A 72089-nucleotide genomic window follows, 5' to 3' on the forward strand; every position below is an offset into this window, starting at 1 on the left:
TCTTCCCAGACCAGGGCACGAACCCATGTACCCTGCATCGGCAGGCGGACTCTCAACCACTGCACCACCAGGGAAGCCCATGGCTGTTTTTTGACTCAATGTGTGTGTCACCCACTCACATGAGCATGATGTTAAGTAACATATGGCTGAACACCTACAAATACATTGAAGGATGCTGTGTTTTAGTGGCAACCATTCTAGGTCTCTAACACTTGTTTTTTTTTTTTTTTAAAAAAAAAGATACTGAGCAGAAGAGTTTAGAAAGTGGTGATTAGAATGACCAGATGCAGGACAAGTGTCCAGCTTCTGACACATCTAGCATAAAGAAAAATAAAGATAACTGTCTTTATAGAAAGAAAAGTAGTTAGAGAAAGGAACATACAGAAGCATACAAAATTAATGACAGAGCTTCCCTGGTGGCACAGTGGTTGAGAGTCCGCCTGCCGATGCAGGGGACACAGGTTCATGCCCCGGTCCAGGAAGATCCCACGTGCCGTGGAGTGGCTGAGCCCGTGAGCCATGGCCGCTGAGCTTGCGCGTCCGGAGCCTGTGCTCCGCAACGGGAGAGGCCACAACAGTGAGAGGCCCGCGTACTGCAAAAAAAATAAAAAATAAAAATAAAAAAAATTAATGACAAAGTGTATTGGAGCAACTGTGACTGAGGCAAATGATGATCACAGAGTACCAAATTGTCCTGCTGATTCTTTGGTTTCTTATACTTACTGAAAAAAAAATACTATCATGTGCATGTGTGTGGATGGGGGAATCACTGCTCTTAATGAGAAGGAAAAGAAGGATTATCACATTGGTAGTGAATGGAGAGAGAAAGGTCAAAGCTCTTCTGGGGCTGCGAGCTAGGATACAGAGTCAGGGACTGCAGCAACCATGTTCTTCAGGCTCCAGGTGGTTCTGTCTAATGAAGAGATCAATTTATTATGCAACAAACCAAACAAAACTAACAGAAGAGTGGAACCCTGAGCTTAGCCAAGACTAAGAAGACAGGGATTGTCCAACTATGCCTTAGAGATTTATACTTCCTGGAAAACAGTGAATTTCTTGGCAGCTCACAAATTCCACATGTATGTTGGGAAGGCTTTAAATGTATTTGATTTGCTCAGAAACAGGTGTAATCCATCTAAAACAACTGGGCCATCTATTGTAAGTGAAGAAAAAGAGAAGTGTGAGAAAAATCCTCAAAGCAAATGAATGCCAGTGTTGGCAAGAAAATCTCCCTGGTCTCATCTGTAGTTACAGCTGAGTAAGTACTAGCAATTTCTGGATACATGTGATTTCACCTGTCAAAGAAACTAAATTAGAAATCTCAGTGTCCAACTTTGCCTCACTAGTAGCATGTAGGTTTCAGGCTCTCTTTGGAAAAAACTGAATTCAGAAACTGACAGATGAATTACAGTGATACAAAATAAACACGTTCAAAGGTTTTATATATGCTCAAATGATGCCTATTTGCTTCTGATCACAATTTAAAGCATTTTTTTCTAATTTAAAAAAAATATTTGATTGGTCTCTCTTTAAAAATAAAATATGATATAAAGGGAATGCAACAGAATACATAAAATATTCACAGATTCAAGGTGTGTGAGGTACCAAAAGAAGAAGAGACAAATCAAATAAGCCCATTCAGAAACATTGCAATAAAGAAATCAATATAATTCATTCATTTTGTTTATCATGGAAGAACTAAGTTGGAAAAAATGAAATATAACTAAAGTATTACTATCAATGTGAATACTTGCTAAAAAATAAAATTTTGCATTCTGAGAGCTGAAACACATAATTAAGAAAGTTAAATCTGTTCCTACACACAGACAAACCTTTCTTAAAGATTTTTTTTTAAACAACCAGCAACTTTGAAAGTACTATAGGTAAAGAATTGAGAGGAAATGCATAAAGGGCTGATAATAAGCTACTGACTATCTCAGGATTTCTGAGATGCAAGAAAAACGATGAGTCAAACGTGGGTTCCAGCTTTAGAAAATGGCTCCGTCCTGGTGCTTTGCTTCAAGTAAATAACCTAACACTGCCATGGACTGATGACTTCAATATCCTGCAAAATAGTCTGTAGAATCTGGAATCAGAGAATAGGCTTGGCCAACCCAATATCTAGAAATGTGTGTGTGCCCTGTTCCTTGCAGGTGTATTTTGTTCACAATAACACCACTAATAATGATTCTCTTTCTAACTTCCAGAAGTCAAAACTAAAAGAGAATTATAGCTTTAAATGTAGAAATCCTGAACTCTTGACTCTTGTGATATTAAAAAAAAATCCTGACTCTTGTGACGATCATTTTATGGCTAGGGGCATAAGTTTGATTATCCTTATCATCATGTACCTAATAACATGTGTTCTTATTGGCCATAAAATTAGAGAGGTTGATTGAAACTGCTGAGTTTTGAAAAGAAATATTTGCTTCAGTGTTCAAGAAAGAAGGTAACCTCTCAAATATTTGATCTGTATTTCCCAAGGGAAGAGGAGAGATTAAAAAGTGCAATGCATTAAATTGATAAATAAGTAATGTTTATACCCCTCAACAGATAATTAGAACATTTATCTAAAACAATTTTGAGGCAAAATATTGCCAAGCTCAGAGAAATTCAGATGTTGAAGTAGAAGAGAGGATTTGTAGAATCATAACACTTTTCTAGAACGAGTTGGATGAGTACCAGAAATATACTTTTCTGATAGGAATTCCTTTCCCTCTTCATGGAGTGAGGAGCATCTCATCTGATTGGTGGAATGTGGAGAAATGTCTGGCTTCTTGGTTCTGCTGTTTGGTGAGAAAGTCAGTTCCATTCAGGGGTGTTGGAAGGCCGAATTGTTACTGCAAGGTAAAGCCAGGCAGATTTATAAGCATTACAGGTGATATTTTGATTCCCATCTGAATCCTTTGTACATTTCTCAATTGGTAAAAAATCTGTAAGAAGAGGATTGGTAGGATAGTGACTTTGGAGACCTTAAAAATTTCCAAGGACCAGGGGCCCCAATGAATCTTCCAGGCCTTGTTCCTCACTAAGAGCTTCCCTATTATCACACACATACACTAGTCCTAGAAGGCAGTATAGTGAGGTGAGCATAGTGAGCTTGGGTTTTGGAGTCATGCTGCCTAGGTTTGAATCCTGTCTTCACCTTTGTAATCCTGGACAAGTTGTTGAACTATCCTTGGCCTCAATTTCATCATCTATAAGCTAAGGAGTATAAATAATATTATCAAGTAATCACCTACTAAATGTAAGCATTTTTATAGCCCTTTATTTTCCTTTAGTACACTTGGATATTAAATACCGTTTCACGTGTTTGGGGAATAATTCAAGTATTTCTAATAATGACTGCCTTGTTCCTTTTCATAGGTATCTAAGCACTACTATAAGATATGTGAAATTATATGATTCACATCTGACAGGCCTGCTGCAAATTTTATCATCCACCCCGTTCCCTTATATCTATATTAGTTTTCTATTGCTGCTGTAACAAATTACTATAAATTTAGGGGCTTAAAACAACATAAACTTAGTATCTTATAGTTCTGTAGGTCAGAAGTCTGAAATGAGTCTCAATGGACTAAAATCAAGGAGTTGGTAGGGCTGTGTTTCTTTCTGGAGAATCAAGGGGAGAATCCATTTCCTTGCTTATTCTAGCTTCTAGACACGGACTGCATTCCTTGGCTTATGGCTTCTTCCTCCATTTTCAAAGTCACATCTCCCTCTGATTTTCTTCTCCTGCCTCCTTCCACTTTTAAGAACCTTTGTGATTATATTAGAACCAGCTAGTTAATCCAGGATACTCTTCCCACCTTAAGACACTTAACCACATCTGCAAAGCACCCTTTGCCATGTAACCTAACATTTTCACAGGCTCAGAAAATTAGGATGTGGGCATCTTTGGGGACAGCTATTCTGCCTATCACAACAGGTAAAGATACTGAGGCCCAGAGAGGCTAAGTGACATTCCAATGTTCACACACTCAGTGCATAATTGGGACTAAAGCTCACATTCCCTAATTTCTAGGTCTCTGCCCTATTATGCTTGACTGAAAAAATAATCTCATGTTTGAATATTTAGGAAATCAAGGACTGCAGTAACTATGGGTCTTAATCTATTGTCCATTCTTTTGACCCTTTCTTAGGGTTAATGGAAAGAACTCAGAATGTTAGGAAGGGTGTACATTTTAACTGCAGGAAGGATTAGCTAGATCTGTTCTACCAATTTAAGTACAACAGGTCATAGGCCAAAAAAGAAGTGGTTATAACATAAAATCTAAGATTTTTGAGGGTTATTAGAATATGCAGATCTAGTAATTGAAGAAACAGGGTTATCAAACTTAAAAGGTTAACAGAGCAGACTCAAATTAATTATAATGTCAACAAATTCCTAATTCCTGTGTTTAGAAGAGTGCCACTTGTCCTTTGAAATCCTTGTTTTTCTGAGAAATTGAGAATACTATTGCTGTTTTTCATGCGATTGAGACAAAATTTGGTGAAGCATTCAAATAAAGTAAAGGGTATGGTTTCCATTCTTGTGGAGTTTAAAGTCTAACCATTAATCAAAAAAAAGAAAGAAAGAAAGAGAAAAAGAAAACAGATAATTAGGGAAAAATAAATGAAATCCTTATGTAGTAATACATAGTTGTTCAAGTGCAATTGGTTTAGAGAAAGAAGGGACTCACAGCTCTACAGTGGCTAGAGAAGGCTTCATGGTAGATAAAGAGTTAAATCTGACTTTTGAGTCAGTAATACAAACTTTAAAAATATTCACACCCTTTGACCTGGCAAATCCACTAAAGATAATCTAGCCAAAGAAACTTAAAATGCTGCAAAATATGTCTTAATACACCTTAAAACAGTGAAAAATCCTGAATGCCTCCCAAAGAGAGAAATGGTTAAATAAATTATAGTATAGCAATATGTAGGAATAAGATATGGCTATTGAAATTATGTTTTTGAAGACTTATTTGATTGAAAAATACTTATGTTCTATTGTTAAGTCAATAAAAAGGATAATACAAAACTATTTATACTGTGTTCATAAAGATTTATTATTTCAGCAGTGAATCTTCTTTAAAAGTCAATAAAATTCATTATTCTTAGAGTAGAAAAAGAGTAAGACAGACACTTGCCCCAGAGACAACTAAGGCCAGGGCAGAGGAAGTACCTTCAGTAGCTGCTGGCTGTCCCTCCTCCACCTTTTCCCTAAGACTCCTTAAATCTAAGAGACCCTGCAGGAAGATAACTTAGGATAGAATCTTGTCACCACCCACTCTATGGAATATGGTAGGCTCAGTTTATTTAGAATAATGTAAATTAGGGCAGGGAAAATATAGAAAAGGGGAAAAAAAAACAAAAACAAAATGCACCAGTCTCTACAAGAAAATATAGCAGACTCTAAAATGAGTGCCAGGTGTGAGATTATGGAGGTGTAAAAACCCTTGCTTCGATGGCCAGGAGAAACACAATGAGAAAGGAGGGGTTAGTACAGGGATATAGACGGATGGAGGGAGAGGGGATTGAGAGTCTGATATTGATGAGGCCACATCATCCACGTGGTGTTTGTACCATTTTCTGAGATCAGTCTGCAGGTACTCTTGGTCTTGGCTCAGATAGGTATAAAAGCAGCTTAAGACCTAACAATTTCAGTCCTAGGTATCTTGGGATATACCTAAGAGAAATGAAAAAAAAATAAGTCCACTCAAACACTTGTACACAAATGTTCATAGTGGCATTATTCACAATAGCCAAAGAGTGGAAAAAACTCAAATGTTCATCAACTTCTGAATGGATAGATAAAATAGGATGTATCTATAAAATGGAATATTATTCAGCAACAAAATGAAGTAATGATACATGCTACAACATGGATGAAGCTTAAAAACATTATGTGAGGTGAAAGAAGCCAGATGCAAAAGGCCACATATTATATGATTGCATTCATATCAAATGTCCAGAATAGGCTAATCTATAGAGACAGGAAGTGATTGCTTAGGACTGAGGAGGGAAGGTAGTGGGAATGGGGATTGACTGCTTATGGGTATGGGGTTTCTAACTGAAGTGATAAAAATGGCCTAAAATTAGATTGTGGTAATAGTTGCACAACTCTGTAAGTGTAGTAAAAACAAAACCAAATAAAAACAAAAATACATTGAATTTTACACTTAAAATGAGTGAATTTTATGGTTTAAAAATTATACTTTTATAGAGCTGTAAAAAAAAAAAAACAGCTTAGTAAAATCTCTCTCTGGGCTTACATGGTAAGCCCATGGCTATATGCCCACCAGGCCCTTAACAAAAAAATTTGAATCCTGATATTGGGTTTTTATGCCAGGAATAAATGCTGGGAATAGATAATGTAATTTCAGAGGACCCCAGAACACAGGGTTCCCCTTGGAATGGAATTTTCCTATCCAAACTGTGTTTACTATAAAGCAGAAATCAAATTCATTTTGTGAGTGGTGTGGAGGGAGACTGGCTCTGGATCACTTGAATCATCATATACCTGGGCTAGACTACCTGTACTAGATGACCTAAGACCAAGTTTAATGACAGAAGGAAGGACAGGGGTTGTGATGACTTAAGGCTCAGCTAGCCACAAAAGGCTTGTGAGTCATTTGGTGATATCATCCTCAGCCAGCTGCTGTTAGCATGACTCTCTCTGAAGTTGTCTCTGGCTGAGTGTCCTCCATGCAAAGAGCTCTCCGTGGAGGTTGGGGTGTGGGAGGCAGTGTTGTGGTCCCTCCCGCCTTGTGATAACCTATTGAGCACAATCTCTTCCCAACTCCATGTTCAGTGACATCATGCCAGTAGATTAAAGTCAGCCATGGTGGGAGTATTTATACCATGGAAATTGGCAAATATTACAAATCAAGGCTTTCATTTTCAGGGAGTTGGTGGCTAAATGTTTAACGTGAACACACATATATGACAACCAACAAGGGCCAAGCATGTGTTTCATGAGTATGCTCATGTGTTGGTAATCAATGTGCCATTGGCCCCTGAATTTGAGGATGGGGGGTGGGGGATGTGGTGTTGTATCTCTCCAGCATTGTTACTATTGAGCTGAACACTGAAAGTCTTGAAGAAGTGAGTGTAGGAAGGCGGCTGGCCCTTGGTATCTTTAATGTTCTAGCTCTGAAGATTAAAGATCATGGCATCAACTAGCAGCCTGCACCTTAGGGTAATGGAGACATACTGGATATAGTATAGGACTTTGAGCATCAAGGATAGATTGATGTAAACGCCTCCTAACCCCCCACCCCCCGTCCCTGGAACGTTTCACCCTGCATTGACATACTCTTTCCAAACCAAAGCAAATGGGAAAAAAAAAAAAAAAGCTGGTTCAAAGTTCTTAATTTCCCAAATGCCTTTGATAGTCTTTATGTAGGAACTCAGCTACAGTTTCATAGAAAGGCACATAGGAATGCCACTGATTGGTGGCTTTAGAAGAAAGAGGGTTGTTCTTCTCAGTTAGGATGGAGCACAGGGACTGAGTCTGCATGGGAGAAATATTGACGGGAGTGAAAAAAAGGCAGACTGAATTGACAGGAGCTGACTTTCTGAAATCCAGGCCACAGCAAGGGCAGAAGTCTTCAACTGGTAGGTAGATAGAACCATTAGCAAATTAAGGGTTGAGAGCCGTGGAACAATAGGTTAAAAACTCTTCAAACTCCCTTGACCATTAATTGTGTTATAGTGTAACTCCTCCTCCAAATGCTATAGGGTTACTGATAATTTTTGTTCCCTTCTTTACATTCTTCCTTTGTATTTTACAAAATTTCCAAAATGAATATGCACTAATTTTATAATCAAATTAAATTCATCTAAAAATAGGTCATTTTTTCAAAATTGGAAGTCAGAAAACAGGACATGACAAATCAAGGGAACAGCCTAAAGCAAATAAGGTTAAGGAGAGATTTGAAAGTCAAGGAGGAAAGTTAATATTTAATAGCAATAGGGAGCTATCACATATTCAGTAGCATAGGGAAACATTTGTGCTTCAGTGGAAAACTATGCATTGTTTAGGGCACACTATTCCAGTTTATCTGTTTCTAGTCTTTCATCAATTTTGAGGTATTTTATAATTCTGTATGTTGTAAAGAACTGATGACAATAATGCAAATGATTCTCCTCTATGAACATGGAAATGACCTCTATCCCAAGGAGGAAAGAGGGAGGCCCCTCACCAAAAAATAAAAAATAAAAATAAAACAGCCAGAAGCCAATTTGCTTCCATTTGCAAGTCCAATAGTCAATGTTTAAGATCTAGAAATATGTCTGTGTTTAGACCTGTTGTAAAAGCTGCCAAGTTCCCTCATTAATAACTTAAATAAAATAAATAAAATCATTAACACATGGTTGTTTTATATCTGTGTGAGAGTCATGATTTTACCTTTTTTATGAAAATTATCTTTTAACAGTACATGATAAGAGCAATGCTTTTAATGCAGATGTAATATACAGGAAAACTTCCCCAATGCCTGCTTGATGAGTTAAAGAGAAGGCAAGAAAAATGTAAAATGATCTAAGTGGTTATAAGGTAAAAGCCATCTGAATTTGGCTAAGAACAATAGCAACCTGTTTTCATCAGCTATGTGGTTGTGACCGTTCTGCTGTTGCATTAAACAGGTATTTTTCCTTCCTTTTTTTCATTGATAAACTGTAAAAGATACAAACAAATCTCCTGTTAGGCAAGAATCCCATCTTCCTTTCTTGCTTGGGGCCTTTCATGTTCTTCTATGATAATTTTCAAAAGTTAATAGATCAACTCTCAATTACCTGTGCTGACCCAGGGGAGTATCAGCACTCAGAAGTGTTGATAGTCAGCCCAGGACTTTCTCTCCTACAACCACAATATTTGGAGAGGGGATCTAGAAGGCAAGCATCAGTGAGTTCTCAAATGTTGGTCCATTCACAATCAAGTCCATCTGGGACACTTTGAAGAAAATTAAAGCCCCACTCTACAGATTCTGATTCTGGAATGGGGTCCAAGTATCTGTATTATTAACAAGCTTCCAAGTAATTCTCCTCTCAAGCCCAGTTTGGGAATACTACAGGTAATAGAGTGGATTTAAATTTAACTTTCTTTGGTGAATAATGTTAAAAAATGATTAAAAAAGACAATGTAGGTGATACAATACAAACTTTAACACTTCATGAAGTGGACCGTCTCCTGTGGAGAGCTGCAAAATGGGGTAGAAGGCAGAAAGATTTTATAGGCTAAAGAATAAGGAAGGGGCAAATACAAAATATCTGATTGGCTGGGGCCACAGACTCAACCTTGTTTGGAATGAGAAGGCCCAGAGTTAGCTTGGCATTTAGGGCTTGGTTTACTGAATTTACTGGATTTTTGGTCAAGTGGAACATTTACAAGGACAGGAAAGTTAAGTTTTGGTTTCTTGACATGGTTCCCCAGGCAGAAGCGGCTCTATCTTGGGCCTAGAAATTTATTTCAACCTTACCATCTACATGGACCCCTTTAAAACGCTTTCCCTTGTTTCAGCCTGAGACAAGATGATGCTAGATAGGCAAACACACACAATTCTAACTTGCTCACAACGAAGGAAGGAAAGCCGAGATTTCCAACTAAGCTATTACTGGTAAAACTCTAAAGAGGTGGGGGGAGAGCCTGGAGGAAAGCTTAGGAAAAAGTCTGTGTCCCCTCTTTCACATACCCAGTTGACTTATTTCCTCAGTAACTGGCTTGGACAGAGGAGACACAAAGACTTAACAGAGCAAGCAATGACATGTGCACTTTTTGAAGGAATAGAAGAGAGGCATGAAAAGCAGTAGGGAAAGCCCATGTGGTGAGTGAGGTGGGTGGGAAAGGGGACCATAAGATCAGCTAAGTGATGAGTTGGAAGCGACTCCCAGGGAACATGAAAAATCAAGGTCTTTAGTTCTGACACCATAGGAAATGAGAGATGTTTGAAACAAAGCAGTCTTTCATATTTCTCACCAAATAGTTTTTTGGGAGGTTATTCAGAACATATTCAATGACTAAATTACAATCTACTCTAAAATGTGGTTATTTTCCTTTGGTTTTCATCTATTTTACTGGCAGTCTGGTGGTAGACTCTGTGCCAGTCTGGATTTGAAGAGCTTGACTCTTCACAAAGTTTTACGTGTTAAACCCATAACAACACATACTTCTTTCCCGCCAGATAGGGTGTTGTGTAAATTTATATACTATAGAGTGAAAAATACGCATCCTGTCAGAATCTGACCTCACCAAGGAAGATGACCATAAAATGCAAGCGCAAGACCAAGTACTAGCTGGAGACTTGGAAAACAAGTCAAAGACTAACCATACTGAAGATGTAATCCTTGTCAGAAACACTGAAATGTCTGGTAAATACTTGAACCAGGAAAGTGACATTTTGTTTATAGTCCTACCTGTCAGGGATCATCAGCAGACTGCACTAAAAGAAGAAAAAATGAAGAAGAAGAAATTATTATCCATATGAGTTTGTCATTGCCTATCTAAATATTTACTGCAAATAAGCAGTCCTACTAATGCAACATTGTAAATCAACTATACTCCAATAAAAAAATAAATAAAAAGAAAAAGCAGTGCTTTAAATATATATTTTTTCAAAATAGATAAATATTTTGACTATTTGATAAGGCTTGTAAATTCCTTCAGAGTCCCAAGGCCTGGTCCAATCCTGGGTCTCCAGTGTTCTCAGGTTCTCTTAAGATTTAGGTAGACTGATTTGGAAAACAAAAAGTCAGCACAGGACAAGAATGGATTTTCTAAGCAGCTCCTCTTTTCCCAAATATAGCCCAGATCCCAGGCACTCTATATGAGTCAAGTAACATAGTGGAATGTGGCAGATTGTATTTGAAAACAACATGATACAGACAGAAGGACTAAAATGCTAGCAAGGTCAGTCCTATTCCCAGGTATGTGATTAACTCTGTGATGTAGTTGATGAGAACAATAAAAAGAGTAATGGCTAAAATGTATTAAGTCCTGTGTAGGTAGTGCTGTTCCAAGTGCTTATCATGTATTATTTAATCTTCACAACACACAAATGAAGTGGGAACTATTATTATCCCTACTTTATAGAGAAACTGAGGCACAGAGAAGTTAGATCAGAGGCTTTTATGTTTCAACTCATTTATCTATAATAGAGGGAAAGGAGGGATACCAGTTTATCTAAGAGACAAAGTTCTGAGCTATAAATACTGAGCACTTTCTCAGGTTCTATAATATCTTTTAATACAACATATGAATCCAATAACACATTTCCTGTCTTCTACTAAATTTATCCTAGGAAAATATCACCAGCCAATATTTATTACTTGACTTGGAATTTATCAATTATATTTGCACCCTCTTCAGAAATTATATGGGTGCTCATGTAATCTTTGAGGTGTGCCTCTGAAAGTAATGAAACTGATTTTCATTTGTGGTCAATGAAAACCACTCTTCATTTTGTAGTAATATCTATAAGGCAGAAACATGAAATTATTATCCATATGATAAAGGATAACATTGAGAAAGAGACAGACCTTTTTAATTTTCAGCAGAATGGCTCCCAATGGCACCTGTAACAACAAATAAACTAATATCACAGAAAGTTACTTCTCTGGTAGAGCCTATAATCTTAGGGTCCTGACTCTAAGGAGAGTCTTCTTGTAATTAAACCAATGTTTCCCAACATTGCCTGTTATTAGAATCATTGCAGTACTGTTGAATAGAACATTTCAAGATGATGAAAATGTTTTATAATCTGTTCTATCCAATATGGTAGCCACTGGCCACATGTGGTTATTGAGCACTTGAAATATGACTAGTGCTACAGAGGAACTGAATTTAATTTTAATTAATTTAAATTTAAATACCCACAGGTAGCCAGTGACTACTAGGCAGAGCAGAATTTTTTTGTTAAAAATCCACATCCTTGGGCCTTATACTAGATTTATAGAATTTGAATCACCAGTGCAGTGTCACTTGAAACTATATTATTAATACTACATTAGTCAATGTTGACCAAACACCCAGTTTATTTTACTTCAAATTGCTGCTGTTCTTCAAGATCATAGTTCTAGGCTACTTCTGTTTCTAAACATAACACTGCATATAGGATATATTCAGCTATTTATATACAGCATTTTCTTTAATTATAGAAAAATGAGTTGTATTGTTACCAAGAGCCACAAGTATTCTATGCTTCCTACACAGGCCTAGAATTGGTTCATAGCTTTAAGAAAGTGTCACATATAAAAATTTCCATTTTCAAAAAAGACGAATTAAGGAGCAATTATTCATTTCACAAAAGAATTCACCAAAGGGCTACTTTAAACAGTTACCTCTCCTAAAATGAATTCTAAATAAGTTTCAATTAACAAAAATTCAATTTGCACACAATTCTTCAAGAGCACATCTGTTTCCTCAAACCAGCTACACCTGGGAATCATTTGCAAAACCTCTGGAGACTGCAAGAGGTTTCTCCATAAAAGCTATGAGTTTCCTATTCCACAGTTTCAGGAGATAACGTTCACTGTGTAAGAAAAGAATCTGTGCCTTCTACTGAATTATCTTTCCTCAGATGCTAAGTGCTGGTTACAAGGTTTAGCTCAATTCATAGCATAGCACAATGGAGCCAACCAGAGATTCCACTTGAAAGAGCTTTGAAAATGGAAACAAAAGTATTATCCAGACTTCCAGTTTCCAGTCTGGCATATAAGAAGCTTAGAAGTTACCACTCTATCCTAATGAGAAGTAAAAACCTGAGCAAAATGAAAAATCAACTCCTCTTTTTCAATCAGGCAGAGAAGTGAGGTCAAAGAGCAAACCACTGTTGCCAAAATTGTAGAGGCAGACAGGTGGATACAAAGAATCACAATTTACCAGAACAGAAACCTACCAGCAGAGAAACAGCCATGGGAACGAGTGCCTGGGTAGGAAAACCTGAACAGTAACTGATGAATTGCTGGAGGCTCAGTGTGGACAACTCTGAATGTTAAACTCTCTTAAAGACCCAGTCAGAGAGCCCCCATATTTTTGTGAGTTCAGGAGCTCTACCAGGTTCTGACCATCAATAGTGGTCAGAAATCCCCTCAGACTTCCTGAAGAGGGAGGGGAAAACTATTTTGAAATACACCAGAGCATTCTGTTCTTATCAAGGTCTGCCCTCAGGAAAAACTATTTTACAGGAGCCTAATCTGCTGGGGTTTTAACAGTGCTTAACATAGCTGGGGAAACTACAACATACCTTGGTAAACTAGAAAAAAAGAGCAAATTAAATCCAAAGCAGAAAAAAAATAAATAATAACAATCAAAGCAGAAATCAATGAAATAAAAAAACAGGAAATCGATAAAGAAAATTGACAAAACCAGAAGCTGGTTCTTTGAAAAAATCAATAAAATCAAGAAGCCTCTAGCCAGGCTAACTAGAAAAAAATAGAAAACCACAAATTATTAATATAATAATGACAGAGAGGACATTGCTACAGATCCCATGGATAATAAAAGGATAATAAAGGAATATTATAAACAACTTTTATGCCAACAAATTTGATAACCTAGATGAAATGGACCAATTCTTTGAAAGCCATGATCTGCCAAAACTCACGCAAGAAAAAAGACAATCTGATTTTGCCTATATCTGTTAAAGAAATTGAATCAGTAATTAATAACCTTCCAAAACAGAAAGCACCAGGCTCAGGCAGGTTCAGTGGAGAATTCTACAAACATTAATGAATAAATTATATCAATTCTCTACAATGTCTTCCAGATGATAGAAGAGAGGGACTATTTCCTGAGTCATTCTATGAGGCCAGCATCACCCTAATACCATAACAAAGACATTACAAAAAAGAAAACTATAGGCCAATATCTCTTATAACATAAATGTAAAAATTCTCAACAAAATATTAGCAAATAAAATCTAAAAATACTTATTTATCATGACCAAGTGGTATAATCACAGGTATATAAAACTGGTATAACATTCAAAAATCAATCAGTATAATCCATCATATTAACAGGCTAAAGAAGAAAACTCACATGATCATATCAATAGTTGCAGAAAAAGCATTTGACAGAATCCAACACTCATGCATGATAAAAGATCTCAGTAAACTATGAATAGAGGGGAGCTTCTTCAACTTGATAAAGAAGATCTACAAAAAATTCTATAGCTAACATCACACTTAATGCCAAGGAGCTTGAAACATTCCCACTAAGATCAGGAATAAGGCAAGGATGTCCTCTGTTACCACTCCTTTTCAAATCATACTGGAAGTCCTAGCTAATGTAACAAGGCAAGAAAAGGAAATAAAATGTATAGAGATTTGGAAAGAAGAAATAAAACTCTCTTTATTCACAGATGACATGCTTGTCTATGTAGAAAATCCAAAAGAATTGACAAAAAAAGCCTCCTGAAAAAAAGTCAATTTTTTTCCTATATGCCAGATGAACAGGTGGAATTTAAAATTAAAAACACATTATCCTTTACATTAGCTACCAAGAAAAATGAACTACTTAGGTATAAATCTAAAAAAAATATGTAGAAGGTTTATATGAGGAAAACTACAAACTCTAATGAAAGATGTCAAAGAAGAATTATTCAAGAAATGGAAAAATAATCCATGTTCATGAATAGGAAAACTCTGTCAAGATGTCAGTTCTTTCCAATTTGATCTATAGATTCAATACAATTGCAATAAAAAGCCCAAGTTATTTTGTGGATATTGACAAAATAATTCTAAAGTTATACGGAGAAGCAAAAGACCCAGAATAGTCAACTCAATGTTGAAGAGCATGTTGGAGGACTAATGCTACCTAAGTTCAAGACTTACTCCAAACCTATAGTCATCAAGGCAATGAGATATTGGTGAAAGAATAGACAAATAGATCAATGGAATAGAATAGAGAGGCCAGAAATAAACCCACATAAGTATAGTTAACTGATCTTTGATAAATGAGCAAAGGCAATACAATGAAACAAATAATCTTTTTAATAAATGGTGCTGGCTGGAAGAACTGGTCATCTACATGCAAAAAAATGAATGTAGACACAGGTCTTGCACCCTTCAGAAAAGTATTTCAAAAAGGCTTATAGCCATTAAGGTAAAATGCAAAACTATAAAATCCCTAAAGGATAATGTAGGAGAAAACTTAGATAACCTTTTGTATGACAATGACTTTTTAGACACATCTATGGTGTGATACATGAAATAAATAATTGATAAACTAGACTTCATTAAAATTAAAATCTTCTGACCTACAAAAGAAAACTTCAAGACAATGATAAGAAAAGCCACAGGCTGGAAGAAAATGTTTGCAAAAGACACATCTCATAAAGGACTTGTATCAAAATTTCAGAGAACTCTTAAAACTCATCAGTGAGGAGGATGAACAACTTCATTTAAAAATGGTCAGAGGGCTTCCCTGGTGGCGCAGTGGTTGAGAGTCTGCCTGCCCATTCAGGGGACATGGGTTCATGCCCCAGTCTGGGAAGATCCCACATGCCGCGGAGCGGCTGGGCCCGTGAGCCATGGTCGCTGAGCCTGAGCATCCGGAGCCTGTGCTCCGCAACGGGAGAGGCCACAACAGTGAGAGGCCCGCATACCAAAAAAAAAAAAGGTCAGAAATCCAAACAGACATGTCACCAAAGAAGATATAGAGATGGCATGTAAGCATATGAAAAGATGTTCAACATTATATGTCATTAGAGAATTGCAAATTAAAAGAACAAGCTATCACTACACATCTGTTAGAGTGCCCTAAACTCAAAACACTGACAACACTAAATGCTGGTGAGGATGTGAAGCAGCTCTCATTCATTGCTGATGGTAATGCAAAATGGTATAGCCACTTTGGAAGACAGTTTGGCAGTTTCTTACAAAAGCAAACATATTCTTACCATGTGATCCAGCAATCACACTCCCTGGTATCTACCCAAATGAACTGAAAATATATTCCACCCAAAAACCTGCACTCAGATGTTTGTAGCAGCTTTATTCATAATTGTCAAAATTTGGAAGCAACTAAGATATGCTTCAGTAGGTGAATGGATTAAAAAACAAACTGTGGTACATCCAGATAATGGAATATTATTCAGAGCTAAAAAGAAATATGCTAACAAGCCATGAAAAGACATGGAAGAAATTGAAATGCATATTAAGTGAAAGAACACAATCTGAAAAGACTACATACATACTTTATGATTCCAACTCTGACATTCTAGAAAAGACAAAAATTATGAAGACAGTAAAATTATTAGTGGTTGCCTGGTTTTAGAGAGGAGGGAAGTATGGATAGGCAAAGCACAGAGGATTTTCAGGGAAGTGAAACTATTCTGTATGATACTATAATGATAGATACATGACATTATATATTTATACATAGAATGTACAGCACCAAGAGTGAACCCTGGTGTAAACTGTGGACTTGGAGTGATAATAGTGTGTCAATGTAGGTGCATCAATTGTAACAAATGTAATACATGCTGTTAATGAGAGAGCTTGTGAGTGTAGGGTCAGAGGGTAAAAGGGAACTCTTGGTACCTTCTGTTCCGTTTTGCTGTGAATCTAAAACTAGTCCCAAAATTAAAGTTTCTTTTTTTAAAAAAAGTGATATAAAAGTGTGAAGTAATATTAGATTGACAAATGATTCCACTTTTCCCAGAATGATCCCATTTATGCCTATTGTTTTGGCATAATTTTTAGTAATGCCCCTTTCTCTCTCAAAGTGTCCTGGATGGGACAAAAAATATATGCCCACACCCCTCCAATTATCATGCAGTCTTCTCTTGGCACAATCTCTTTTGTGCTATAGCAGGGTTTCCCAAACACCTTGTTTAAAAATTTTTAAAAATCAGATCCCTTCCATGGAGATTCTGATTCAGTAGTTCTGGCGTAAGATCTGGAAATCTATACTTTCAAGTGTATCTCTGTGGATTTGCATGATCACAAGGCATTGAACCAAAGACTTGATTTAGGTAACTTGGAATTTCATGCAAAACTGTCATGCTTCGGTTATGTATTTGGATTAAGATTGGCTCTGGTCATGGAAGATTTCTTGCTTCAGTCCATCAACAATCATAAGTCATTCTGACAAATTCACATTTTATCTTGGTAATAATTGGGTTTGGAATGGTTCCCATAAAACTGAGTACATATGAGGACCTGGGAATGTGCTATTATTTTAGCAAAGATAACACAATGAAGTCTGAGAATAACAATCCACATATCTATATTATTTTCTTTTCTCATTATTGCAAAAATGTAAGCTTCATTTTCTGGGGTATGTTAACTCTCCCTCTAAGAATATTGATGAACTTTACACACAATAATTTTCAGAAAGAAATACAGAGTTGTCAATGGGGGACAAAAATCCAAGTTACTGGCTAATCAGCAGATTTGAAGACTGTCATCACAATTGCAACTCAACATTATTGTGTTTTTTTTTATTAAAAAATAATTTAGTTAGTTACATTCTTGTTTGGGGAATAAAAGACTATAGATGTTATGTCTGAGCAAACCAATTTTATCAATTCCCTCAAGCCTCTGACAGAACCTATGTACTTTATCCATTTTGTCACCCCAAGCACAAATGCAGAGCAGGGCAAAACCTTTGCAATACAAACCCTTTCATGGATTTGTTTGCAAAAGCCTTTGTCTGGAGGTGTCTCTGTTAAATAACACACACTGTATAAAGACATCTCTTATTCATGTCTACTTCTCTGGGTGGCCAAGTTGAAACAAAGATCACATTTCAAGCATGCCATGCTGGGTATGACATGCTGAGAACTGTGCAAAATTTCATCATTTCCATCCTTTTAACTTAATATAAAAATGCAAAGAGTATAGATCAAAAGCTTTTCATTCTGTTTCAAATTAGATCTTTCTTTCCAAAATTGTTATTTTGACATTTTTAGTACTCTTTCCTGTCCAGTAAAAAAATAGAAAATATTTGCCAAAAATCCTACAAAATTGTGCTCTGTTATGCAATTTGAATTCAAAGAATAGATAAACCTGGTTAGTAACAGATGCTGCTGCAGTGGTTGGAATTTGACCAATACAAAGCAACCTTGAACATGTTCACATGACCAAGGGAGGGCTTGATAAAAATTCTATGCACATTTTCTCTCTAATTACTCTATTATGTTTCAAGTAATCACAATGCTGTGTATTTTCTTTTGAGTGGGAGAGAAAATTGAATATGCCTTGTTAGAGTAAATAAAGAAAGGAAACTAACAACAGCCACCTCACTAGGAAAAACAACTGTTGAAGTATGAACAATCTTTTCTCTATGAATGTTCAATGATAATTTTTATATCTTCCCTATAAGTAAGCAAGAGTTTTATATTCTCCATAGATTACCAAAATACAATTTTATTCCCCAGTTGTATCTGAAAGTGTATATTCCTGAAAGGGAAGATAAAAAAATTGTGAAAACTGGAATTATTTAATGGAGTACAACTGCAACAATGTGTGTGTGTGTATGTGTGTGTGTGTATGTGTGTAGAAGGGAGTAAGGGGAATAATACCAGAGTTAATTCATTTCTAAAAAAATATTTAATTATCTTAAAATAAAAAAATTAAATCAAGTTGCTAATTATTTAAGAACTTTGAAATGTGGAATTTTACCCCTAACTACTTAAGTGCTACTTAAGTAATATTTTTCTTGTATTAGAAAAAGCACATGGTAAAATTTAATTTGGTAAAACAGATAGTAGTTTTTAATGTAAGAAATTGTTTTCAACTACCAAATGTAAATATATGACCAGTAATAGAGCATTTATTTTAGGAGTTTGTCTTATATTTAAAAAAAATCTGTGTTATATATTTTAAGAATGAATTAGCAATAGAAGATATTAGAATCAAAGTGTTATTGTTATTTGACCAATCAAAATGATCTGGAATTGATGCTAAAAGCCAGACACTGCAAACAGATCATTAAATATGGTCTGCATAACTTGTTTATTCTATAAAGTGTTAAACTTGTCTTAAATTAATTACAAATTTTGAAATTAAGAGATCTTACACCAAAAAATCACAAATTTTGAAATCAAAAGATTGTACATAAAAATCCTGATTTTCAGCAACTGAAAAATTAGGAGATCTGCCAACATGAGACCTGCATTCCATTAAGGTACCAATTGGCAAGAGCTGAGGAGCAGCTGTGTTTCAAACAGGATCTGTTTGTTCCAATATACCACAGTTCCCACCACTACCCATTGTGTTCATGGAAATGCTAACCAAGTGCCAATTCTTGATAGGCTTCACATTTTTCTGTTATTTTCCTTATTTCTGGAGGCATTTGAGTTTATAATTTGGGCATATCAACGGTTTACAAAAGTGCACTGAGATATCCTAGGGTTCCATGGCAGTGCTTATTGTCAATACTGACAGGAAGCTAAATGGGTGGGTTCTGGGAGTCTTCACATCTTCACCGTAAAAGTTTTGTTTTCCCTCTTTTAGATATTAGAGTTTCTTTTCATAATTGTTTTTTAAAACAAATTTCTATGAATATAAAAAGAAAATTTGGAAAAGCCATTGCTCCTGACCAGTGGATTTCAACATTTTTAATATATTATTATTGAACCCCTTTCATACAAATTGATAATTTAAAAATCCTCTTGGGAATATAAAAAACTATTCTGATTTTTGCATAAACAGTTATTGTGATGGTTAGTATTATGTGCCAACTTGGCTAGGCTGTAGTATCCAGTTATTTAATAAAGTATTAATCTAGGTGCTTCTGTGAAGGTACTTTCTAGGTGTGGTTAACATCTACAATCAGCTGACTTTAGCAAAGAGGGCCTCAGTAATATGGGTGGGCCTTATCCAATCCATTGTAGGCCTTAGGAATAAAAACTGCAAAAACTGAGGTTTCTTGGAAAAGAAGAAATTCTGAAGACTGCAGCATCAACTCCCGCCCGAGTCTCCAGGCTGCCAGTCTTCTTTATGAATTTTGAACTTGCCAACCCTACAATGATGTTAGACTATTCCTTAAAAATCTCTCTCTCTAAATATATATATATCTCCTACTGGTCCTGTTTCTCTGGTGAACCCTGGGTGATAGTGAAACTGAGCAGGACCCTGTGGGGCTCCTGGGCATGGAATCCTTTATGAGTCCCCCATTCCCTGTTTGTAGGAAACAGACTCCAGCCTCCATGACCTTCCCTGAGTCCCAAAGGGCAGATTCAAATAGTTACTAAACAGGGAAGGGAGGGGATACAGAGACAAGGGAGGAACAGCCAAGAAACAATAGTGCAGCCTTGGGGGCAGGGTCCTGGTTCCACCTTAAGGGATACACAAAATAATATCTTTGAGCTCTTCTGCAAAACTAAAACCCCCAACAAATAGAAGATGTCAGCATTCTTCATTCCAGAGAAGACCACCTGAGGCCAGATTAAAGGAACCAGAGAAGCTCATCAAGAGATTACCTGAGACCAGATTAAAGGAGTGCAGGCCTTGCACACATCCTAGTCCTTATCAGCAACCCCGCCCTTGAACCATTGCTATAAAATTCCTCAGCAAATCCTCTTGGGTTGGGACACACAGTTTTTGGGGCAGGAGCCTGCTGTGTCCCCCTTTGCCTGGCAAAGCAATGAAGCTATTCTTTTCTACTTCACCCAAAAATCTGTCTCAGAGATTTGATTTTGCACCGGTGCACAGAGGCCAAGTTTTCAGCATCAGTAGTTATATAGAAATAATTTTAAATGAAAAATTATGCTCAATCACTGTATTATTAAATATTACATTATAAAATTTATTTTAAGTAAATTCTATTGTACATCCTATTTATTAAATATAGACTTTTATTTTTCCCACTTGAAACACTGTTCAATTTTAATCAATTATGTGAGAAAAAAGTATGGTTTGCTAATATATAAATAGCATATATTATATTTGTGTTTCAGGAGCAAGTATATATTAAAATGTAAATTGAGACGTAATTTTGTATTATAGAATCAAAATAGACTAAAATGTTTTTATGAATTTATATTCAGAATTCTTATGTGTTTTGCTTATAGAATCAAATAATTTGTTTTTATAATTGCTTCCAACTGCAAGGGGGTAAACAATTTTCCTTCTACTCTCCTATTTTCTTGGCTTTAGACTCCCTCCCTTGTAATAAACGGCATATTAACAGGAGAAAAACAAACAGCAGTTTAATAGCATGTATACCTCTTTTGTACTTGGGAGATACTCGGGAAAAACTGAGTAACTCTCCCAAATGGCCCAAGTCACCACCTTAAATACCATCTCCACTGAAAGACAGAAAACAAGATGTTGGGGAGGGGCGGAGGCCAGTTAAGGGAGGTGACTAGGAAAAGCACAGTAAACAAGAGTGTAGTTGTTATGCAGATTTAAGACCAAGCCTTCTCCATTGATAAGAGCTCTAGAGATTTAGTCATCCTCCTCTTCCTGGTATGGAGAGGGAGACACCCTTACAAATGTAGAATTTTCTTATAAATGTAAATTTCCCTCACAAAAGTCACCTTCTACTGTTTTCAGAGATTCTCCTGTGTCTGAGCCTTAAAAAATAATCAGCTTCAAATGATCAATATGCCAAAGAGACATATTTGGGGATGGCATATTTTACTCCCCTTCATAACCCTTTATGATAATATTCAAAGGTTTTTATTTGTTAGCAATATTCTGCAAAAGACATATTATTACTTTATGTAATATTTGTTCCAAATAAACGATAAGGGCAAATGATTACATTTATCCCTAAATTTTCTTTTTTATGCATTATTCTTTGAAATACTTATGATATCCTGAGCTTCTACACACACTAACAGTTTTATTGAGGCATAATTTGCATGCCACAAAATATACTCATTGTGTGTGTTCAATTCAGTGATTTTTTAAATAAATGTATAGAATTGTGCAAACTCCCCACACAATCTCCCCCCTTCTAAATCCAATTTTAGAAAATTTCATCAGCCTCCAAACTTTCCTTAAGTCCATTTGCAGTCCAATGGCCAGCCTTGGATAACCACTGATATGTTTTTTGTCTCTATAGTACATAAGCTTTAATGTTAGTAACTTTTACATCTGGTTGAAATCATACTGAGGTAAATATATATAATTATTATAATATTTATGCTTTTATTCAACAAATATTTACTAAGTACCTATTCAATAATTAATATAGTAGTAGATGTGCTTTATATCTATCATGGTGTAAATAGTTGAAAGAAGGAAGTATGAGTTGAAATGGAATTGGAAAGTTCATAAGTTAAGGAGAACAAAGTAGATATAAGCTCTCTAGATCATGGAATCTTTATTATGGATGTAAATTAAATGATACGTAACTTAAAACATAAATAATATAAATTTGTAAAATGTCAAAAATCATCACAATATCTATTGAACTGAGTGACTGAGACATGAACATGCTCATCAGATATCTACCAACTGTTATATGTATTAGCACAATATGCTATCAGATGTTCCTAAGTAACTCCATTTCATGGGGAATAGTTAAACTATTTCTTTAATTTGTGACTTATAAAACAGAAAAAGCAACATATACCCAAATAATTTAATGACTGCTCTACAAAAACATTCTGTGGTACTTTTAGCTTTCTTTAACATTTTGACCCTTACTAGTACATTTTTTAGTCCTATTAGTCCTATTTAGCACTATTCACTAGTTGATTGATTCAAGAGACAGTTTTTTCTGATATTACTGTGTGTCAGGCACCATTCTAGATGCTGGAAAATCAGTATTGAACACAAATACAAATACAGCATCCATGCTACTCTGAAGCTTATGTTTTATATATATATATATATATATATATATATATATAGAGAGAGAGAGAGAGAGAGAGAGAGAGAGAGAGAGAGAGAGGCAATAATAAATTGAAAATTTAAAGGAATACATGAAGATAAATAAAGCAGGATAAGGAAACAGAGAGTGATGGGAGATGGGAAGGTGACTTATTTAGGTAGGTTGGCCAAGGAAATTATTTCTGAGATGATAACATTTGAGCAAAACCTGAATGAAATGGGGGGTAAGATATGGAGGCAATGTCTGGAAGAAGAGCAAACCAAGGCAAAACAATTGATACAGAGGCCCTAAAGCAAAAACCTACTTGCTAAATTTAAGGTATAGCAGGAGGCCAGTGTGGCTAGCACTGAGATAGGAGGAGAGTATTGGATGTGAAATCAGAAAAGAAGCCAGGGATGAGATCAAGTGTGCCTTGTAGACCAGACCAAGAAATTAGATTTTATTCTGAGTGACATGAGAAACCACTGAAGTGTTTGGAGTAGAAGACTGAAATGATCTAATTTACATTTTAAAAGGTTCACTCTAACTTTTGTGGGGAGAATTGACAGCTGGGGAGAAAGGGGTAGGGGCAGAAGCCAAGAGACTAGTTAGAAAATTAGTGCTTGATGATGATTTTAGACTGGGTGGTACAAGTGGAGGTGGTAAGAAGTGGCTGGATACTGGATAATGTGTATTTTGAATATAAGGCCAACAGGATTTGGTGATATGTACCAAGTATGTATGTATGATGTATGTAAGTATGTATGATGTGGGTTGTAAAGAAAAGTCTGGTTGACACGAAGAATTTTGTCCTAAGCAACAAGATGGATGAAGTTACCATTAACTGGGATGGAAAATTCTTTGGGCCAAGCTGGTTAGGGGATGTTAAGAATCAAGAGTTCAGTTTGGGACATGGTTTATTTGAGTTGTCTGTTATACATCTAAATGGAGATGTTGAGCAGGAAATTAGATTGAGTCTGGAATTCATGGTAGAGATCAAGGCTGGAGATTTAATTTTAGGAGTTTTCTGTATAGAGATGGTATTTTAAAGCCATGTGCCAGAATGAGATCATCCAAGACATGAATGTAAATAGAAGAGGAGAGAAGAGGTCTCGGGATTTAAACTTGGAAAACTACAATGTTTAGAGGTCTGTGAGATGAGAAAGATTCAACAAAGGGGATTAAAAAAAACAGCCATAAAAAAAAAAAAAAAAAAAACAGCCATGAAGGGTGACAGAGAATAAATAATGGTCTTCTTCCAGCTAAGTGAAGAAAATAAATCTCCATATATAATCACTGTTATACAACAGGGATGATGGGTAAAAATAACTACCATAAACTGTTACTAATATTAAAAAATTGAGGTTTCCCAGGATTTACCAACCTGTGGGTGCAAATTGGATCAAGATAATATTAGTACTGTTAAAAAACAAAATTCAACTGAGTAAATTTTTAAAGATCTTATTGGCTTCATTCAACAATTCATGAATCAAGCAGCATCCCAAATAGCAAATAGAAATGATTTCCAAAGAGCTGAACAAAATGGGAGACTTTTATAGGCAGGGGGAGAGGAAGCAAGGAAAGAGCAGATTACCTCATCCTTCTTTGGGGGTTGGAAGGGTTCTATCAGGTGGATTACCTCACTACTGCTGACCCGAAAACTCCAGATGGACTAATTTAAGATTACATTCCTTAAATTCCTGGGAGAGGTTGAAATTGCAATTAGGTTAGGTATTAAGCCTTGGTTTGCTGACATGGGGATTAGAACAAATGACTCCATTTTGAGCCTGTTGTCTCTTTTTTAAACAGTTCTCCCCTTTTGCTCAGACTCTCAGCGTAACTGAAAGATTTGATCAAAATTTAAAGTATTAGCAACCTTCCCAGCTATGGCTCTGAAGTTCTCACAGTTTTTGTTGATCTCTGTGTGGTATTCATAAGTCATGACTTCAGGCTCACAGTCTTTGAGCCAATCATTTTCTTTATTTCTTTTCTGGTGTTCCAGTCATAGGGAGATTATTTGCTTAGTGGTTAGTGGCTGTGAACATGTATTTAAACCTTTTGAGAGAATACATGTGCTAGGGAGACTACTACGATTATTATTAGCAGGATAATTCCCAATGTTTGGAGTGCATTTTGGAGTCGCTGTCACCAAGACCCAGATGAATCAAAATCAAGTAAGTCAGAGAAAGCTTGAAGGAGTCACCTTTTTAAGCCAAATTGCTTGTTCAGTGATTTTTTTTTTGAATTTTTGATTTTTATTTTATTTATGTTTTTATACAGCAGGTTCTTATTAACTATCTATTTTATACATATTAGTGTATATATGTCAATCCCAATCTCCCAATTCATCCCACCACCACTACCCCCTTGTTCAGTGATCTTATGTAGCTGAGTTTCAACTTTCCCAGAAGTGTTAATCCAGGTGCAGCAGGAGGTGCTGGCCACAGCATAGACACCACTTAGCTCAACTAAGAGATAATCAAGGGCTATCCTATTATCAAGAACTTTGGCCAGAAAGTCTAAGGATTTTAGCTGGACAGCTATTGTCTTAGTAGTGGATTCTGCAATATTTTTAAGAACTAAGGAGACGTTCCTGATCATCTTCTTATTCATATTTTCTCCTAACTAGGGAAGTAGGGCCCTGCCAAAGGAAGCAAATTCTAAGTCATGAACATCTCCTGGTAGGTCCATTCTAACTCACTGATGTAAATTCAGGGGAGTTGACCAATGAGGTGTCTCAGCTCATTTGCAAACAGTTAGGGACACAGTTAGATAACCCAAGAGATATTACCTTGTTATATGCCAGCCATCTAGGTATCCATATACCCAAGGACACAGATGAAGATAAATCCTATCTTATCTTTTGTGAAGGGCACAGACCACTTTAGTAAGGTGGCACTGCTAATGGATTCATTCTCAGGGACTGTTGCATTTGCCTATTCAAGCCAAGGGTCAGTTAAGTGGGAAGGAAATCTCCTAGCCTGAAAAAAAGTTGTTCTGAATTCCAGTTTACCCTGCTTAGGAATGGAAGTATGGATGATGGCATTATCTTTCCAGGACAGTGCTTGAGTAAAGGGAAAGAAGAAGAAGGAGGAGGAGGAGGAGGAGGAGGAGGAGGGGGAGGGGAGGGGGAGGGGAGGGGGAGGGGGAGGGGGAGGGGAGGGGGAGGGGAGGGGAGGGGGAGGGGGAGGGGAGGGGGAGGAAAACAAGAAGTGGTCTTATGTGTAAAGTATGAAGTCTTAATCCAGTGTCTTGGGATCAAGCAATCTACCTTGATGTAGGTGACTTCTCTTCTTAGTCAATTTGATTTTGAGTTCTCCAGCTGGTGTACAGAACCAGATGTCAGGTGGAGACTTCTTCAGCTGTGAGATGTATATCTAAGGTTCAAGTCCCTGAAGTTTGGATGCCATCTGGATGGTGAGGAGTTTCTGTTATAGTTCCTTTGGAGGATACTCAAGGGAAATCTTTGTTCTTAGTGATTCCAAATCAGAAGGGTGAGAGAAAATTGGAAATGTTAGTTTGGAGAGCTGTTGCCAGTTATTTGAGGGAACTAGAATTCAGGATACAGTTCAGTTTACAATTATATAACACAACCTCAAAGATAACTAACAGGTCTAGAATGTAATATCTACAAAGGTGTAAACATGAGATTTTTCTTTATGATTTTAACCAAAGGTAATCACAGTAAAACTAATTTGTTTGCATTAAACTCGGTCTGATTATGTACATAAGTGCAGCAAAAATAGTGATTGACCATATAAAATCTTTTTAAGACCACTTTGCTGGACCTTTTCATAAGAAATCTCAGATTGAAATCTTAAAGACCTCTGAGGCCAAGCCAAGAATTCACTATTGGATTTTACCTGCAATATATATAGTTTGGGTGAATTCCTTTCTTCTCAAGTCCCCCCCAAATATCTTGAGGTTCCTGGGCCTGCCAGGCAGTAACTTTCCTTACTCACCTGGAGGCTGCTGGGAATCCTATAAGCAAGGTACAAGGATGATTTTTCCAAGTAGTTCTTTAAAGCTGTCTGATCATATCGGGGTCTATACACATCTCTCTCAGCCATAAGATTTGATATTTTAGCCAATGTTTCCAATTGTGTCCTATGACAAGGAGAACAGATTCTTATTGAACTTATGCAAGTAATTAACTACATTTCCATTAAAAAAAATGCTCAAGAGTTTCCAAATTATGGAGGGATAAGGTAGAAGAAAAAGTAAATGTTTCATCTTTGTTTACAAATGTATACTTTAACAAATTGCTGTAAGTCATCAATCGCTTAAGAGAAAAGGTTTCTTTACATCTGGAAAAAAAAAGCTATAAGGAAGCAGTACTGTTTCAAACAAAAAATCACAAAAAATTATAATCATCTTCTTCAGGTCATTCACTGCCATGTAATTAATACTTGTTCTGCTTGAATCCAGTTCATTTTTATGACCTTAGAGTTATCAGAACCTATACTTACGAAAGTTTTTCCCATGAATCTCCCTGAAGACGAAGTACTTTTGTAGGAACAGTTTTACAAAAGCAACTAGGACAATAAAACTCTCTGTAAATGACAATGCTTCCCATGTAATTTAACATATCAAATAAACCTAATTAGTTTAACATCTCTCTTTTTAAAGGAGAGAGAACAAATAGTTTGAGATGTTCTAGGGGCCCTGTGGGGAATCTCAAAGTTGGTTCAAAGTCAAAAAGAGTTTGTTTAGAATTTGATTTTTGTCAAAAACATCAAAATTTGTCAAAAACATCAAAAGATTCAAAACCACTTGGTCAAATAGGATCATACTTCACAGTGAAACAATACTTATTTATCCATTTAACCAAAGTAAAAATCAAAGACTTCACAGACAAATGCAAAGTTAAATAGTTGTTATTGGAAATTATTTTGGTAAAACACATAAGCTTTGATTTCTAGGAAGAATACCTAAAAGGTAAAGAAACTTTTACAATCCGTTATCAAAAAAAGACCAAAGCTGAGTAAAACTTTGTCCTTTTAACAGAGAGAAAACCAAATTCTAATTTTGTACCAGCTTACTTTTGATATTAAAATTTATTTAACTTCACTGAGTTCATTCTAATCTTAACCAAGTTGAACGTGCATAAAATTTCTTTCTCTAGATTCCTTTTCCACAAAACGTTTTTTGTTCTATGTTTTTCCTTTTTCCGATTCTGAAATACCCAGTATTACTTTAGGACAAAATTGCTTTCTTTTTTTCTCAAGAAAAATGCATCTCCATTCTTTATAGCTTTTCTCTTATCATAAATAAAACCTTAATTTTTAGTAGAAATAAGGAAGTAAACTATTGTGAACTGTGTTTTTTATTAACATTCTGCGACTTGACAAATTTATAAATGCTTTTTATAATTTCTAGAAACATATGAATTCTAATAATACATTTTTCAGTGTGGGACAAAATTATTTATTAGTAGACCCAAGTATCTTTAGTTCCTCTGTAAAAGTGGATGAACCTATGTTCAGTAATGAATGTTTCAGTATTTTACCTTAATTGAAAATGACCTAGATATTTCATGATTATTCATCATTTATTTTAATTTTGCATAATTTTAAGGTTTCATGTTACAGAAGAATTGGGGAAATTATTTCTAAAATTTACCTAAAATTTTTTATCCTGCTCATATCTATTTAATTTACTTGCTCACAACAATTATGTTTAGATTATTTATGAAAATTTCATCATACCAAGTCATTTTTCTTTCTTTTTTTTTTTCTTATGTTTATTGGAGTATAATTGATTTACAATGTTGTGTTAGATTCTACTGTATAACAAAGTGAATCAGCTATATGTATACATATATCCCCATATACCCTCCCTGTTGAGCCTCCCTCCCACCCTCCCTATCCCACCCCTCTAGGTGGTCACAAAGCACCAAGGTGATCTCCCTGTGCTATGCAGCTGCTTCCCACTAGCTATCTATTTTACATTAGGTAGTGTAAATATGTCAATACTACTCTCTCACTTCGTCCCAGCTTCCCTTTACCCACCCCCTGTGTCCTCAAGTCCACTCTCTATGGCTGCATCTTTATTCCTGTCCTGCCCCTAGGTTCATCAGAACCATTTTTTTTTTTTACATTCCATATATATGTGTTAGTATATGGTATTTGTTTTTCTCTTTCTGATTTACTTCACTCTATGACAGACTCTAGGTTCATCCACCTCACTACAGATAATTCCATTTCATTTCTTTTTATGGCTGAGTAATATTCCATTGTATATATGTGCCACATTTTTATCCATTCATCTGTCGATGGATACTTAGGTTTTCTCCATGTCCTGGCTATTGTAAACAGTGCTGCAATGAACATTGTAGTACATGTCTCTTTTTGAATTATGGATTTCTCAGGGTATATGCCCAGTATTGGGATTGCTTGGTTATATGGTAGTTCTATTCTTAGTTTTAAAATGAACCTCCATACTGTTTTCCATAGTAGCTGTATCAATTTACATTCCCACCAACAGGGCAAGAGGGTTCTCTTTTCTCCACACCCACTCCAGCATTTGTTTGCAGATTTTTTGATGATGGCCATTATGACTTGTATAAGATGAAACCTCATTGTGGTTTTGATTTGCATTTCTCTAATGATTAGTGATGTTGAGCATCCTTTCATGTGTTTGCTGGCAATCTCTCTATATTTTTTGGCGAAATGTCTATTTAGGTCTTTCATCCATTTTTGGATTGGGTTGTTTGTGTTTTTGATATTGAGCTGCATATATACGTTGGAGATTAATCCTTTGTCAGTTGCTTCATTTGGAAATATTTTCTCCCATTCTGAAGGTTGTCTTTTCGTGTTGTTTATGGTTTCCTTTGCTGTGCAAAAGTTTTAAGTTTAATTAGGTCTCATTTGTTTATTTTTGTTTTTATTTCCATTACTCTAGGGGGTGGGTCAAAAAGGATCTTGCTGTGATTAACGTCATAGAGTTTTCTGCCTATGTTTTCCTCTAAGTGTTTTAAAGTGTCAGGCCTTACATTTACGTCATTTTATTAATATAAATTAATTAATTAATAATTAATTAATTATTTAATTTTGGCTGCTTTGATTCTGTTGCTGCATGTGGGTTTTCTCTACTTGGAGTGAGCGGGAGCTACTCTTCATTGTGGTGTGTGGGTTTCTCACTGCACTGGCTTCTCTTGTTGTGGAGCATGGGCTCTAGGCATGCAGGCTCCTTAGTTGTGGCACATTGGTTTACTTGCCCCACAGCACGTGGGATATTCGTGGGCCAGGGCTCGAAACCATGTCCCCTGCATCGGCAGGCAGATTCTTAACCACTGCATCACCAGGGAAGTCCCTACATCTAGTTCTTTAATCCATTTTGAGTTTATATTTGTGTATGGTGTTAGGAAGTTCTAATTTCATTCTTTTATATGTGGCTGTCCAGTTTTTTCCCAGCACAACTATTGAAGAGGCTTTGCTCCATTGTACATACTTGCCTCCTTTGTCAAAGATAAGTTGACCATATGTGTGTGGGTTTACCTCTGGGCTTTCTATCCTGTTCCATTAATCTATATTTCTGTTTTTGTGTCAGTACCACAATGTGTTGATCACTGTAGCTTTGTAGTATAGTCTGAAGTCAGGGAGCCTGATTCCTCCAGCTCCATTTTCCTTTCTCAAGATTGCTTTTGCTATTCGGGATATTTGTGTTTCCATACAAATTGAACAATTTTTTGTTCTAGTTCTGTGAAAAATGCCATTGGTAGATTGATAAGGATTGCATTGAATCTGTGGATTGCTTTGGGTAGTATAGCCACTTTCACAATGTTGATTCTTCTAATCCAAGCACATGGTATATATCTCCAACTGTTTGTATTGTCTTTGATTTCTTTCATCAGTGTCTTATAGTTTTCTGCATACAGTTCTTTTGCCTCCTTAGGTAGGTTTATTCCTAGGTATTTTATTATTTTTGTTGCAATGGTAAATGGGATTGTTTCCTTAATTTCTCTTTCAGATTTTTCATCATTAGTATATAGGAAAGCAAGAGACTTCTGTGCATTGATTTTGTATCCTGCTACTTTACCAAATTCACTGATTAGCTCTAGTAGTTTTCTGGTAGCATCTTTAGGATTCTCTATGTATAGTATCATGTCATGCTCAAACAGTGACAGTTTTACTTCTTCTTTTCCAACTTGGATTCCTTTTATTTCTTCTTCTCTGATTGCCATGCCTAAAACTTTGAAAACTGTGTTGAATAATAATGATGAGAGTGGGTACGCTTGTCTTGTTCCTGATCTTAGAGGAAATGGGTTCGTTTTTCACCATTGAGAATGATGTTAGCTGTGGGTTTGTCATATATGGCCTTTATTATATTGAAGCAGGTTCCCTCTATGCCCACTTTCTGGAAAGTTTTTATCATAAATGGGTGTTAAATTTTGTTGAAAGCTTTTCCTGCATCTACTGAGATTATCATATGGGTTTATTCCTTCAGCTTGTTAATATGGTGTATCACATTGATTGATTTGCATATATTGAAGAAGCTTTGCATTCCTGGGGTAAACCCCACTTGATCATGGTGTATGATCCTTTTAATGTGCTGTTGGATTCTGTTTGATAGTATTTTTTTGAAAATTTTTGCATCTGTTCATCAGTGATATTGGCCTGTGATCTTCTTTTTTTGTGACATCTTTGTCTGGTTTTGGTATCAGGGTGATGGTGGCCTCATAGAATGAGTTGGGGAGTGTTCCTCTTTTTGTTATATTTCGGAAGAGTTTGATAAGGATAGGTGTTAGCTCTTCTCTAAATGTTTGATAGAATTCCCCTGTGAAGCCATCTGGTCCTGGAATTTTGTTTGTTGGAAGATTTTTAATCATAGTTCCAATTTCACTGCTTTTGATTGTTCTATTCATATTTTCTATTTCTTCCTGTTTCAGTCTCAGAAGGTTGTGTTCACTTCTTCCAGGTTGTCCATTTTATTGGCATATAGTTGCTTGTAGTAATCTCTCATGATCCTTTGTATTTCTGCAGTGTCAGTTGTTACTTCTCCTTTTTCATTTCTAATTCTATTGATTTAAATATTCTTCCTTTTTTCCTTGATGATTATGGCTATTGGTTTATCAATTTTGTTTATGTTCTCAAAGAACCACCTTTTAGTTTTATTGATCATTGCTATTTTTTCCTTCATTTTTTTCCATGTATGTCTGAGGTGATCTTTATGATTTCTTTCTTTCTGCTAACTTTGGGGGTTTTCTTGTTCTTTCTCTAATTGTTTTTGGTGTAAGATTAGGTTGTTTATTTGAGATTTTTCTTCTTTCTTGAGGTAGGATTGTATTGCTATATACTTCCCTCTTATAACTGCTTTTGCTGCATCCCACAGGTTTTGGTTTGTCATGTTTTCATTATCATTTATTTCTAGGTGCTTTTTGATTTCCTCTTTGATTTCTTCAGTGATCTCTTGGTTATGTAGTAGTGTATTGTTTAGCCTCCAATTTGTTTTTATTTTTTACATATTTTTCCTGTAATTTATATCTAGTCTCATAGCATTGTGTTTGGTAAAGATGCTTGATATGATTTCAATTTTCTTAAATTTCTTGAGGCTTGATTTTTTACCCCAGACATGTTCTATCCTGAGGACATTCCATGTGCACTTGAGAAGAAAGTGTATTCTGTTGTTTTGGGATGGAATGTCCTATAAATATCAATTAAGTCCATCTTGTCTAATGTGTCATTTAAAGCTTGAGTTTCCTTATTTAGTTTTATTTTGGATATCTGTCCATTGGTGAAAGTCTGGTGTTAAAGTCCCTTACAATTATTGTGTTACTGTTGTTTTCCCCTTTTATGGCTGTTAGCATTTGCCTTATGTATTGAGGTGTTCTTAGGTTGGGTGCATAAACATTTACAATTGTTATATCTTCTTCTTGGACTGATCCCTTGATCATTATGTAGTGTCCTTCTTTTTCTCTGTAATAGTTTTTATTTTAAAGTCTATATTGCCTGATATGAGAATTGCTACTCCAGCTTTCTTTTGTTTTCCATTTGCATGAAATATCTTTTTCCATCCCCTTACTTTCAATCTGTATGTGTCCCTAGGTCTGAAGTGGGTCTCTGGTAGACTGCATATATACTGGTCTTGTTTTTGTATCCATTCAGCCAGTCTGTGTCTTTTGGTGGGAGCATTTAATCCATTTACATTTAAGGTAATTATTGATATATATGTTCCTATTTCCATTTCCTTAATTGTTTTGGGTGTGTTTTTTTTGGTCTTTTCCTTCTCTTATGTTTCGTGCCTAGAGAATTTCCCTTAGCATTTGCTGTAATGTTGGTTTGGTGGTGCTGAATTCTCTTAAGTTTTATTTGTCTGTAAAGGCTTTAATTTCTCTGTCAACTCTGAATGAGATCCTTGCTGGGTAGAGTAATCTTGTCTGTAGGTTTTTCCTTTTCATCACTTTAAGTATGTCCTGCCAGTCCCTTCTGTCTTGTAGGGTTTCTGCCAAGAAATCAGCCATTAACCTTATGAGTGTTCCCTTGTATATTACTTTTCATTTTTTCCTTGTTGCTTTTAATATTTTTTCTTTGTCTATAATTTTGGCAGTTTGATTACTATGTCTCTGGGTGTGTTTTTCCTTGGGTTTATCTGCTATCAGATTATCTGTGCTTCCTGGACTTGATTGACTATTTCCTTTCCCATGTTAGGGAAGTTTTTGATTATAATCTCCTGAAATATTTTCTCAGAAGTTTTCTTTTTCTCTTCTTCTTCTGGGAAGCCTATAATTCAAATGTTGGTGTGTTTAATGTTGTCCCAGAGGTCTCTGAGACTGTCCTCAATTCTTTTCATTCTTTTCTCTTTATTCTGCTCTGAGGAAGTTGTTTTCACTATTCTATCTTCCAGGGCACTTATCCATTCTTCTGCATCAGTTATTCTGCTATTGATTCCTTCTAGAGTAGTTTTAATTTCATTTATTGTGTTGTTCATCATTGTTTGCTCTTTAGTTCTTCTAGGTCCTTGTTAATCAGTTCTTGTGTTTTCTCCATTCTATTTCTGAGATTTTGGATCATCTTTCCTGTCATTACTCTGAATTCTTTTTCAGGTAGACTGCCTCTTTCCTCTTCATTTTTTGGTCTGGTGGGTTTTACCTTGTTCCTTCTTCAGCTGCATATTTCCCTGTCTTATTTTGTTGAACTTACTGAGTTTGGTCTCTCCTTTTCATAGGCTGCAGGATTGTAGTTCCTCTTATTTCTGGTGTCTGCCCCCAGTTGGTAAGGTTGGTTCAGTGGCTCGTGTAGGCTTCCTGGTTGGGGTGGGGGACTGGTACCTGTGTTCTGGTGGGTTTGGCTGGATATTTCTGGTGGGGAGGGCCGCATCCAGTGGTGTGTTTTGAGGTGTCTGTGAGCTTAGTATGACTTTAGGCAGCCTCTCTGCTAATGGGTGGGGTTGTGTTCCTGTCTTGCTTGTTGTTTGGCATGGGGTCTCCAGCACTGGAGCTTGCTGGCAGTTGGGTGGAGCTGTGTCTTAGTGTTGAAACAGAGATCTCTGGGAGAGCTCTCGCCAATTAATATTACATGGGGTTGGGAGATCTCAGGTGATCCAGTGTCCTGGGCTCGGCTTTTCTTCCTCAGAAGCTCAGGCCCAACACCTGGCCGGATCACCATGACCCTGCCAGCCACACGGCTTGGATGATAAGGAAGAAAATAATACCCCAAAACCAAAAACAACAAACCAACCAAAGAAACAAAAAACGGACAGAACCCCAAAACAAATGGTAAAACCAAAACTAAACAAAGAAAATCACACAAAGAAACATACACACTCACAAAAAGAGAAGAAAAAGAAAAAAAAGGAAGAGCACATCCATACCAGTAAACAAACCAACAAATGAAAACAAACACTAAAAACTAAACTAAGGTTAACATAAAACCAAAAACAGATCAAACGCAGAAAGCAAATCCCAAGTTCACAGTTGGCCCCAAAGCCCACTGCCTCAATTTTAGGAACACTCATTGTCTACCTGTCTACTCATATTCCACAGATGCAGGGGTCACCAAGCCAATTGCAGGGATTTAATCTGCTACTCCTGAGGCTGCTGGGAGAGATTTCCCTTTCTCTTCTTTGTTCGCACAGCTCCTGGGGTTCAGCTTTGATTTTGGCCCTGCCTCTGTGTGTAGGTCTCCCTCAGGCATCTGTTTCCTGACCCAACAGGAGGGGGTTATAACAGCGTCTGTTTAGGGCCCTCTTGCTCACTCAGGCTGGGAAGAGGGAGGGGTATGGTCGTCATAACTAGGCTGCAGGTAGTGACTGCTGTGGCAGAGGTCAGTGTGTAGTTGCAACAGCCTTATGTGTGCTGTGTGTTCTCTTGGGAAAGCTGGCCCTGGATCACGGGACCCTGGCAGTAGTGAGCTGCACAGGCTCCTGGGAGGGTGTGTGTAGTGACCTGCATTTGCACTCAGGACTTTTGGTGGCAGTGGTGGCAGTGGTCGTGGTCCATGCCTGTCTCTGGGGTCCGAGATGAGAGTTGTGGCTCGTACCTGTGTCTGGAGCTCACTTAGGCAGTGCCCTGCCATATCTGGGAACATGGAATAGGAATCCCCTCTCCTTGTGCACACCAAAACAATGGTCTCTTGCCTGTTAGGCAAGTCCAGACTTTTTCCCAGACTCCCTCCTGGCTAGCTGTGATGCACTAGCCCCCTTCAGGCTGTGTTAACACAGACAACACCAGTCCTCTCCCTGAGGTCTGACCTCTGAAGCATGAGCCTCAGCTCCCAGTCCCCAACTTCCCCAGAGGGTGAGCAGACAAGCCTCTCAAGCTGGTGAGTTCTGGTCGGCATCAATCCTCTGTGCAGGAATCTCTCCACTTTGCTCTCTGCATGTCTGTTACTGCACTATTCTCTGTGGCTCCAAAGCTCCCCACACCCCGTCCCCACCAGTGAGGGGGCTTCCTAGTGTGTGGAAACTTTTCTTCCTTCACAGCTCCCTCCCAGAGGTGCAGGACCTGTCCCTATTCCTTTGTCTCTCTCTTTTTTCTTTTGCCCTACCAAAGTACGTGGGGATTTTCTTGCCCTCTTGGAAGTCTGTCTTCTGCCAGCATTCAGTAGGTGTTCTGTAGGAGTTGTTCCACATGTAGCTGTATTTGTAGGGAGGAAGGTGATCTCCACGTCTTACTCCTCTGCCATCTTATTTTTTTTTATTTTTTTTTTTTTGCGGTACACGGGCCTCTCACTGTTGTGGCCTCTCTGGTTGCAGAGCACAGGCTCCGGACGTGCAGGCTCAGCGGCCATGGCTCATGGGCCTAGCCACTCCGTGGCATGTGGGATCTTCCCGGACTGGGGCACGAACCCGCGTCCCATGCATTGGCAGGCGGACTCTCAACCACTGTGCCACCAGGGAAGCCCTCCTCCGCCATCTTGAAGGTCTTTCCCACACCATTTTTCTTACTGACAAGTTTTGTAACAGAGATAACAAAACTTATTAGACTAGTAAACCCAGGTAGAATAAAAGTTGTATGTCTGCATTACTTTTAATATTGATAACTCTAAAAATATGTCTATTTTAATTAAACCATGAAACTTAAACTAGCTTTTATTTACTAAAAATTATCTTAGGTCATGTGAACCTGTAAAGCATTTAGGTTTGTTTTTATTATATTCATAGGAAGTTTATGAATATGTACTGCATATAAATGCTTAATTTTCTTTAGGCAAATTAAATAGAGCTTTTTTACAGAATAATTTTAATAATACAATCCAGATGTGGAAAATACCATACATATACAACACATATATTAATACATAGACACAAAAATATAAAGATATATGCAAACAGAGACATTATAGCTTCTCTTTTAATATTTTAGCCATGAAATCAGGTAGTTATAAAAGAGGTTTGGATCCAAATTACATTCACGGAAGATGGAATAATTTAAGGCTACCCTCCTCAGATGGCTAAAGGTTTTTATTAATATTTGTGAAGAAGACACTTAAGATTTTTTATTTGACTAAATTTCAATATAACTTTTGCTCCTTTTGTTTTTCTTCTGATTAGAATTATTTCCCCAAAGTTGGTATTTTAAAGAGATGTCCTAAATAAGAGTTCCTGGCGCCACGTTTCTGGTTTTTCAAAGATTTGTAAGATAAGGACAGTTGCTTTTAATTCCTTAAGGGATTAGGTTGCAACTTAAATGACATCATAAGTTGATTTACCCATAAATCCTTTTACAAGGGCTTTAGAACTTTTTTTTCCCCCTCCCTCTGGGTACATAGTTTTATTTTAGCTTAGAGGAGAAATGCTAAAAAATGTTTTATCAGACTCTGTAATTTGGCCAATTTCTGACCACAGATCTACTGTGTTGTTTCTAGCTGGGACAAACAGTAAATATTTCTGGCAGTATGGAACATCCCCTTTGACTCAAGAGGCATCACCAAAGGGTGCAAAATATATTTTATTTTCCTCTATTTATTGGATACTACAGACAGAGATTCAAGAGATCTGACTCTGGTAAGAGTTCTCACCCGTAGCCAGCTTTTGCCACTGTTTCCAGGATCCCATCTGCAAGCTCTGAGTGGAGTTTAAAGTAGGCAATGTAGCTCTATTATGGTAAGGTTTTGTATTAACTTTAATTTTAGTTTCCCTTGGCTGTTTAAGGGAATAAAATAGCAGTTTACTAGAAATCCCTCAGAGACTCCTCAACTCTGGGAGGGGCCCTCCTTTGATGGTAGATATGGAGGTGTCTATAAGGTCACTAATTGGCATAATTTTGTTTATGGTCTTGTAGTTTCTTGAGAGTGGAAAGACATTCCAGGGAGAAGATTAGTAAAATTAGTACTCAATTAAAAGAGTGAAGCAGTAGGAGTTATGTCAGTCTTATAGTCTTTTGTTTTAGGTGTGTTCTTTATTATTTCATTAGCCTTTTTGCAATGAACCTTTCAATGAAGCTATTTTGGAATATTGAAGCTTTTGGAAGCTTCCACATACCAATTAAATTAGGTATCCCAGGGAGTTCCCTGGTGAGCCAGTGGTTAAGACTCTGAGCTCCTAATGCAGGGGGTCCGGGTTCGATCCCTGCTGAGGGAACTAGATCCCTCATGCCACAACTAAAAGATCCTGCATGCCACAACTAAGACCCAACACATCCAAATAAATAAATAAATAAAATTTTAAAATTAGGTATCCCATTCTTGTTGATTAGGGAACCCTTATTTTCAAGTGCACTTCTTAAATGCGTGATCTTGTCTAATTGGAACATTCCCCATAATGATCATTGTAACTCTAGGCTGTTTTTAGTATAATTCTGGCATTTTTTGTAGCAACCTACAGATTCCAGGACTATAGTCTTTAGAAATAAAGTAAGCAGGTGTGCCTGAAGGTGGCATGCTCAACTCTTTCAAATTTAAAAATCCCATTATTTTAAATCTCTGGGTTTCTTAGAGCCAAACTAATACCTAAAGGGGATTTGCTACTGGGTTGAATGAAGACTGTGGTGTTTTACAGTATGCCTCATTATACTGAAAATTTCTTGAGGTTGGCAGGTGACCTAGTGTCAAACTAACCTATTCTATGACCAACTTATCCTAACGTGGGAATCTGAGTTAGTTGGCGAGTATTCTAATAGCTCTTAAGTGCTTGATACATGCCCACAAAGTTTTCTGGCTTTTTCGATTCTGAGATCCCCATTAGCAATAGCCTTTATCTACACAAAACAAGGCAAATATGTGCACCTTAATATATGGGCAGTATCCAATAGATGTTACTATGTCCTGGTCAAGAGAAGGCTCTGTGTGCACCACCAGTGATACCTACCATGGAACCTTGGACTGGAGAAAGGATTGAAACAGCACACCTCAACAAATGGAGACTGTGAACTAGACTGGAATTCCAAACAAATGGGGAATTGTGGACTGGAAATTCAATTAGATCAGGAGCTCGAGACAAAGAGAATGAAGCTCAAAACCAAGAGAAACTTACCCACAGCTCTCAGAAATGGTGAGAAATACAGAGAACTGAAAAGGGTTCATGGATACCATACCTGTGTTCCTCATTGTCCCTGAAGCAATCAGAAGTTCACTTCAGATCCTTCCACTGCCACCAAATCTGTTAAAAAACAAAATTCAACTTAGTAAATTTTTAAAGATCTTATTGGCTTTATTCAGCAATTCATGAATCGAGCAACATCTCATCTAGTAAATAGAAAGAAGCTCCAAAGAACTGACCAAAATGTCAGACTTTTATAGGCAGAGGGGGTGGGGACAAAGAAAGAGCAAATTACCTCATCTTTCTTTGGGGGTGGAAGGGATTTATCAGGCAAATTACCTCACCATTGCTGACCAGGAAATTCCAGATAGACTGGTTTGAGATTATGTTCCTGGGAGAGGTTGAAATTGCAATTAGGTTAGGTATTAAGTCTTGGTTTGCTGATGTGGGGCTTAGTGCAAATGTTTCCATTTTGGGTCTATTGTCTCTTAACAGTACATAAATTTTATTAGCTCACTGTTTCTATATCTTCTGATGTTAGACCTCTAGCCCCTGAAGATTTGAAAAACAGGGGCTGTGCTATATTAAAAAAAAAATCTCTATTTCCCTTTGCAAACTATTCCTATATTAGTAAGTTACGTTCATTGTGCCTTCTTATTTCTATTTTAAAGATAAATTCTCTTGTGAAGGCTCTTCATTTTTTCTTCTAAATGAGTTTTTGTTTGGCTGATCCTTAGACTTGCTTGACATGCCCAGATATGTTTGAATCCCAGCAGTGGACACAGCTGGAGTTATTTTTCAGAAGACTCCTCCGAAAATAGACTTCAGCTGAGCTTGTCTCATCAGTTCATCCAAACATGTCCAAACGTGTCTGAGCCCCTAGCTGTTTCTGGCTATGCATCTATGATCTGGATTACATTTTCTACTAAGCTATATACAAAATACAATAGAAAAAGTTCTGGAAGAAAAGAGAGAGGATAGAGGAACTAATTTTGCCTGTAGAAGAATGGGGAAAGCTGGCAAGTTGGCAATAGGAAAGATTTTGCAGAAAAGCATGGACCTTGAAAGATATGTGTGATTTTGCCAAATGAAGAAAATGGGTAGAAAAGGCTTTGTAGGTACAGGGTACATGAGAGAAACCATGGAGGCATGAAAGCATGTGATATGTTGAAGAATAAACAAATAATATTATTCCTAGAGAACAAAGATGACCGATGTGATGAAAATAGAAAAAATATGTCTAGTCAGATTGTGAAGAGCTTCTTATGTTGTGCTAAGAGGCTTGAATTTTATTCTATAGGTAGTGGAGGCATTATAGTTTTTAAATTTTTTTAAATTCTTTCATTGAAGGTTTTTGAGTTGGGGAATTGCATTACTAAGTATTTTAGAAAAAAATAACTGAATACTGTTAAACTAAGGGAATGTCAATGGGATGGAGAAAAGACAAATGTAATCAAGATCCTTGGAGGCAGCATTGACAAGGCTTAGTGACTAATTGTTTGTAGTTAGTGAAATAAAAGTAGGCATAAAACTTGATTCTGAGTTTCCAGTGTTGATGACTGTGTAGAAGGTGGTACAATAAGAAATGGAAAAACAGATCTATAGGAAAAGACAGTGAATTAACTTTTCATTCAGTTGAGTTTAAGTACCTATACTATAATCAGCTACAGGTCTTTAAGAGACAATTGGAAATATGAACCTGGAACTATGGAGTGAGGCATAACCTATAAGAACAGATTTGGGAATTATCAACAAGATGTTAATTGAAGTCATGGTCATGATTGGGTCACCTGGGGAGGAAGAAGGTAATGAAGATTTCTTAATTCACCAAACAAATTCTTAACAAAGAGGTACTAACAAAGAGGTGTGATAGCACCTAAGAAGAAAATTATAAGAAAAGAGACACAGTCTCTATTCTTATTAATCTGAAGTTGCATTACAATCTTGCGTGTGGAGATAGATGTCATACAACAAATTACTTAATAAACTGGAATTTTGATAAGTGCCTGTGAAGAAACTGTACAGGGTCCTAAAAATTAACCCAATAGCAGAGGGATCTGAAATAGTTTTTAGGGGCTGAAGGAAGTCAAAGAAAGATTCCTAAGGAGATAACTTTTGAGATTTGAAGGAAGAGTAGAGGTTAACCAAGCAAAAGGAAACAGGAATTAAAGAGGGAATTCCAGGGAGAGAAAAAGTTGCTGCAAAGTCCTAGAGGGCAGAGAAATGACAGAACTCTGCACAAATGAAAGAAGGCCAGTGCGCTTAAAGCACAGAGGAGGAGGTGTATTTCTTTTCTATAGATATGGGAGGTTAAGTGAACAGAAAACCTCCTACTATTAAACATTTGGTAATGCTGGAGAGAATATAGCAAGCGTCTGTTTATAAGCATATCAGAACTTGCAGTAAAGGAAATTGTTGGGGGCCTGTAAACATGTGAATTATAAAAAATTATAAACATGATTCTCATACAAATATAAAGTGAGAACATGTCAAAGATTTAATTCATTAACGAGGGAATAAGCAGGAAGGTAAAGTTGGGTTAAAGGATAATTAGAGGAATAGGGGTTTTAATAGTCCACTAGGAAAGACATATTAGATACAAAATTGGTTAATGTCTTATATGGCAAAAAGACTGTGCTCTTTAAGATTATTATTATTATTATTTTTTACCTGATAGGAATGATTTGCACATCTACTAGACAAAACCTAATAAGTTTACATGAAACTTTTCAGATTCTGGGCCCTAGTGAATAGTAAATATTATGTCAAATGAAGTACCTTCTCCTAAAGTATTAAATAGTCCTTTCTTGAGCCCATTATCCAATGCTCCAGTATGACACTGAATGAGAAAATAGCTATACTATTGCTTAATTTTTAAGTTTTTGATATTTCTTTTGCTTAATAGTCTCCAAATAGAAACTTCAAAATAGGAATGCTAAATCTACAGTATGTATAATAATGTTTGGCATAGCAGGCATTTAATAAATATTTATTGAAAAAATGTATGAGTAAGTTTACACTTTAGTGGATCTGAGAGTATTCGCTGTTCTTCAAAAATGGGACTTGGGGTTTAATGGTTATATAGGGGCAAGAAGGTCTTGGGTCTGTAAGAAGTGGGAATTTGAAACCTAGACTCTATTTAAAAACCAAGATCCTGGGCTTCCCTGGTGGTGCAGTGGTTGAGAGTCCGCATGCTGATGCAGGGGACACGGGTTCGTGCCCCAGTCTGGGAAGATCCCACATGCCGCGGAGTGGCTGGGCCCGTGAGCCATGGCCGCTGAGCTTGCGCATCTGGAGCCTGTGCTCCGTAATAGGAGAGGCCACAACAGTGAGAGGCCCACGTACTGAAAAAAAAAAAAACAAAAAAAACCCCAAGATCCTCTGTAGTCTACACCCTAAGGGTAAGGAGGAACTAGGAAAAAATAAACCTATTAAAAAAGGAAGTCTGTCTATATTTTACTGGTTTATAGATTATAAAATTTTTTTCTCCTTGAAAATTAGTTACCACAGATTTTCCATCATACAAGCTTTCCACTACCTACATATTCTAGGGACACCAAAGCCAATAAATAAGAAGTGACCCCACTCTGTGACATTTCTGAGGAATCTGTCAGAGGCAAACACAAATACTAAATGTCTCCAGAAGGACACACACTCACTTCGTGATTGCCACAAAGGATTGCAACAATAAAAACCCTACCATACACAAATTCACAATCTAAAATCACAAAGCACACCAATACACAAACCATCATGAGCAAAAGTTAACAAAATTAATAAGTGGCAGACCCAGAGGAAGTAATCCAGAACACAGCTTTAAGAGACAAAGATTAATAGGAGAGGTTAAGGATACAATAAAAATGCCCAAAGTATGTTTAAGAGAAATCTCAGCAGGAAAGAATAAAGAGTATGGGCAGAGGCAATATTCAGAGCAATAATGGTTAAGAATTTTCCAGAAGAGATAGAAGACATAAATCCTCATATTCAAGAGACCCAGTAAAAACTGGAAAGAATGACCTGAGATGAAACTGGAGAGTGAGACAAAATCCAGATCATGGAGGGCTTTTCTAGATATCTTAAGGATTTTGGCCTTTATTCGAAGAGCAAGGAGAAATTACAGAAGGGTCTTAAATATGGAAGTAACATGATCAGATTTTATTAGAAAAAAAATAGTTGACAACAATTTAAGGAATGGATTAGAAGAAGGCAAGACTAGATTCAAGGAGACCACTTAGAATGCTGTACATGTGAGAGACGATGATGATGGAGTAAACTGGGATGGTAATGGCAAAAATGGAGAAAAATGACCTTTAGGAGGTATAGTTCGCAGGATTTGTTGATGAATAACATGTAGAAGTGAAGAAGAGAGAGGAGGCAAGATTGGCTTCCGATTTGCTGGGCTTGTAAAACTAGGTAAAAAGCAATAACATTTTCTGGGGGCGGGTGTTAAAGAATGTTGAATGAAGGTCAGGTTTATGGAAGTGGGATGGAATACATGAGTTTAGTTTTCAACATGAGTGTGAGGTGTCTTTGAGACGCTTGGGGTCACTATCATGAAAAGAGTGGCTCGAAAAATAGAAGACAGTGCAGATGACAAAGAAAGAAAAATCATAAAGGATGAAGGAAAACTAGTAGAACATGATAACATGAAAGTCAGGAGAGGAGTGATACAAGAAAGTTTCAAGTACTACATGAGGGCAAAGGAAGATAATGTATGAAAAACTGCATTGGATTTAGCAAGTAGCAAGCTGTTGATTGATCTTTATAAAGACAATTGCTCCTATTTACAATAAAACCTCATCAGAATGAATAAAAGGAAGAGAATTGCTTTAGAGTGAAATACTATGATGGTGATGTCATTTAATTAAATGTCATGAATTTTAATTCATGCTAGGAACAATATAAGCTAAGCATTGCCATATTTTAAACATTAATACTACTAGAAAAAAATGCTTGGATACCTCTAGTGGTTTCCGGAGTGGTTGGCTGACTGTCTGGTTGGAAACCAAGCTGTTTGATGGATTATTACTGTACTGCATACATAGGGATTAAAAATGACCACAAGACATCTAAATAAAGTAAGCAGAGGAAAGCACCTTTAGAAGCTACTTACAATAAGATCCATGTTAAAGGAAAGTCTCTTCACTCTGAAAAGATGGAGAGCTATAGCAACTGTACAGAACAACATAATGATTGGCTAACATTCAGTCATTAATTTACTTAACAAATACTTACTGAGCATTTACTGAGCAAGGCATGGGGACTCAGAGTAGAATGTGCTTAGGTGGATATAGAAAAAAATTGGGAACAGGTTGGGGGTCACAGATGTTACATTCCATATTTGGTCATTAAAAAAAGCTGACAGCTTAATAGTTTTTGTTTTAGAATCTGTCATATATGTCTATGTTAAAACAATCTTGCTCAGGCAGCATCAACAAAAGGTCTTAGCATCAAAATGACTGTGTTAAAATGGTCACATCAAAATGACTTCATTATAATTATTTTGTTATGTTATATATCCTAATGGGGGGTAAATTCAACTAAATAAGATGTCATTTGATTAAGTAGGACCTTAAATGCCAGGTAGAGGAGTTTAGATTTACTAATTTAGACAAGAAACTGTTGCAGAGTCTGAAAACAGGAATAGCATGATATACATTGTCCTGAAGAAACAGTCATCTAGGTATTCTAATAGTGGTTATAGATGCATTAGGCTGTCATATCTGGATGACACTAGCTATTGGAATACCTAACTGACTCCCTTGCTTAGATTCCAGGCTCTCCAAGCAGTCTTGTGCTTATAATTTGACTTCTCTTATAAATTTGCCTATAGGAATAGAATATACTGCTCAGCAGACACCAACACCTGGACAGTTGATAGTTATGTGCCTTATAAATTAATAAACTGAATTTCTGGTTTATAGAGATATATATAAAAGAAATATTAGCCTGGCAGCAATAGTTAGATTGCAACCTTATCTTCAAATCACAAGGGAAGTCAAAAAGGCAATTTCATCATGAATATGAAAATAACCTTAACTGCAGAGTTTTATAAAGGAATTGAAAGAATTAGACTTTGAAATATGAACTCAACAAGCACATGCCGGCAACCAATACGACACTTACACTTGCCCACGCAGGTTCAAAACTTTTCACCTTCGTACCCTTTGCTCACATTCCACTGAAATGGTTCTTCTACTCCTCCCCAGTCCTCCCACCAGCCACTGGTCAATTTCTGACTGTTTCCATCTGACGATTTTTGAGAAACCAGCTTAGTTGCCGCCTGCAACAATAAGCCTTTCCCCTCACCTGAGTCAGAATGACTCTCTCCTCGCTCTGATAATTAGAACACTTAGCGCCTTTGCCTCATGTTATAGTTTGTGCCTGTATACATATCTGTTTCAGGGAAATATTACCTCCTTAAGAGTTGAAACTACCATTTGCCCAGAGTAGTTGTACTGAATTGAATTATCTCAATAAAGCAACAGTAGCTTTATCCTCAAGACCAGCACTGCCCAATAGAATTTTCTGTGACAATGGAAATATTATATGTCTGCACTGTCCAATATGCAATAGCCACTAGCTACCTGTGACTATTGAACACTTGAAATGGGGCTAGTGTGACTGAGGGACTAAAACTTTAATTTCATTTAACTTTAGTCTAAACTCAAAATAGCCACACAGCTATGGTATTGGACAGCATTGGCTATGACTACACAGTGATTTAGTAGGTGTGTGAATCGGTCAATTCTGTTAAGTATCAAGTAGTCACCTATGGTCAGTAGAGTCTAAAACATCAGTTCATTGGCAGGTTTTTCTTCCCTCATCTGGCTGCTTTTACCCTGTGCAGAGAGACCTTTTATCAACACTGTATGCTAGACAATATTTGGAGGATAACAACAAAAGAAGAAACCCTAGACTCTGGTTCCAAACAGATTGGCATTTCATGGAAGAGAGTATAATCTAAAGGCAATAAAACATTTTAGACTTTAAAAATATCTTACTCTATCATGCTAGAAAGTAAATTGTAATTAAAACTGCAACACTGGCTAGAGCCCTGAACAGGTTGAGGGTTTACTCCATAGGGTAGAGTTCATTGCTCCAGTGTCTATCAGAGAGAGGCACAGGGAGAGTGTTTTACATGTCTTCCACCTCTCAGAAGTGTACTGCTTATCAAAGAGGAGCCCAAATGAAAAAGTAGGGGTGGCTCAGCATACAACAATCCTCACAATCAGAGAAACAATTCAAAAGCCACAAAATACTGAGTAGAGCCCACTGGTTCCTTTGAATGTGGGGGACCATTCAACTTCCAGCCCTTGTGTGGGGACTTGCTGAGAACCCCTATTGCCAGGGACATCCCAAACTCAGATAAAGTCCCTAATCCTACTGCCTTCGTAACCTTTCATTTTAGATCTTGTTTATAACCAAAGAGATTTCCAGTGGGCAAGAAGAGCTCTCTTTAGAGCAAGTTGATTATCAATATTTCGTTAAAATGTATGACGCATTTGCAGGCACCAGTCTCAAAGGTATTTCACTAGGTAATTATCATCAGAAAGGTTTTTGTTTAGAATGGTATGAAAGGATTTTTGGCCTATGAAGCTTTTCACATATGCTCTTAGTACACAGAGTATCTCCTTTCTGCCTACCTTGTCTACCCTGACTTATGGTTATACCTTGATATATACCTAAGCTCTTAATGTGGGGTGGGAAGCAGGTCTCAGAGAGGGACACTGAATTCATGCAAAGGAGTTCATAGAACAGTAAGGTGTGTGAGGAGGCTGGTAGATCTGATCTCTATAAACTGTCCAGCCCTGTGGATTTGTTTTGAGGGGACCTATTAGGAGTCAAGAGCATGGGCTGTATAGTCAGACAGGCCAGGGCTTAAATCCTGGTTCTTCCCTCACTAACTCTGTGACTCTGAGTGAGCAACTTAATGACTTTAGGTCTATAAAATGAGAATCATAATAGTCCTTAAATGGCAAAGTAGTGGTTAAGGATAAGAATAAATCCTGTAAGGCACTTAAGCCTGTGTTATTTGGGTTATCATATCACTAGATTATAAGCTCCACAAAAGCCAAGGACTGCATCTGCCTTCTTCACCGTTGTATTGCTGACACCTGACACATTGTTGGGCACATAGTAGATTGAATGCATAATTGAATAGTTAGAGGAGACAGGGCTAGAAGTAGACAGACCTGTTAAAAAGAGCCTGTGTAAGATTCTGGCACAAAGAAGTAGTTTCAGGTGAAAACTTTGGCAGAGATTTGAGAAGAAGATGCTCTCAGCACCCAAAGTTTTGTGTGGCTCATTGCAAATGTTGGGAAGATCTGAAAGCAGCTGCCCTGGCACGTACATGGGATTTTCATGATGAGCAGTTGCAGTGGAGGAGCTTTATCAAGTGTACTAATGGACATAGGATGTTCACAGTGGATCCCAGAGAAAGGGAGGGATTAGAGCTGATATGTTCATTTATGGAACCTCATAAAATCACTGGGGAAGTGTTTGAGAAGGGCTATATTGATACTGAACAGGACCCTGTGGGTGTCCTGGCCACAAAAGTCTTTATGTATCACCTATTTCTTGATTACAGGAAATAGGCTTTATTCAGCCTCCATGAACTTCCCTGAGTTCCAAGGAGCAGGTTCAAACAGTTGCTCATTAGAGAAAGGAGGGGATGCAGAGACAAGGGAGGAACCGTCAAAAGAAACAATAATGCAGCCTTGGGGCAGGGTCCTGGTTCCCCCTCAAGGGATAAACATAATATATTTGAGCTGTTGTGCAGATACTAAAACTCCACCAGGTGGGAGAATTTAAGGATATGCCCACAAGCACATAGACTCCAACCCAGCCAGAAGGTTGATGATGCTGACACCCACTTACCTCACCAGCAACCAATCAGAAGAATGCCCACAAGCTGATCACACCCTTTTTGAACTATTACTATAAAACTTCTCACTACCCCCTCCAGGTTGGGACACACAGTTTTGAGGACATTAGCCTGCTTGTGGCCCCTTTGCCTGGAAAAACAATAAAGCTCTTCTTTTCTACTTCACCCAAAACTCTGTCTTCAAGATTTAATTTGGTGTTGGGGTACAGAGGCCAAATTCAGCTTCAGTATTTCAGCAAATTGTTGGAGCTTTCATAATTTCATTCTTAAGGTAAATTTGACCTTATTTTGTAGCCACAGAATGGTGAAGATCTAGAACAAGCAGTGACTCTATTGTCAAGTTGGTCTACCATAACAAAGGTATTTTCCAATATTAACTAAATTGTTTTAAAATTAAACTTTCATTATTGTAAAGGCACTGGGAATCCCTTGACATGAATATTTGTATCACCAACCACCCTATCCTTTAAAACTCCCCACTATGGGTGCTTTAATAATTTCTGCTTTATGCCCCTTCTTTTTTTTCTTTTATCTTTTCTTCCACATTGTTACTTTTTCTTCATGTCTCCTTCTCATCTTTCTGGGTTTCCTATGCCTCATGACTTCCAATTAAGTATCTAGTAAAGCCCTTAGGAATTTCTTAGTTCCTCTACCCATCCTGTTACACTTAGGACTAAAGATGTTGCTGATCTTGTGTTAGACACTATTGTATGGTAAATAAGTTTCAAACAGAATTTGATACTTGTTTCATTTCATTATGAGGAGGGCAATTAGTAACTGCTTAAATATGCTAAATGAAGCTATATGGCCTGAGAGGAATAACAAATATTCATCTAGTTTTTTATTGATGTGGAGTTTACTTTTGTAGTTTATACATCCCTGTCCATATTCTAAAGCCGGAAGAAAAAACAAAGAGAAACAAAAAGAGAGGTTAAAATTGGAGTCATGATCCAGGGAAGGCCAAGACTAAAAGAGAAGATAACCTATATATTATAGTTTGAGATTGAAGAGGACATTACTCCAGGGCTTTGATAATCGTGTATGTGCTGTTAATTATCTGACACATATTTCTCCCCAAGGCTTCAGAATCACATCTTTTGCTCTAAATGAACATCTCCAGGTCACCTCAAATTCAGCATGTTCAAAATGAGTGTTTTGAACAAAATCCCCTCCTCCTGCCCCAATCTTCTCTCTCCTCAGAGGAAGCCCCATCAACCAAGCAAGTGGCCAAGGCAGAAATCCCCTCTCCCCCCTTAGGCCTGAAGGATTTTTATTATGCAAATCTGATCTTATCACACTCTCTTTTTTAAAACCTTCAATGCTTTGCCATTGTCTGAGATAGCAAGGCTCTGTGATCTGTCCCTTGCCTACCTCTCTGCCCACTGTCAAATAAAAACCAAATTGGAACTCAGAAAGGAGAGATTTTATTCAAAACATTATTGCAAGGGACAAAGAACCTATTGTAATAGAGAGAACTATTGCATAAGATCTTCAGGTCTCAAGAATTAAGCAAAAAATTTTTCTTTTATATAAGACAAACAGCTGGAAGGAACCAAGTGTGGGGAAGTTGGATGAAAGAGTGCCCTGTGGGATAGTAAGTAGATCAGAGAATATTTTATCCTGAGGTCAGCCTGTTCTTGGAAGGCTGAGAAGGCTGTATTTCAGCTCAGGCTGCAGATGGGTCAAGTTCAGGGATCTGGGGGAAGAACAGAATCTTAACCAAAATTTGGTTAATAAGTATATTGTTCCCATTCACCAGTGGGGACAAAAGAGTTCAGCAAATTAGTTATGAGGCAAAGAAGAATTTGGCAGGTCCACGTCTGGCCTCATTATATATAAATAAAGGGAGTCAGTGAGTCTTATCTAAGTCATATAGCAAAAGGAGATTCTTTGTACTAAACCATTTCCTGGAACACAAAGGGTGAGGTAGTTTCTTAGTCTTCCCTGTTCTTCAGGAGCACAGGGCTCAGGTAAAATTCACCATTGTCACCACATTACTCAGTTCTCTCACTTTTTGTACTCTTTTTGTTGCAAGAAGGATGAACTTGAAATTCCTCACACAGGCATTAATTTGTATCATCACAGGCTAATATTTTCTACCCAAGTACCATTTATCTGGCTTCTTCCAACCCATCACTTAGGAAGGAACTTATATATAACTGGACTGGGTGGTTTTTTCTAACGCTTGAACAAGGATTGGTGTTCTGCAGTGTCTTCCCACTAACGGTAGTGAATGTTACCTGAGCCTTGTGCTCCTGGAAGACAGCAACAATTAAGAAATCCCACCACCATTTTGTGAATTGGCTTATTGCAAAGGGCCATCCATCTTACATGAGTTAGATAAGACTCACAGACCTCCTTGTCATTTACCTAGGACAAAACAGAGGCCTTCCAAATTCACATTTTTTTGTCTCATAAATGATTAGCTGAACTATTTGTCCCCACTAATTAATTAGAACAAAATGCCCATTCATCTGACCTGATCAAACTTTAGTTAATCTTCTCTCCTTTCCGCAGGCTCCTCAACTATGACTCACTCCCAGCCCAAGCCAGCATACAACCCTCTCTTAATGGACCCTCCTGAGAATAGGCTGACCTCAGGGTAAAACAGTCTCTGATTACTAAAGAAAAACAAAGCCAGACACTAATTAAAGGCAGTAAAGATAGATTTTATTTAACAGTCCCACTGAAGTAGGGGAGAGACCTCAGTGTAACCTGAGCTCAAATCTGATCTGTGCAGAAGTGACTGAGCATTTCAAAGGGAAATAGAAGAAGTAGGAAGGGGAAATGTGTGGGGTGCTTGAGCAGAGTCAGGGAAGTGAAAAATTGCAAGAAGCAGGTAAGGGCATTGATCACTTTAATGTGATTAGACCACCTGTGCCTGCTAAGTGGCACTTATCAAAGTTAGGCTCCTACCCTCCCACAGAGACTAAGAGACAGGGGCCCTAGTCTTCCTGATGATTACTTTCAAAGGAGAGGCCCTTAGGTCCTTGAGAAAGACACTCTTAATTTGTAGGAGATACATATACAACTCAAAGGGAGAGAAGGATTTATAAGTCTAAGTTTTTAAAGTAAATGCTTCTAAGGGAAAGTGGGGGTGGGGGCTGTAGTCAGGTTTTGGCCAGAACAAATAGTGCATATTTTTTGCACCAGTGACTTTTTCTCAGATAGGAACTTAAGGGGGTTGGGTCATCATCCTAGGGGTGCTGTCTTGAGCTGTTAGAAAAAAATGCTAGTGTTTGTTACAGTCTCTGAGTCTTGGAGGTAGCTGAAATCATTCGTGCAGAGAGTCTGCAGCTCTCATAGGCCAAAGTTGAAGCCTACTTGAAAAGAGGGCTCAGAGGAGTCTGACTAGAGTTTGATCAATGAGAACGTCTTTGTCATGAGCTACAGCCTGATCATGACAGTTCCATCCATTCTTCCCATTCCCCCACACTCACTTTTTTCTAGCTTTGTTCACCTCTCCCTATAGAAGAAAAGCTCTTTTCTGCTTGACCTTTGAGACACTTGCAGCATTCAGACCGGACTCCCTATTGCAATTGCCCTCCTCCCCCATTGCAATAGTCCTTGTTGTCCCTCTTGCAATAATCCTTTTGAATACAGTCTCTTCTTCCCCAAGTCCAGGTTTGTTTTTTATTTGATACCATAGCACTCTGACACTTATCACCTTGTGATAAGTTGTTTCATGTCTGTCTTACTATAAATTCCATAAAGGCAAGTACTATGTCTGTTATTCAGCAGGTAGCATCAAATAGGAGCTCAATAAATATTTAATAACAGAAGAGTACATGAGTAGATGCTGTAGTAGGAATGTATGCATAATTACAAATACTTTGAACACAGTTGTAGGATTCAGTGCCATATAATGGCTCTGTTATCAACTAAAAGTTTTCAAGAGAGCAGGTAATAAGTAATGTTTCTAGTAATTTCCTTTGAGAAATTTTGGCTTTTTATGTAACTAAAGATGACCAGAGACTAACAATATTACCTACCCCCCGTTTCTTGTAGAAAGATGAAGCTTGCCATTGTAGATTGTAGGAGAGGAAAGACCTTCTTTCTACCCTTTTAGGATAAATGGCTCAGGCCGGCAAATTAAACTGATGAAACACAGATTAACAGAATAAAAGGCATGCAATTTTGATTGATATTAATATTTTTATGTGCCTGGGGGTTTCACAGAAAAGAAGTAAAAACCCAAAGATGTGGCTACACTCAAGAGCTTATATACCATTTTAACAAAGGACAATAAATTGTGGAGGAGTGACTAGACAAGGAAGAGGGGATTTGGGCTTAAAGTGGTGATAATTTGTGGGAAAATTGCTAGGAAATACATAGGGTAACTGACAGAAGATAATGATTATTTTGGTAAGCACTGTTTATGCACACTTACATTGACATCAATTCCCATCTTTGGTGATGAGTTTCTCTCTCCTATTTGGCAAAATAATCCATTTGCCAAAGTGGCATATTTTGCAGTGGCATATTCTGATTTCCATCAAAATCCTTTCAAAACACAGAATTTGGACATTTATGTTTTGAGATCTAGTTTGCTATTGCTTCTTTTAATCAATGAGAAGATGTTTTCCAATTGTTTGTGGATTTAAAAAGTAAGCCAAAAAGATAAAATTAATTTTTTTTCCTATTGTTTCCTGGTAGAATAGACTCACACTTAACTGTATGCTTTGGTAAACTATTCAGATTAATCCCAAAGATTATATTTAAGGTAAAGAGCAAATTGCTGAGTATTTAAGAGCCCACTAAGCTCATTGATCTCATTGATATCATGACTCAGTTTCCAGAATGAGCTTGGTAATTAACAATGTAGATGACTTGCTACTGGCAAGACCTTTGTGTGTTGATATGCTGGCTTTCAGCTCCCTTTTTAAGAGAGCTAATCAGATTTGCATACTTTTTTCATTGTGAAGACCTTTATTACTGTCTGTAAACTTTTAGAATATCTTGAACATAGCAGCAACTTTGTTCAGTTGTTCCTAGTCTCAGTTCATCCACACTTTAATTGTTAAATGAAAGTAGTGTTGCTGAACAGAAAAGTAATATCTCAATTTGAGGTAAAAGAAGGACATTTCTATTTTGAAGGTAGTCAAAACTGAAATAATGTAAAAGATTTACAAGCAAATGGAATGACACTACTTTGTGATTTAAACAGTACAAAGGATAGGAACTAGAACTATTCAATATGACAGTCAAGTTCAAGAAGCATAGTGTTCAGTTTTTTAACTAGATTACTAGTGAACGAGGCAAATTTAAATGTAGCCAGATTAAAGGGCAGGGGGAGAGGAGATTCACAGAAAGCCCCACACTGTATTTATAATCACAACTGGGACTGTTGACCTAACCTCTAAACCAGTTACTCAGCCGCTATTTATTTCCACATGAACAAGATGATAAAGATTATTGAATTTATTTGATATGCACAGAACAAAGCCAATAGGTTCACGGCAGAGGAATAGTTTAGGCTATGTTTAACTGTTTTGGCAGAAAAATGAAAATGATAGCAGAATTTGAGTGGTAGTTTCAGACTTAGTTTTCCTACTAAAATGTGCCATTGAATATATTTTATTAGTACATCACAATAATTGCAATGTAATTTTTCATGACATAGCCAAGGATGGCTCAGGTAACTACAGTGGTTTAGGACAGACTGTGGGATGCCTAGACCTTCAGGCAACTGAGTCAGCTTCAGGTTCTGCCAGACCTCCTAGCAGAGCTGAAACTACAAAATATAGCATTGTATTCCTAGAAAAAGACTCAGTAATGGAGAAAGAGAGAGAGAAGGGGAGAGAGATTCAAACACAAGATAATGGGATATACCAATAGATGATCAAAACACACTGATGAGAGTTACATTGGAATATCAAACAAGCTAGAAGGTTGACAGCATTCCAGGAAATCTGCCAGAATATATAAGGGTTCTAGCTACCAAGCTACGGTTTAGGGGAAGCAGACAAATCCCAGGGATGGGCATTACTGGTAAGAAAAATAGGGCCCCAGTCTTATAGAGATCTAAGTATTAGGCATATTAGCAAAACAGGAACTCAAAGTGTAAGCAGCTCCTTTGCCCCCTTTCTGTTTGTTCATCCCTGTTTTCCATAGACCTTAATCATAAAGATGAGATCATTAGGCAACATTTAACATAGCTCCTGATTTCTGCTTTTCTAAATGTACACAAAACCTTACTTAACCTGTTGATTCCTTTCCTGGATTAGAAGGAATAAGAATGAAGAATGAAGTAGTTAAAGAATGATTGACTATCTACCTCTAGCTTTCCCTTAGTAAATTTGCGGGTGGGCCACGCAGGCAAGAGAACATCTAATAGCAGGCTGACCATGCAAGCAAGACAGCATCCCAAGGAAGATTGGGAGAAGTCAGCAGGCCTGCACGCAATGGAAAAAGGATGAAGAATCTGACCTCCTGCCTTAATGATTAACTGAGATTGTTTCCCTTTTTCCCTTTAAAAATTGTCATGGCTGAGCAGAATCTTTGGAGTTGGTCTCTGGACATAAGTCCACCTTCTCCCCAGATTGTTGGCTTTTCTGAATAAAATATGTTTTTTTCTCTACCAAAGTTTGCCCCTCAATTTATTGGCTGCTGAGTGGCGAATGGCCGAACCTGCATTCGGTTACAAAGAAAGAGCAGAAGCTTGTTTTCAGAATAGGCTTAGGCTGCACAAGTGGAAAGATCACTCACAGCTAAGTGATGGGCTAGAAAATCTTAATTTCCTCTGTATTATGGACAAGGTTGGTCCTCTACTATAGGCTATAAGGGTCAATCAGTGCAGTTGTGGGGAAATTAAGGCCAAAAAAAAGTGGGACAAGGCCAAGTCTGACATTCAGAGCCAGGAAACAAAAACTCATCAAGAATGCAGAGTAAAGTCAAGTAAAGGTGGCTTTAATTTGTTGGATTTCACCATCTGGTATTTCATGAAAGTGATGTGAACACAGTGAACATATGTAGAGGACAGCCCCTTTCCTTGTACACTCACTTTCATTCCTCATCAGCTCAAGGACTATGCAAGCATCTCTTTCCTTCCTTGTTTCATCTTTTTTTCATCATTACTCTATCATTCCCAACAGTATGTACATATGTGGCAATATTTCCCACCTTGACACAGTCTCTCTTGAGGCTATATCCCTTCAAGCTACTATTACCTTTCTTTGCTCCCCCTTCAACAAAACTACACTAAAATTGTCAGTTGTCACTGTCTGCTTCATCCTCTTCTGCTCTCTCTTGAACTCACTCCAGTCAGGTTTTTATCTCTACCACTCTTTTGAAGGAGCTCTTGACAAGTTTACCAATAATCTCCATGTTCCTAAATCCTACACTCAATTCTCAGTCCTCATATTACTTACCCATGAGCTGCATTTGACATAATTTGATTACTTCCTCCTTGGCTTTTGGGAAAATGTTCTCTCTTTTTTGTCTCTGAAGGGTAGCAGAATTTGCCACACTAAAATATGCCACTTTGGCATAAAGATTATTTTGAGCTGACTGTAACTGAGAAGAAGCAGATACAGGAAAACCTCTCTGCCTTCCTGTATTTGCCTCAAAGGAGGGCAAAAATTTACAAAGGTGTCCCTTCTCCCCTCTCTACCAGAGAGGACAAAATTTAATCACTGGAGAAAATTTTAGACCCTTAGCCTAAAGAAAGTACCAGGGGAATACCAAACTTTACTAATTAGGCTTGATCTACCATTAGTTTCCCATATATTTGCCTTCCCACAATTTGCCTCCCCACAATTTGCCTCCCACAATTTGCCTCCCTTAGGAGTCAAGGTTTTTTCCTTTGTCTTGTCACTTCTCTAAAAACTTATCTTTCGTTAAGATACAATATAAACCCAAGCCCTAGCTATTCCTTTAAATTACTCAACCCTGAGTCTCTCCTCTATATATGAGCTATATATGTTAATAAACTTCTGTTTGTTTTTCTTTTGTTAATCTGTCTTTTGTTACAGAGACCCAGCCAAGAGCCTAGAAGGGTAGAAGGAAAAAACATTTTTCCTTCTTTATATCTCCCTATTTATTGACTGCTCTTTCTTGACATACTTTGCTGGATCTTCCTTACCTTCCAGATATCTTAAGTGTTGGAATGTCCCGGGGCTCAGTTTTAGTATTTCTTAAGGCATGTGACTTTCTGCTTGAGGACTTTCTATGGCCACAGGTGTGTGTTCCACCTCTAACTTCAGCAGGTTGCCCCTGGAAGTTAGCACCCCCTACAACAGCCTTTAACGAATAACTGGCAGGAATGAGTGATTAAATACCCCCATTTCCTCACTTCTTGAACAGGACAGCATTAAGGCATGTTCTACAGTTTCTCAGAATTCTTCTTCAGCTGGATGGGCCTCAGCTGTGCTCAGGAGTAACCTGCTAAGGAATGTACCCTGCATTGGCTTTATTCTCTTCCCTGTCTCATTTCTTCACTTTCCAATTGGTGCTTCCTGGGCTCCTCAGTAAACAGACTGTGAGACAGAGATGTGTATACAGATTTCTTTTTTTTTTTTTTTAATATTTATTTATTTATTTTTGGCTGTGTTGGGTCTTTGTTGCTATGCATGGACCTTCTCTGGTTGCGGTGAGCGGGGGCTACTCTTCGTTGCAGTGCGTGGGCTTCTCATTGTGGTGGCTTCTCTGATTGTAGAACATGGGCTCTAGGCACGTGGGCTTCGGTAGTTGCAGCATGTGGGCTCAGTAGTTGTGGCTCATGGGCTCTAGAGTGCAGGCTCAGGAGTTGTGGCACACGGGCTTAGTTGCTCTGTGGCATGTGGGTTCTTCCTGACCAGGGCTCGAACCCATGCTCCCTGCACTGCAAGGCAGATTCTTAACCACTGTGCCACCAGGGAAGTCCCTGCAGATTTCTTGAGCAGTGCTTTCAGGAATGACACCTGTAAGGCTGTGAGAAAAGCAGAATTGGGCAGAGGGAGAAATTAAACTGTAATGCAGATTCTCCATAGCTAATTCTATGGGCAGTTCTATAACTAGGATGTCCTTCAGAGTTGTCTCCAATGGAGACAAAAGTGATCAGGATGTTGGACCCTGAAGAGACCAGTGATTATATGAAGGTTGCCTCTGGGGAGGGGCTATAACCCAGGCAAGATAGCTCTTGACTGAGGACAATCCTTATAGAGGGACTCAACTGTGGGTCTTCAGTAACAACACTTCTGGCAGCTAGGGGGAAGGGATATAAAGGCTCATCACAGAATCAACTACAGTCTATCCCTTGTGCTGCTTGAATTCACTTGTTTCATATGATTTTTGCCCATCTGGGAAAAGCTCCTCCAGGATTCCAGTTGGCTTTATTGGTATAATACAAAATATGTATGGTCTTTGTACCCAGTTCCTGTCACAGAGCTCCCCAAACTCTTAGAATTTCCTTAGTGACAGGGATATTCTTTGTTATTTATAATGAACCCCTTTCAACCACAGACAACACCTGAGTTTATGCTAATGAATTGACTCTCGGTGGGGCACCAAGATAGCTTTAGTCTGGGAGCTGGCCATGAGAAAGATTAAACATGAGATTAGAGGGTTAGAACTTTTAGGCCCATGCCCTGAAATCTGGAGAGGTGAAGAGGGGCTGGAGATTTTCTATCAAAATTCTTGAACAATGAGATTCAGAGAGCTTCTGAATTATTGAACACATTGAAGTGCTGGGAAACGGCACACCTGGAGAGGGCGTGCAAGCTCTGTGCCCTCTCCTGCCATACCTTGCCCTATGGATTTCTTAAATTTGGCTGTACCCAAATTGTATCCTTTATAATAAACTGATAACATTAGTGAAGTGTTTTCCTGAGTTCTGCGAGTTGGTCTAGTGAATGATTAAACCTCAGGAAACGGTTGTGAGAACCCTAGAATTTATAGACAGAAGTATGGGTGGCCCCTGAGACTTGTGAATTACATATGAAGTGGGGGCAGTCATGTAGGACTGAGCTCTTAACCTGTGGGGTCTGTGCTAACTTCCAATGTCAGTGTCAGAACTTTTTTTTTTTTGAATTTTACTTATTTTTTTATACAGCAGGTTCTTATTAGTTATCTATTTTATACATATTAGTGTATACATGTCAATCCCAATCTCCCAGTTCATCACACCACCCACCCACCACCACTTTCCCCCCTTGGTATCCATACATTTGTTCTCTACATCTGTGTCTCTATTTCTGCCCTGCAAACTGGTTCAGTGTCAGAATTAAATTGAATTGTTGCACACCCAGGTAGTGTCAGAGAATTCACTTTGGTGTTGGAAAAAAACCCATGTAATTGTTGTCAGACGTGGAGTCAGAGAAAATACCACCACAATCTCTTTTCTTTGAAAAACTTAAAAAAGGAAGGTTAGTGGTACAACTCTTATTGCTGTAGCTATCTTTTTTTTTTTTTTTTTTTTTTGCGGTGCGCGGGCCCCCCACTGCTGCGGCCTCTCCCGTCGTGGAGCACAGGCTCTGGACGCGCAGGCCCAGCGGCTATGGCCCACAGGCCCAGCCACTCCGCGGCACGTGGGATCCTCTGGGACCGGGGCACAAACCTGCGTCCCCCGCATCGCCAGGCGGACTCTCAACCACTGCGCCACCAGGGAAGCCCTGCTGTAGCTATCTTGAAACCACAGCTGATACTTCTTATCTCCCTTCTCTTCAATATTTTCTAGAGCCCCTCACCCTCAGCTAGTTCCCTGCTTGTCCAGAGGGCATAACTGGTGAGATGACTCATAACCTCTACTATGAATTGAATTTCATTCCCCCCAAATTCATATGTTAAAGCCTGAACCCCCCAGTGTGACTATATTGGAGATTAGGGCCTTTAAGGAGGTAATTAAGGTTAAATGAGGTTATAGGATGGGGCCCTAATCTGGTAGGATTGGTGGCCTTATAAGAAGAGGAAGAGGGAGAGAGAGAGGTCTCTCTCTACCTCTCTATGTGCATGTGCCAAGCAAAGGCGAAATGAGGACAAAATAGCTATCTACAAGCCAGGAAGAGAGCTCTCACCAGAAACTGAACTCTGACAGACCTTGATATGGGACTTCTAACCTTCAGAACTGTGACAAATAAATCACTAGGTTGTTTAAGCTACCCAGTCTATGATATTTTGTTATGGCAGCCTGAGCAAAATAATACACTTTCATCCCCAAGAGATATGAGTTCTATGCCACTATGCCTTTCTCATTCTGTGACTTCTGCCCTTGTCTGTTCATTATCAAAATTATCAGGGGATACAATGAAACAGTGGATCAACAGGGTGCTCAAACGTATTATTTCCTGTCCCCATTAGTAATAGTAGTCCTACCTCCTCCAAATAATGAAGGTTGAATTCCCCTGCCAGTATGGTAACTAATTTTCTTGCCTGCTGGTTTCTTGGTGCACAGAGCCTAAAGTAACTGGAGGGCAGCTGTAGCTTAAAGTTCAATGAGGTTTTTACTATGTCCCTGGGAACCAGGGCTGCTAGACCCCTAAAAATATCCATGCTCTAATTCCTATTATCTGTGACTATGTTATTTAACATGACAAGTGGGACTTTGCAGGTGTAATTAAGGTTACTAATCAGTTACTCTTAAATAGAAAAATTATCCTGGATATCCAACTGGGCACAAACTAATCACATGAACCCTTAGAAGCAGGACAATATTCTTTAGGTGGTAGAAGAGGAAGTTCTTCTGCCCATAGAATTCTTATTGTGCTGTTGCTGGTTTTAAGATAGAGGAGGCAACATGACAAGGAATGTGGACAGCCTTAAGGAGTTGAAAATGGTTTCCAGCTGACAGCCAGCAATGAAATGAGGATTTCAACTCTACAACCATAAAGAACTGAATTCTGCCAATAACCTGAAAAGCTCATTTGTAGATTCTACCCCAGAGCCTCCAGATAAGACCTCAGGTTGGCTGGCACCATAATTTTTGTTTTGGGAGACCCTAAGCAGAGAAAGCCAAACAGGACTTCTTACCTACAAAACTATGAGATAATAATTTGTGTTGTTTTATGCTGCCATGTTTGTGATAATTTTTACAGCAGAAATAGAAAATGAATGTATCCACAGAGTCTGAAATTGTGGGGATAGGAGGCACATATTGCCCAAGTGGGTCATTGAGGTTAATGGTAAGCAAGGCAGTTCTTACTTTCACACTTGGTTCTCAGAGACATATATATATATTATACTTATTGAGGGCTTAGTACCAGATAATGGTCATTGACTTAGGTTATATACTATATCCTAAAAGATGGTATCACATCCTTGTAAGAAATGGTCTCAAGCTGGTGTTTCAATTGATTCATTGAGAGCTACTCCATCATCCTAAAGGCCAGCAGCATTTAGACTGTGCAGTATGTTATAGGATCAGTGGATAGCATGGACATGGCTGTACTACTGAACCTGCTTTTTTGTGAAGTTGTTCCCTTGATCTGCCACAATACCATGTGGGATCCTGCTGGTGCAGAAAACACTCTGTGAGTTCTCAGGTAGTGATGCTTACTAAGGTGAGAAAGGCAAGCCCATTCCGAGGATACATGTCAATGGTACTCATTAAGAATTGGTGTTCCTTCCAGGGTGGAGGGCATCCAGTGTAATCTCCTTGCCATCAAATGGCTGATTGGTCTTCTTGAGGGAAGGTGCCATAATAGTGACTCAAATTTGGTCTCTTCAGCTAACTGGTTATACATTCAGCAGCAGCAGTAACTAGATCAGCCATGGTTAGTGAGACTACACAATATTTAGCCCATACTTAGCCTCCATACTTGCATTCTGGGCTTCTCCATTCATGTGTCTATTGTACCAGACTGGAGTAGTCTAACTGGTCTAGCCATGCTTTTCTTTTTGTTATCTATTGACTCTTCCATGTTGAATGCTCTCTGGCAGCTGTTAAACTGCAAAATAAATATCTTCCCATAGGTACATCCACTATGCTTCTTTCACCGAACTCTTTTTCTTGATCTTTTAATCTCTTTACTTCTAGGCCCTTGAACAATCAGCCAAGCTCTTTTCTACTGCCCAGGAATCTATGTATATTCTAACCTTGGGCCACTTCTCTTTTCTCATGAAGCGGATAATCTGGTACAACACATGAAATTCTGCACATTAAGAAGATTTTCTCTGATGACTGTCTTCTGAAACCACCCCTGCGTAGGGCTCTAGTGAAGCCAGAGTTTATTTAAGCTTCCACCTATATACTAAGCTGGTCCAACCATGAATTAAGCTCCTCCTTTTCCTTTCTTGATTAGCTGATCATAAGGTACCTCCCCCGTCTGACCAGAGGTATGAAGTTAGGGAGAGAGACTGGTGTAACAGTAGTGAATATTTTGGGGGTACCAAACACCTGCTCATGTAGCTTGCATGTGACTTCTTGCTCTGCTGATCCTGAATGTACCACCTCCATATAGTGATGGGCTGATCTTGGTCCTGCCTGACCTTAAGATTTGGTTGATCTGAAAGAACCCAGGTTATCATGGAAAGTTTTTAATGCATATGCATGTTTCAAAAGCTATCCTCAGGTAAGGTACTGGGCTATGAGGTACTGGGCTGTGGGAAAGGCACAGCACCTGACCACAAACTTCATTAGTCTATTTTCTACATAGCTGCTAAGGATGTCAAATTAGGCCACTTCTCTGTTGAAAACACCTCAATGACTACCCATGCCACTTAAAATAAAATCCAAGGTCACTGCAATGACCTACAAGGCCCTTGTGTGATCTGGCACTTTCATACATCTCTGCCCTCATTTGAAACCACTCTCCTCTCTCTGTTCTAGCCACACAGGCCTCCTTGTTCTTTGAATTTACCAATAATGCTTCTATATCAGGGTGTTTGGACTTAGTGTATAATTTTTCCAGAACATTCTACCCCCAGACATCTGCATGGCTTACTCTATTACCTCATTCATATTTCTGGTCAAATGTCTCTATATCAGAGAGGAATTGCCTGACCGCCTTAGCTAAAAAGTTACTTCCCATCTGTGTTATGAAACGTTTCCTTAGTTCTGCCTTAGATTTCTTCAGAGCATTTAGCACCACTTTTGTATCATATAATTATTTGCTTATATACATTCTGTTTTCTCCTATTATGTTATAAGCTACAGGAGCACAAGGATTTTTGTTTGTCTTGTTTAGTATTGCATTCTAGACCCTAAAAATGTGTCTGGAATATTAGGTATGCAATACATATTTGTGGAATGAATGAATAAATGAATGAATGCAGTTGTCGTTCTTTTGGGCTGCCTACATAGCAGCCAGAGTTACCTCATTAGAATATGTGAGATGAGGTCACTCCACTGCTCAAAACTCTCCAATCATTTTCCATCTTAGAGTGATAGCTGAAGTCTTGCTCTTAGTCTATAGGGCCCTACATAATCTGATCTCATTTTTCTTGCTTACCTTCTTTTAGTCATATTTGCTTTTCTTTGAACATCTCAGGTCTTCTCTGAATTCAGAGCCTTTGGACTTGATGTTATATCTCCCTGAAAATGCTCTTGCCCAGATAGTTGGATACCTTTCTGCTGCCTTACCTTCTTTGGGTTTTTACTCAAATGTCACTTGTTAGGAAAATTTTTTTGGTCAACTTACTTAAAATTACAATTCCTCTCTAACTTTGACTATCCCTTTTACTCTGCTTTATTTTTCTCCCTAGTAATTATCATCTAATATACTATATATTTTATTAATCTGCTTATCATTTCTCTCCCTTCACTGCACTGTAAATTCCATAAGAGTGAGCATTTTTTTTCTCTTTAGACAGCTATGTTTTCAGCACTCAGAACATTGCCTCGCATATGGTAGATACTTATTACATATTTATGGCATGAAGGAATTCAATTTCTAGAGGCAACAGTATCAATCTAGTGGCATAATCCAGTATCCTGGGTGTGTAAATTTCTGTATTTGTTTCCAGTGGCAGAGGCAATAACATTGACAGTAGTAGTGGGTTTGCCACTGGACCAATTCTGTGGCACAATTTTTTTTTCTACACATTCTTCATTACAGATTATCTAACTCTTTTGAGGATTCTGAGAGCTGCTCAATATTCTTGAATAAACTTCTTGTATGCTTAACTAGCCAAGTTGGTTTCTGTTGCTTGCATCTGAGAATGCTAACTGATATAGACATTAAGATTATTCCAGCAAAGATTAGTTGCAGCAAAATAACTTCTAAGAAATATGGGAAATCTGGAATTGGTTCTGTGTTTGGTTGCAGTTGAAGGTAGTGAACATCCAGATAGTATTTAGAGATGGGATCCATTGTTGGGTCCAAAGGTAAAATTATTCCTCCATTGGGTTTTAAGATCTCTATGTCAGCTGAGCCCAGAGCTGTAGGGCTGGGAGGAAAAAAAAAATGATAAAGGGGTCCAGAGCAAATGAAGGGTGCAAGGCGAGTTGCTCTATCACTTGGAACATATGACCCAGAATAAAGGTACCCATGGCAAGTTGAGATGAGAGACGGATCCTGGGATAAGCCTTTTGTAGCAAGGAGAACCACAATGCAGACCCACCAGGTTTTAGAATAAAGCTATATTTTCTTTTTCAAATCACCTTTCTCCTTTGAGAAATAGCTCCTAGCTTGCTGATCTGGGCTCTGGTAGAGACTGAAAACCTGACCATGGACATCAAGCACCTTATATGACCTGAGCAAGCCATCATGAGATAGGTGTTATTTGATCCACTAAGTCATAAACTTGGGCATACAACAGCATTCCACTATTCAGAGGAGGTAGTATATACAGTATTGGACTTGAATAGGTCCTGTAGGCATAAGGAATTTGTGTGAGTGACTGATTCACACTCCCAATATGCCTATTTTGATTGCACTGTCATCCTTCTTATAAATGACACTTTTGACTTCCTGGAGACTTGCTGATGACCAGCTAACTGAAGAAAAAAGAATGAGCCTGGTTTATAGATGGCTCTGAATGATGTGCTGACACTAAGCAAAAAGTCGACTACTGCAGTATTACAGGCTTACTTAGAGGTTACCCTGAAAGACACTGACAAAGGGAATTCCTTTCAATTGGCTGAAACTCAAGCTGTATATCTCACCGTCCACTTTGCCTGGAAGGATATATGACCTGAGGTGTGGATCATTACTTATTCATGGGTAGTGACTAATGGTTTGGCTGGATGATCAGAGAATTTGAAAGAAAAAGATTGGAGGATTAGTGATAAAGAAGTTTGAGTGAGAGGCTTCTGCATGAACCTCTCAGAATGGGCACCAAGTGTGAGAATGTTTGTGTCCCATGTGAACATCCACTAAAAGTCATCCTTGGAATAAAAGGTTTTCAATAATCATACAAAAGTAATCTTACCTTATAATAACAGTAAGGGTTTTTCCCTCCAGTCTCCCTAGTGCTTGCTTGCAGGTTATTATAAGGTGATAGCCATAGTGGCAGGAATGGAGTTTTGGCCTGATATCAATAGTATTAAATCTCTCTCACCAAGGTTGGCCTTACTGAGTGGCCAATTTGCCTACAGTAACAGCTGAGCCCAAATACAGTCAGCCACCTAGAGACACATGGTTACAGTGGACTCTGTCATGAAGAAGGCTGTGTTTCCCTTGCTGGCATAAAAAAATGTGATATGTTTTCCTTGCCCATCATGCTTCTCCTAGCACCATCATTTTTATACTGAATGCCATATAAACATTCATAGTATCCCACACAATATGACCTTCAATCAAAGAACTCACCTTTTAGAAAAAGAAGTAAGGGAATGAATTAGCTGATTCCCATATGATTCACTGTTTTTTCCATGAACTCCATCACCCAGAAATAGATTGATTTGTGGAGCAGTATGCCTTCTTGGAGGCACAGTCACTGTGCCAACTGAGAACTGATCATGTGAGATTCACATACTCTTCTATGGGATGCACAGAAGTATTTGATATGAACCAATGATCAAGGTATGGTACCACATCTCCCATACTCATATTGCACAGTTCTGGGAACTAATGGGAAAAAGTGGGAATGGTATTTCACCTAATAAAGTACTTATACAGCAACTCTAGGGTTTGTTGATCGAAAGATCTCAGTACTCAAAAGAGGAAAATTTCTACCAATAAAAGTTACACTGAATTGAAAAGTGAAAGAAATGTTAACTGGCCATAGAGTAAACAGGCAAAAAATGGGGTTACATTATTAACTCGAATAAGGTTGTCATTACACAACTGAGGTAGACAGAAGTAGCACCCATGAAGGAGGTTCTAATATTATTATGTCCAGTGGCCAGTGATAAAATAAAATATAGGGATCCTGATCAGTCAGAACCACTAAGCTTAGATATTTCACCTGACCTGGTAAAGAGCCCTAGCAAGTAGAGGTGCTATCTGAGAAAAAAGGGAAGATTAATGGCCAGTAGAGCAAGGAAGTAGTTAATACCATTTTTGGCTTTGTGATTAGATGCAGAAAAGAGGATTACAGCATTGATCCACCTCATTTTCCTTACTGTGCTATATGCTTTTGCATAGTTTAACTAACTTCTACCTCCCCAAATATTTTCCAGGTGTGTTAATAATCATTAAAATTATGAGGTATCTTGGTTATCATTAAATTTACCAATTATAATATTGAAAAAGTGTTGTAATGCAAAGGGAGGAACAAGGGCCATTACCAAGACATCATGGATTTAGAGCTGCATGAAGTAAGTGATAAGAACTTTTGGTTGTCCAAAAGTTTTGTCTTAGTCCACTCAGGTTGCTATAACAAAATATCACTAAACTGGGTTGCTTATAAACCACACAAATTTATTTCTCACGGTTCTGGAGGCTGGGACGTCTAAGATCAAGGCAGTGGGAGATTTGGTGTCGGCTGAGAGCCAGCTTCCTCAGGATGCCTGTCTTCTCACTGTATCCTCATGATGGATAGGGGCGAGGGAGGTCTCTTGAGCCTCTTTTATAAGGGCTCTGCCCTCATGACCTAATCACCCCCGAAGACCCCATCTCCTAATACCATCACTTCAGGGGTTAGGATTTCAACGTATGAATTTGGAGGAGGGGCATAAACATTTAGTCCATTGCATATCTTTTGGAGAGATAAGGCAGTTTTGGTTGTATAAAGAACAATTATGTTGTATCACATAAGAATGTGGTATCATAAAGTGGTTTGGGACCTTGAGAAAATTAATCTTTTTTGACCTCAGTTTTCTAACTCATAAAATGGGAAACATAGTACTTACCTGATATGGTTATAGTTAAAATTAAATGAGTAAGTATAGAGTCAGCTCTCTGTATCTGTGGGTTCCTCATCAAGTGCATATGAAGGGCTGACTGTACTAAGCCATTTTATATAAGGGACTTGAGCACCCACAGATTTTAGTGTCTGCAGGGGGTCTTGGAACAAATTTCCTGCAAATACTAAGGGATAACAGTGAAATGCTTAGACAAATACCTAGCACAAAGTCAGAGCTATGCAATCCTAAATAAAATAAGGTATGGAAAGAACAGTGTATGCTGATGTTAGGTAGTTGCAATAGTGTATCTTAGTCGTCATTTGTCATTGTGTTTTGGTCACTCAGGATCTAACCTTATCTTCTTATGTTTATGAAATCCTCCACCACAGGAGACAAAGCTAACATCCCACTTACAGAAGCTGAAAAGTCCAGGTACTTCCTTTCCTAGCCTCAGTGTAGCTAGGACTTGGGCACGTAACTTAGCCATTGCTAATCAAATGACCCTCCCCCTAGATTTTGAATAGGAAACAAGTGATACAAAAAAGGAACTGGGTGGAAATCATCTTGGCAGGGGTAGAAGTGATGAGAGCTTTGCTTAGTCATTAGAGGCCCAGAGGCAGTGAGTGCTTCTAAGAGTGACAACCCAATGCCTTTCTCAGTGGTCTGTCTGGGCCCTTTTGCACCAGCAGTGATGTCTTCACTAAATCAACTCTGCAGTGTGATTAAGGGCATTTTTGTTCATTGCACAGTATGCGCACCCAGTTTTTAGGCTCCTTCAGAGATAGTGAACAAATAAAAAAATATATTTTTATTTCTCAATAGAAATAGTTTTATTTAAACAAAAAAAATTTGTTTCTTACAATTCAGATCATTGGTCTATAATATATTTCAGTTGTTCATCTTAATGAATATTTTAGAATTAATAATTTATTTTGCCTTTGAGTAAATATGATTGAAAAAACATACTGTTTGAGAAGATATTTACCTTTATTAAATTAAATTACAAAATTTTATTTCTTGTGTTTGAGAAAATTTGGATTTGCTTCATTACTGGCTGAATATGTGCCTAATAAATAAATGTGATATTCTTAACAGCATTCTTAAGATGTATTCATTTTATAGAATTATTTTCAGAACTACAGAAACACTGCTATAGTGTGAAGACTGGAAGATGTTTCAAATGTATTTAAAACACTTTTATAATGCCAAGATTTTCATAGCCGTGCTTGTGAATTTGGCTCTTGTCCAAATGTATTTTGATAAATAAAATATTCTCCATGGTCTAACTGATCTTCTTCTATTCCATTCTATCATGAAATCATGTCCAGAAACTGGGACATTGAAAGAAAGAGAGTATAATAAATGAAGGGTTATTTTGACCTTATTGCAAAATCTAGAAGAAAGGGAATGTTACTCAGAGAGAAACATCAGAACAACAGAAAATTGTTGGGTAATTAATAGTTTCATCTTTAAACATTCTTTCTCCTCAGTTTTGCCTCATGTGAAAATCTCCCATTAAAATTTTACTAAAATGTTAATATCTCTTCCTGTGAAAATTCGTTTTAAACTGTCTTTAATGATTCTAATGTGAGAGCGAGAGCTCCTAATATATCTTGAAACAATTCAAGACAAGGACAGCTGCAAATGATAAATTTAACTTACTTTAAACTTTTCTTCTTATTTATTTATTTTAATTAACATTTGACTTTTAGGTGCTTGAAAAACAGGACAAAACACTAAATAATTATTCTTATCAATGCTATTCAATTTTCCACTTTCCACTGATGACCTTTTATATTAGGCAAATTTATGAAAGGTTATGGTGTAGTTTTTCCATGAAAAAATATTGTATTAACCTTAATTTTGAAAAGAGCACATTTTTTTCTAGGAGGGAAATATGTAAGCATGTGAATTATTTTTCTTCGGTTATAACTAGCAATTTGTTTCTGTGGGATTTGTGTTGCTGTTGGAGTACTCAGTGCACCTACATTCATCTATTTTTTGTGCTGACACATGGTCATAGGCTGACTATAAATGGAAAATAGGCTCATGAATTCTTATTTTGCTAAAATGTAATGTTTACTGACTTGTTTTCCATCAATGCCATATAACGGGCTTTTCACGTGGAAATATAAATACCCCTGCCCTCTTTCTTTCAACTCTGCTCCAGTCTTAAAGTCAGTAAAACCCATGTTTACTATCTTCTCTAGTAAAAATAATGCAATGGTGAGAAAAAAATATAATTGCACACCATTCACTTTAATGCCATCATTACAATAAGAGTTTAATTTGCCATGTTTAGTAGCAAAATGAATATAGTTCACTTTGACACTGCCCTGATTGCAGATATCCTAATGAATAATTCTATGATTGATTGGCTTGATGATATCAGAACAATTATAGGCCTGTACAAACATTAAATAGCCAAATTGTTGGGAGGAAAAGCACTCCAAGGCCTGGAGTAGAATGTAGATGGAGTTGGAATATAAGGAGTACAATAGAACCCTTCTTTATGGAAATGTGCTTGGAACAATTTCACAGGAAGCAGTTGCTGTTAGACACTATTGCTATAGCTGAAAGAACAATTTTCTCTTTTGTAACAACAACAACAAAATGCACTCCCCCAGCATCACACCCTCTTAGTTTAGGTTATCAAGGGAGGTTTTTCCCAACAAGATCAATTCTATAACACAATTTTTTTTTCTGATATTATAAATTAAAAATCAATGTATTGACAGTCACCACCTTTGAAAAATAAACAAAAATCCAAAAGCAGGAGTTACGTGTGCCTAATTGAATGAAATACAACTTGATTTCATCAATGAATTATGCTGTTCTTTATTCATCACTATTCTGGATGTGAGCTTGAAGAAAAGTTTACCGTGCTTCATTTTCAGTCTCTCTTCCCCTCTCTGTGTTTCTCCCCTGCTCTCCCTTCACACATACACACACACGCTCACACGTGTGTGTGCACACACACACCCTACACAATTAGTTAAAACCAAACTAAATCATTTGGGTCAAAGCTTTCTTAACTTTCTGAAGTTCTCTCAAGATCATACTCAAATGTTCCTGCCATAGCTTGGATACACAACAGCTGGAGGTATGGACTAGTGGAGCTGTACTGAAGACTAGGTCATCATTTCCGTAATTCCAGCCCTTAATGGGTTTCTAATTCAGCTGCGCTACAGCACAATATGTGCTGATTTACATGTCTTCAGTTGACACAGACATTTCATGAAAATAAAACACTGGGATATGTATTACAAGGCAGCTTCCAATGCAAAAGATGAATCTTCTGTAAAAAATGAGATCCACTCTTCAAAAGGCTAGATATAACTCATGTTGTACATTACATATCTTAAATCATTGTATGAAAGATCAGTAAAAGCACAGTAATGTTATTCAATTATTTTTTAATTTCCCAGAGAATGGCTCAACATGCTATGAGTTGGAGATATTGAAGACAGTACAGTGGAGGCTGAGTCCTGGAAAATAGCACATCATTACCCCTTACCATATTTTAGTTGACACCAATGATATACTATATCAATGGTTTCCCACACTTGGATGCTCATCAGAATTAATATGAGAGCTCATTACAAATCAGGATTTCTGAGCTTTACCCAGACTTACTGAATCAAAATCTTTGGTGTTATGTGTATGGAATCTGTATTTGCTCCAGCACCCTTAATCCCCAATGATTCTGACACAGCCAGAAAGACCCATGCTTGGGAATTTCTCTTCCTTAGATTCAACATCTAAGCCCAGATCCTATTCTTGGCAGCAAAACTGATTTGGTGTCCATGCTCATAATACTACTTCTCTTCTCCATATCTCAGTTTCACCATCCCAATGTGAAGAGATACTGCTAAATACAAATAACCACCTTAGTACTCTGGGCCTAAGAACATCAGAAAGAGTCTAAAAATTATAGTACATTTAGGCTATGTTTACCAAAATGAAAACTTCTGAATATAGGGACTTGATTATAGTTTTTAACATTATGAAATATACAGGTTGGTGAATTTGGGCTTTTTTTAAACAAATCCCATAAAAATTAGAGCCAAGAGCAATATTTCAGTTGAAGATGGCTAATTTAAGAGCAAATTAAGATCTTTTCATGAAGCAGGTAGTAAATCTATGAAAGTAATTAGAATGATAAATGACTAACTCCAAAACATAAATACGTTCAAGAAGAGTTTTAATAAATTGTGGAGGATAAATCCATAATGATTTGTTATGGAAGATAAGAAACCTTTGAGGTGACCCATATTAAAGCAAATATGGGCAACAATGGAAGTGAAAATGCATGTTTTTCAGTTCGATAAAAATTCTCAAGACCAAACCACAGGGGGATAAGATATAGTTAGACTACTTTTAAATCAATGAATTTAAAGAATTTTGAGATTACTGAATATTATTATCTTTCTTCTACTACAGAGTAGGTTGATATACAAATCAAACAGTCTCATTGATTTTTAGAACTCTTTTAATGATTTCAGTGTGGAAACTGAAGGGAATGCTAACAAATTTCAGAGGTATAAGTGCAAACTGAAATGAAGCAGCTCAATTTTACTTCTTGCATAATGCTGCATCATCAAAATCAGACATATGAATGTATCATTAGGTTATTAAAGTTGTGCCTTTTAATTTGTTCTGGTACCTGGTGTTCTGGTTAATGTATGATGATTGGTAAATGTACTGATAAAGTGCCTTGGGTCATCTGCATAAAACTTGGGGATGTAGATGATATTTAAGCTAGCATTTTTTTTAAAATATACTTATGCAGTCAATCTGACTTCTATTTAAATTTTGGACAGAAAGTAGATATATATTTTTTTATTAATTTTAAGCAGTTCAGTAATCCATATTGTGATCATGGGTACGTGTGGTAAATACATGGTATAATGTCTGCAATACTGACCCCACACCTGCCTCTTTAGCCTTCAGCATTTCTCTGCATCTATAATTCAAAGTAACAATAAATTTTTTGATGTATCTCAAATCAATAAATCTCATTTCATCTCTAAATTCCTGGAGTGCAATAGACTCGACTTTGGTTCTCCTGACCCCCAAATTGCTTCCAAATTTTGCTGAAAATTCCTTTCACATTTATTTAACACTGATGTTGACTTTTAGTTCTGGGATTATGAATATAACCTAAAATTAATAGAAAGAATTTATAAGAAAGACAAAATGAACTCTTTGGTGTCTCCCATCTTATACTTTTACCAAACTTTTTTTTCCTGAGGATAAGTCAAGTATAATTGGAGTTTTTTTTTTAATTTATTTATTTTATTTATTTATTTATTTATTTATTTATTTTATTTTTTTAATTTATTTATTTTTTAATTTATTTATTTTTTAATTTATTTATTTTATTTATTTATTTTATTATTTATTTTATTTATTTATTTATTTATTTTGGTCTTTGTTGCTGCGCAAGGGCTTTCCCTAGCTGCGGAGAGCAGGGGCTACTCTTCATTGCGGTGTGCGGGCTTTTCATTGCAGTGGCTTCTCTTATTGCAGAGTACGGGCTCTAGGCACATGGGTTTCAGTAGTTGTGGCTTGTGGGCTCTAGAGTGCAGGCTCTGTAATTGTGGCGCATGGGCTTAGTTCTCCGCGGCATGTGGGATCTTCCTGACCAGGGCTCGAAGCTGTGTCCCCTACATTGGCAGGCAGATTCTTAACCACTGCGCCACCAGGAAAGCCCCTTTTATTTTTTAAAAATTTATTTATTTTATTTATTTATTTTTGTAATTGGAGTCTTAATGGTTGGTTATCTTTTTTTCTTTGCTGTGTGTGTCCTGAGAGTTAGAGCAAACTGAGAAAATGATTAAGTATTAAAATATTTTTCTAAATAGTTTTTCTTGATTTCCTATGGATCACTGTGAAGGTCAAGGCTGTATGTACCAGTAGAGTTAATCTGGCTCTGCAACTATACCGTAATATTCAACACAGGAAGCTTCTGTGCCTGGTGGATCTCTGACTCTGCCAGTTGCTGGGAAATGGTGGATTGAAGGACTTTCAGAGTGGTTCATAACTTTGAAAAATCAATTATCAGTTAAGGGCCTTTAGAATACCCTAGTTTCTAAGCATGGCATTCTGCCACAAAAACACTCAAAATCTTTTTGCTGTTATAGTTAAATTGTAGACAAAAATCCATTCTAACTCCTCCTGTTAATCAATGCTGGGACGAAGCCTAGGATTTTGTTCACTTAAAAGCAGACACATTTGATCTGGAAATGCCTTGCTATAAATGTCCGGGTATGTACCAAACTTCAAATTTTGATTAGGTCTTTCACTTGGTGTAGTGAACAATGCTCATATTTTCTTTTACCCTATTTAAAAAAACAGGTGAAAATGTAAGGAAGAGTTGATTGATA

The 72089-nt window shown here is 37.5% G+C and overlaps 1 long non-coding RNA gene across 1 annotated transcript; it reads right to left on the reverse strand.

The window, feature by feature from the left end:
• Positions 1-5011: 5011 nt before the first annotated feature.
• On the reverse strand, positions 5012-38921 carry LOC117197992 (uncharacterized). The gene is made up of 6 exons (XR_004478905.2): positions 38727-38921; positions 26716-26860; positions 26025-26224; positions 11521-11556; positions 10399-10419; positions 5012-5671 (listed from the first exon to the last, which is right to left on the reverse strand). It is a non-coding gene; the product is annotated as an uncharacterized LOC117197992 (long non-coding RNA).
• Positions 38922-72089: the final 33168 nt, after the last annotated feature.

The sequence above is a fragment of the Orcinus orca genome, chromosome X (assembly GCF_937001465.1).
Source record: "Orcinus orca chromosome X, mOrcOrc1.1, whole genome shotgun sequence".
NCBI classification, from domain to species: Eukaryota; Metazoa; Chordata; class Mammalia; order Artiodactyla; family Delphinidae; genus Orcinus; species Orcinus orca.